Raw genomic sequence first — 65,907 nt, 5'->3', positions numbered from 1 at the left:
AAACATCACACCGCACACACTGTCGTCTTTTTTTCCCCCCCCCCCACAAGCTCAATTGTTCATTTTCTCTGCTTCCTCAGCCCAGGAGGAACTTGTGTTGGGTTGGCTACGAGAGACGGATGGTGACGACATAGTTTTCACAGGCTTGCTGTAAGCTTTAGTGCAGTTTCATCAGAGGGTTGGGAGAAGAGCAGGTGGCCACGAGTGAAGACTACAGTTCAGGAGCAACTCCCGTTTCTTTGGGCAGAGGTTTGGTTTTTGGCATTTGTCCGAGCCACACAGGGAAAGGGAGAAAGGAATGCTTTAGGAGCTGTAGGGGACCATACCTAAGGGACCAAAAGATGCCCACTGTCGTTGAAGCATTGTGACCCCTGACCTCTGTCTCCAATTCCTCCTTATCCTAGTCCTTTTCTTCCACTCAAGTGTCACAGCACTCCTCCAGTTGTGACAATAGACACCTGCACAGATGTTTAGGTGGAGCCCTCTTGGAAATAGGGCTGTGCGGGAATGTGCTTACGATCGCCAGTAGTGTGGATGCCGTTAAGCTGGAGTTCAGGGTTGAACATCTCTGTTCCTCATCCCATAACTACCTTGAAATTTTAGGAGCCTCAGGATCAGTCCTCTAGCATTTCCTTTCGCCTTTCTCATGTACAGGGACAGAGCGTCTATGTGTGGAGGGGGGGGGTCCGGGTGACAGGGTACGCTAGATCATACACCTGCCTCTCACCTTCCCCCGCTGCAAGTCTCTTCACCCTCACACGCACTGGAATGTTAAGTGATGTGGCTAGCTGTTTCCCTCCGTGGCATCCGCCATTCAGAAAAGATGGAGTGGGGACTCCAGCGTGTCATGGGGCGCTTTACTCATTCATTTTCATTTAGGGACTATGTGGGGGAGGGGCGGGGGCAGGAATTGCATTCACACGTGACATTTCAGTTCATCTCTACAAACGACGAGCCTCCTCCCTCTTGGGAGCAATCTGTATGTCTGCTCTGTCAGCTGCAGGTTCTGGTATTTTGAAGTCAATGTTGTCAGGCCAGGGAAATAAAATAATTGCTTACCTTAAAAATCCTCTGAATTCAGAACTGTCACTTTTTTTTTTCCCCTTTTGGTTTTCATCTGAAGGAAGGTTACGTGGACACCTGAATTTTCGAAGAACTAGTGGTGGGTGTGGATTTGGCAGTGCCTGCTTACAGGAGTCAGCTGTATATGTGTTCGTTTAGCTGTTGCCCGTGGGAGAAGGGTAGAGTGTACTGTGTGTTTCGTGGGTTTCTGTGTGCATGGTTTTCTGCTTGGTATCTAAGTGTCCAGTTCGCTGTTCATGTGTTTCTCACAGCTAGACTGCCTGCCTCACAGGGGAGGGCTGATACGGGGTGTGCTAATTAGGAATGCAGATGTCTAGGCTTCGCCCCAGATTTGGCTGGCAGCTGTGTAGGCGGCTAATTATGAGCAAGTGCCTCAGAAGATCCTGCTGAGCCTTCAAGTCTGATTTCTGCTTCAGGCTTCAGGTTTGCACCACAGGTTGCAAACACAACTTACTCTCTCCGTTACACTTCAAAAGATGCTAACATCTTCCAAAGAAGAAGATAGTACCACTCTGGGGCTCAAGGACAAATTCAGTGTCTTTTGAATGCATGTGGGTATATGAGTTTTTGATTGAGTGAGAAAGCCTATGTGGCTAGTCTGGGGTTAGAAATCAAAGAGAGCAGCCAGGACGTGAGTGAACCCTTGGTACCCTTCGAACCCTCTGATCTCTTGACAACTCCATAGCTAGGTGATGGTTTCCTATTTATTTTTAAGAAATAAGATCGAGTCACCAGAAAGGAATTGGAAAGTCATAGAATATGTACACTAGGATGTTACCAACAGTCAAACTGCCCCCTGAAGTGATGGAGAAAATTCAGTTAGGATTGAGAGGAAATAGAGAAGCCTGGCCTAGAAAACAGCAACAAAACTTCTAGAAAATGGAAATGCTTTGACGTTTCCAATCAGTGCATTGAAAATTGATGCCTGCGAATTTTGAAATGGCATGCTGTTATTCAACAAAGCCAAGCAAAGGCTACTGCTTGGGGCTGCTGTGATGAAACCATCTTGAAACTATTACCAACCATCTAGGAATAGGACTGACCCAAAGAACAGAGATGGCAGAGCCTGCGCCCTCTGGACTCATCTGAAATCACCTTTGCTGAAATGGACCTTCAAGTTCAGAGACTCTCCCAGGAAACACTGGCTTTTTCTAGTCCCACTTTTTTGCTGGATTTTTTCAGAGGAAAAAGCATTTTTATTAGGGTAGGGCACTACTATTTTAGATCAGAACCATTTTACAGATGCATTATTCTAATTAGCTAAGTTTAGTCCCAGTGGCCTGCTTAGAACTTGGTACTGTTTTCTGAACATAGTGTCTTAACACCTTGTGGTTCCCCAAGTCTTAGAATGCTGCTTAACTCCCTCAGGTTCTTGCTGGCTTCCTGTGAACCGAAGGCATCATGGGAAGTGTCCGATAGCCGGGTCTCTATGTTCCACTACACACTACTAGGCTAACTCCAGATCTACTCAGTCAGGACGCAGTTTAAAACTATTTCCTTTATGGGGCCTCAGAGACAATTCTAATTCCAGATTTGCCGGGAAAAGCTTGATTATATGCAAGGGCAAGCTTGCGTGTTTGCCAAGGGCAATGTTTTCTTAGAACTGGTTCTTTCTCTTGCTGCGGAAGGAAGGCTCCCCAGTGGGCAAAACAACGATTGGTCTCCTTATCATTCGAACAGAAGTCTCCATCAGCAGATGTGGTGGGGTTGCTTCTGGGCTGTGTATCCCAGTGCAGCCCTCAGCCCGTGTGAGTGGAGGCTAGGCAGAGGGTTCCATTTAGAATACCAGGCTGTAGTTCACTTTTCTTCTAATTGATGAATTGCTTGTTTTCTCAAAGAATCTCTAATTAAAGGCATAGGCAGTGTTGTATATTCAGAGGTTAGGATTACAAAGTAAAACAAAACAAAACAAAAACACATTAAGTAGTGTACTGTTTGGCATGCTAACAGCAGCCACTAGGTGACGCTCCTGGGCTACGTACTGTTTCCTGAGCACTGCACTGATCTTCATCTTGGGACTTGACCCTTTGGGACTATCAGCATTACGATTATAATTCCATATATAATAGCTGTGAGTTGATTTTTGAAGCTGTGTGGCAGAGGAATGTGGAGATACGTGCCTGGGGAAACAGCATTCAAATGAGCTTTAACAATGAAAATATCCAGGCATTCTGGAAAATAGCCTGGTTGGTGCATCTTATCCAGGTTTCCCTTTGTACCTTTTTCCTCGGTGCTGGACACAAACTCATGGCTTCACATTAGCTAGGTAAGCGGTCTATCACTTGGCTGTATTCCCAGACCTCTATGTAAACTATTACTCAACCAACTGTATTTTCACTTGACAGATTTAAACAAGTACCAAGTTTTCATTTTTATTGCTTTTTAGATGTGTGAACCCACTCACTATTTCAGGAGCTGGCTTGTCATGGCCTTTAACTGGTTCTAAAGTGAGTTTTTTCCTCAGTGCACCTTGAGTAATTTTTCTGCCTCAGTGGTACCTGTTGCCTACTTCCCCACCCCCTCTTTGTCTCAATGTTACTTCAGTGCCAGGGCCACAATCAGTTCCAGCCTGTAGCTTGTTCTCTTACAGCTAGAAAACAGCTTGTTTTTCTCAGATAGCTTAATAACAGGGTCAACTAGCTAATTAACGAAAAATACCAGAGCTTTTACCCCAAACCAGGAGACTTTTATTTTGAAGTCTCATTTGTGTTATAGGCCCCACTTCTAAGAGTTCCTACAGTTCTGGGCACTTTGGTCCTTGGTGAACACACATGACCAGAACAATCCCCATGGGTGAATGAGGTATCAGGAAGTGATCACCTTGAGACTTGATTGTATGATGCATTTTACTGTGCCCTTGGCAGGCATGCAGTTTTCATCGGTGACTGATGACCTATGACATTGTTCATGTCGAGCATCATGGGGCCATCTATACTGCAGTCCTGTTTGTAACTGCAGTGTGTTTAGGGCCCATGGGACTGTCCTTTAAAGTTACTTAGCTCCATGGCCCGCAGGATGGCTCAGTGGGTAGGGAACCTTCCCGCCAAGCATGGTAGTCCGAGTTCCATCTCCAGGTTCCACATGGTGAAAGGAGAGAACTAACACCTGTAGGTTGTGTTCTGACCTCTGGAGGAGAGAGAGAGAGAGAGAGAGAGAGAGAGAGAGAGAGAGAGAGAGAGAGAGAGAGAGAGAGAGAGAGAAAAGAAGAAGAAGAAGAGGAAGAGGAAGAGGAAGAAGAAGGAGAAGAGAAGAGAAGAGAGAGTGAGTGTAATAAAGTTGCTTAGCTCCTAAGAAATTATTCAGAGAACCTGTGGATAGGTAATTCATTGATTGAAATGCATTTTTTCCTTCTGGAGTACACTAACTTTACCATTGTACCAGATTTCTCTATGATACACCCATCTACACTTAAATTCTATATAATTTGATCTTATTTACCGCCTCTATTGCTCTTTCTTATGACTGCACTGTCTTCCTCTCCCCTTACGATCTTTTAGTCCCTCTTTTGCTTTCACACCCCTCTTCCCTAGATTCCATGTTAAGCACATTCTTAGAAACAAAAATAAAGCTTACCTATGAAAGATGTCAACAATTTAGCTGTCAGGAATCTTCTCCCAAGTCACTTTTTATATTAGCAAATGTAGGATGTGCACAGATCAGGGAAACTGAGGCAGAGTGTGCTGAAGCAGAAACCTGGAACGACTGGCTGTGAAGCTCAGCAGTGTGTGCCTTTTCTTTTAGACCCCTGACAGCTGAATCTTGCATTAGTAACAGCAACTTATCAGATGTGTCACTGGAGGTCACTTTTCCACAGCAGTGTGTGAGAGCTAGCGCTGAGAGTGGGTTAAACCAGTAGTTTTTCACTCTGATTAAGACAACATCAAATCTTTTCAGACTTATTTAATATCCTCACAATATTCTGATAATATAAGATGTTCAGAGAAACACACTGTGTGCACATGACAAATACCATAAACCTACATCTATTAGTGTTAAGGATGGCCAGTTAAGCACTGCCTTTCGAAGATATTACTCCCAGCTCAGGATCCTCAGACCCGGCAGCTGCTTGCTCAGCAGAAGTTCTTTTTCCCAGCTGCAAAATGGCATGGGTTATGTCTTTTTTTTTCCTTTTTAAAGATAGATTTATTTTATTTATGTATCCATGTGTGCTGGTATTCATGGAGGCCGGAAGAGGACACCGGACCCCCTGGATCTGAGTTTACAGGTGGTTGTGAGTTGCCTGACCTGGGAGCTGAGAACTGAACTCTGTGAGAACAGTACATGTCTTAACCCCTGTGCCATCTTGCCAGTCCCCACCCCCCCACCTTTTTTTTTTTTTTTTTTTTTGCCTTCTTGAAATTCTTATGTAGCAAGTCCTTCAGGGACCCAACCCTCTTAGTTACCCCTGGATAAGCAACAAATGAACTTTGAGGCTTGGTGGGGCTCGGGTATCGGAGATGGACAACAAACCCTTGTTGGCCAACTAAACTTCTAACTCCCTTCGCAGTGCCACACAGAGGCTCGGCTTTTTTTAGAGAACTGTGTATAGAAATTGTGCTAGTTAACAATAAACTCATCTTTGACAATAAGCCGTAGGGTAACTAATGTACCGATTATAGTAGGAAGGGAATGGCCAATGTTTTCAAAGTACTTGTGTTGAATCCAGAGTTGAGTTTAAACCCGTCTGTTCCTTCACGGTACATAATCGATTCTCACCATCTTCAAGGCATATTCAGATGTCTGAATTAGTCTGTGTGACTTTTACAAGGGGAAAATACTGGCAATACTGGATGTTTCCTCTTTTGGTGGTCCCTTTCCCCTGGGATGGTTCTGCTTGCTGTCGCAGACAGAGCAGGTTATTTTACATCAACAGCCCCTCTTTTTCTGTTTCTGTGTGTATGTGTGGACTCCCCTTTCTTTGTCCCACCTGCCTAATGAGTTCTCCAGGAGCATCTCTACGTGAGGGTTTCGAACAACCTCAAATGACATAGTAGTTGTCATGGTACTTGATTCTATCTTAGTGTAAAAGGCCAGGTTTACATTGGGGCCTGCCTCCTCAGACCCAGGCTGCTCCTGCCTCCACTACTCATCAACTGGGCACGGTCTTCATCCAGGACATCTTCTCTGATCATATGCTCATAGGAAAGATGTGATCAAGGACAGACCACTTTTCTTTTAAGGGTCTCTGAAGCATCTAAGGAGTTCCATGTGTCCACGCGACAGAAGCTTTTAATGCGGCTACATGCAGCTTCAAGGAGTTGAGGGTTGGTCCTTATTCTGGGCAGCCATTTATGTGACAGAATTGTATCACTATAGGAAAGGGACATATATATTAGTGAGCCAGTTTCCTTACCTCTCCCAATGTTCTCTTGGGAAATCTACAAATTAACCCTGAGTTCAGCCACTGCAGCCTGTCTCATTTTGCTTCAGTCAAAGCATCCCCATTTTTTTAAAACCAAAATTGCTTTCCAGATTATATCTTAGTTTTTGCATGGCTGAGGACCATATTGTTATTTGCTTCTGTGGTACTGGAACCAGAAGATGCGGGGAAGCCAATGACTAGCAAAGAAAAGCACGAGTAAGTGAGCATATGAATTCCCCTGCTTTCAGGGCACATCCACTTTAATTTTTCGAGTTGCTGTATACTCTTCCCCATTAAACATTAAGTGCTAAGTGTTCTACCAAGGAATACTTATTTCAGTGAAATGATTTTTGAGTTGAAATTTGTTTAAATTTTCATCAGTGTAACAAAACACTGGAGATGCATTGACTTCTAGGCTGAAATGTTGGTTTCGGCACACAGGTGGCTTAGTCTTGCTGCTTTGAGACTCTGACAAGAACATCACAGCAGCAGTGGATCGTAGAAAGTCTCAGCCGTAAGCTGAGAGAAAGAGGAGACAGCCAAGGACCCAATCATCCTTTTAAGCGTGTGCCACCATTGACTTAATGCCTCAGTCCCTGAACATGAGAAGACCTCCCAATAGTGCCACAGGCTGTGTCCAGACCTTCATCATTTAAGATCCAGACTATGACACTCTGATCCTGCTCCCTAAAGCCTCATGTCTGTATCACACCACATACAGCATGTGAATTTCCCAAAGCTTAACAGTTTGCAGCCATCAGAAACCCTTCTACTCCCCCAAGTCTCAAGAAGAATTCGACTGCAAGTCTTCATAAAAAGGAAGAAGGGTAATTTTTCTCCTTATAAGATAAAATTGGCACTGCTTGTTGCATAGGGAAAGACTCAGGAGGTCATGAGAAGCCTATCCAAGGCAAGATTTAAATCCATGTCCAACATATGTGATTCGTGGGGACGTGATGATGTGTGCTCCAAAGCCTTGAGCCGTCCACACCTGCTGTCCCGCTGGCTGCAGCACAGATGACATTTTTGGCCTAGCTCTGCTCACTGTCCATGCTTGTCATGGTAGGCATTTCCTGTTCCTGTCATCTCTAACTCCTGGAGGTCTCTCTCTACTGGACCTCAGGCCTCCCTCGCTGAGCTTACCTCCTCAGTGGCCATTTAGAGCAATTACACACTGACCTCCCAGACTTTCCTTTGAAATCCCAGTAGAAGTCTCTGATTCTGTATTTTCCCCCATTGTGGTACAATTATAAATAAATGAATTCAAATTTAATTGCACAACAATACATTGATTTTTAAAACCCACATGATCAGTTTATTATATGGCTACTAAGAGTCCAAGTTATTTTTATGAATTACAGTAGTAATTTGTAGGAGGCAGGTAGGAACTTGTACTCACAGATAAGCACTACGGAAACCAGGAATGTTAAACAAACAAGGTTGTCTCTTCAAAGGGAGCGACATATAATCTTTTTTTCCTTCTAGAGGGCTGGGGACCAGGTGAATAATAGCCTGGTGACCTCTGAACTATTTGTATGGCCAGGGTACACTGGCTCTCCCACTCTTCCAGACCCTTATCTTGAGCCTGTCCTGATTATCTCAATCAATTCATAGCATTATCCGCCCCATATTTTACCATATACCTTAAACATTATTTTTACCTGAGTCAGCTTCCTTGTTTAATGTATAGGACCTATCTTTACGGAAGATATCACTTGTACTTTACAAGAGCCTTGATATGATCATGTCTTAAGTCTTGCTGTGCACATGGGACTGAGTCAAACATTACCAGGAAATTTTTGCCTAGGCTGCCTAGTGCTTAAATATGCCTAATATAAACTACCCAGTCAAAGTTTGAACCAACACTGCCTACCAAGTCTTGTTGAACTGAATTTCCTTCTTGCCTCATCTGGATTAACGCTTTGCTGGTTGTGGTGTCTACAGAGACCCCTCCCCACACACACCTACAACTGGTGCTCACCGTGAGGGCCTCCACCCTCCAGGAAGGTCAAATGTTTTCTTTAAATAGAAACAGTGGGTAGGAGATTGGTTCTCTCACTCAGAGGGTCTCAGCCATAATTGAGAAAGTAAAATAAATACGGGTTCTCAGTCCTCTGAGACAAAGCATTTATTACAGTTTTTGAAGTGTTAAGATGCAGAAGGGCAAAATATTCAGAGCTGCAGCACTGCTACTTTGCACCAGTAACAGTAGAATTTAATCCTCGGCTTCCTGAACCATAGATGTTGATACCTGGAAGATCATAAGAATTAATGTAAACAGAATGGGAGAAAAGATCCCTGCAATTACTTTGCCAACGAGTACAGTAATGTATTGCTTTGACCCTATCAAGAGAATCAGAGACAGAGACAGAAACAGACAGAGAGGGAGCCGGGGGTGGGGGGTTGGGGGGAGGGAGAAGAGAAGAGAAGAGAACAGAAGAGAAGAGAAGAAAAGAAAAGAAAAGAAAAGAAAAGAAAAGAAAAGAAAAGAAAAGAAAAGAGAGATCTCTGGGATACATCTTGGCAGGTTTTGCCAGGGCAGACCAAGTAGATGCTGACCTTTCTGGCCTCCTAGTGGTCACTGTGACAGATGCTTTTAGGGCTTAATCTCTTAGGAGAGCTGATAGGAACTCAAAGCCCTTTCTGTTGCTGAGATCTGGGAATGGCGTGGTCTGAGACTCCACACCTGCAATCCTAGGAATGCCAGGTGGGCCTCTGCCTCTGAGTGAGCAGTAGGACTCCACTGCCCCAGAGCTTAGATTTGTGTTTTTTCTCACAGCAGGAATGACCCACGATAAATTGACCAATGGCTCCTTCGTGGGGAAAAACTAAAACAGCCTCAACTTCTAGTACAGGAACAGCTACAATTAGGACATACAGAACCTTCATATAGTCCGTGGAATGTCCCTATTTTTGTAAACCTTAAAGAGACAAAAATACATTTTGACTCTTAAGTAATCTTAGGGACATAAATGCAATTCTGAAAGCAATGGAGCCTCCCTACCCAAGGCTCCCTGCTTCTATTCTGATTCATCAAGGACATTCATTTTATACTTGACTTAAAAAGACTATTTTTACTCTATTCCTTATCATCCTGATAAGGAATGCTGTGTGTTCTTTGTTCCTATTTTAAACAATCAACAAGCAATGGCCTTATATCACTGGAAAGTTTTTCCACAGAGGATGAAAAATCGCCCCACTGTATGTCAATATTATGTAGATAAAACACTTAAGCTGGTGCTGATTAAATTCCCTGAGGTGTTGGTCATTCATTATATGGCTGACATTCTGTCTTGCTCATCTAATCAATATTTAAATGAGTGCTTAACATTCATTATAAATAACCTGAGAATAGCAAAATATAAGCATAGCTCCAGATAAAATACAAAAGCAATCACCTTATAATTATTTTGGATATATTATTACTCAACAACAAATTCATCATCTCAGTTTAAAACTTTCCAAACAGTGTATCTTGGATTACTTATAAACATTTTCATGTCTGCTGGGTACGTTCTTGTCTGCCTATCACTACTCCCTATGGAGGATTTGACTCTGTTCTTTATGTTGCTTTCCAGAGACTCTCAGTTAAACTCTTTTAAGAATTGTAACACCTGAAGCAGAGTGAGTTACTAGTTTATTAAACAATGCGGCTACTAAAGACCCCACTTCTAATCCTGAGATTTGAGGTATGAAGATATATACTTTTAGTCCAAATCTTTTGAGGTAGAGATTGAAAAGATGCACCTCTAATCTGGACCATACCTTCTGCTGGCAGCCTGTATAGAAGACACGGAAAAAAGGGATGCTCGTGCACTCTTTGCCTACTCGCTATCACTGGCAAATCCATTCCTTCACTGGCCTTAGAACCTGCTTCTTTGGGATTCTGACATATACTGAAGACCAAATGAGACAACCAGCCTGATGGCCTGAAATACTGGATTCTTAGATCTTCCATTTTTGTTTTGCTTTGTTTTGTTTTTACTATAAAATTTCTCTGTTTAATTTAATTTATTTTAATATGTTTTATTAATGTATTCATATTACATCTCAATTGTTATCCCGTCCCTTGTATCCTCCCATTCCTCCCTCCCTCCCATTTTCCCCTTACTCCCCTCCCCTATGACTGTGACTGAGGGGGACCTCCTCCCCCTGTATATGCTCATAGGGTGTCTAGTCTCTTCTTGGTAGCCTGCTATCCTTCCTCTGAGTGCCGCCAGGCCTCCCCATCCAGGGGATGTATCAGAATGGCTAAGATCAATGGCCAGTGGCAAGACTACTTGCTGCTCTTGCATCTGACCCAGGTTCCATCCCCAGCACCCACATATCTCCTAACCATCTACAACTGAAGTTCCAGGGTATCCAACCCCTTATTCCCCAAAGGCACCAGGCATTCACACAGTTCACTTACAGACAAGCAGGTAACACTTATATACATAAAATGAAGCACCGCTACCTGGAACAGTGTTCCCACTGGAAGCAGGTGGGACTGAGGTGCTATTAAAGTCCACTGCTCCCACCTGAGATGCCCAGAAGGAACCAACAGCCATTGGCCATCTATTTTATTTTAATTTACTTTTTTTTTTTTTTTAGTTTCTTTACCTTTTTCTGTGGGATGGAATCCTCTTCCCTCTTCACATAAAGTAGAACTATCATCTTCTTCTTTTGTGTTCCTGCAGTCTCCACATCATGCATCGTGGGATCCCCCAAGTTAGGAACCTGCTCTGGTCAGGCACCTGCTGTGTTCCCTTCGCCTTTCCCACTAGTCTGTGCTAAGGTTTCTCCCCTGTCAAGGCTGAGCATGCACAAGCTATTTCTAGTAGGTGACAGGAATTCAGAATCTCTCGTCTCCTTTCTGAATAAGATACTACAGTTGAGGGACAAGAGTAGGACTCCAAATTTTCACTCTTCCTTCTTCACTCCTTATGCATCTATCTTCTGTCCTCCTCCAAAGATTGCCCCAGGATCTGTCCTTGTGAACAGTGCTCCTCAGATAGCCAGCAGGAGGGAGCAGGTGGGGATTCCCAGCAGGATAGAGGGGCTGAGCTTGATGGCCATGAATGTGGCCTGTACTCCAGACTGCACACCTGGACTAGTTGGTGAGCTAAAATGGAAACATGAGTTGATTCTTTGACTAGAACTAAAATCTGAGGAAATCTCCCCTTAGTTTCTTGGTCCTCAGATAATTCGGCACCACTGACAGATTCCCCCCTTTGCTCTGTGACAACTGTTAGGAAGGGAGAAGGGATGGCCTCTGTCTTCAAAAGACTCATGAAGCTATGGTATGAAAATCCAGACTGATGAGAGGACCTCATCTTTCCTGCTGGTAGAAGAAGAGCTGACCTCTGAGGATGATGGCACGGAAGGGTCTCAGGATGTGATGCAAGGGGGGCGGGGAGATATCAAAGGATTTCTAAAAGAGATCAGGTGAGATGGAAAACAAAACAAAGCTAAACTGAACTGAACTAAGCTACACTAAACTAACCAATGATTCTAGAAAGAGGAAAAAGTCCTTGAAAGGCTGTTCAGACTGCAGCAGCCAGTGAGAACCACAAGGAATGAACACTGTAAATACAGTGCATGAGATAGGAGAGGAAAGGAAAGAAATGAATGACAGGAAGAATGGCCATTCACCTAAGGACTCCTGGTGCTTGAGTTAATTGATTTATTATACATCCCTCATCTGCAGAAGGTTCCCATGTCCTTCCACTCTTCCCAATCACCTGTCAGTTCTCGCTATTCTTCCATGTGTGACATGAACCCCTCAACTCAGGTCCTGGAGTCGTCCCCACCCTGAGGTGCAGTGTAAGTCAGTTACATCCTTGTTTTTCTCTCACATCTCTTTCATCCAGTTGGAAACGGAGTGATCCTCTTCCTAGTGTCTAGTGCCTGAACCAACATGAAATATTTTCTGTTCATTGACTCCAAAGTCCCAGGATACATGGATATGTTCATCTCCTCCATAGTGCCCTGCAGAGAGAAGGGCTCTGTGCATGTTGGAAAGCAATCAGTCTCTGACCTTAATGAATCCTGTCTGCCTACTGTATTAATGCATAATATGGCTGCTCTGGCAAGAGATCACATCCAAAGACCTTCTGGGTCTGTGTGACCTGGATGAAATACAGACATGCCTTTAATCCTAGGGAAGAGAGGCAAGCAGAACTCTGAGTTCAAGGCCAACCTGGTAGAGAGCAAATTTCAGGTAAAGAGAAGCTTAGGTCTAGGCATGGTGGTGCACGCCTGTAATCCCAGCACTCAGGAGACAGAGGATTGAATCTCTGAGTTCTAGTCAATGCTTTTCAGGCAGTTTAGATGATTCAGTGAGTTGAGAGACAGTGAGTGCAGTAGCATGGAGTGTCTGGCATTCCAGGGCAGTTTTACTGGGAGAGTTTTACAGATACAGGTTGAAGAAAGAATAAGCTGGACACAGGTGAAGATGGACTGAGCAAGAGAATGAGAAGGAGCCAGAAGATTAGAATAGATCGCCAGAGTTAGTTTGAGGCCAGGCAGAGCTGTTCTCTTGAGAAACCAAAAGGAACCGGATGGAATCAGTCAGCTCAGCTCAAAGAGGAGTTGGACCACCTGAGTTGAACCAGACAGCAGGAATTCAGAAAGAGCTAGAAAGGGTGAGCTTACTCAGTAGTGAATCTCAGAGGATAAAAACATTCTTAGTCTAGACTAGGTTGTAAGGAGCCTGGAAGCTTCTGGGGCTAGGCCTAGGTTAGCAGATGGAGGCAGTAAACCTCCCAGACAACAACTCCTTCCAGAGAATGAAAGATACTTTTACAGCCCACACACCTGCCCTTCCCATTTTTGGACCTTGCTCTACCTTCCACATTTTGCTTTGCTGCTGGACCCCTTATGTGGGACTACCGGTGATTTTTTTTTCCATCAGGAATACAATGAATGCCCCTAACCTGTCACATATCTCGCCCTTGAAACTTACCTCTGATAGTATGATTCTCCTGCTTCATGTGAAGAAGTTGCTATTTGAATCGGACAGTTACTCTGTTTTTCCTGGATCTTTGTGTCATTTGGTCTGTTCCCAGAAGACTAAAGACAGTTCACTTGTTGCTAATGTCAACAAATGCTTTTGTTCAGATGGCTTGAACTTCATATGATCATAGTTCGGATCCTGACTCACCAACAATGAATTCACAGCAAAGAGAAGCATCATCTTGTGAAGGCAATATGCAGATGTGCCTGGATTTTAATAATTAAAGATAAAACACCTATAGGTGCCCTATAGGTGTTGCCTAAGCTAAATATAAAATGTCTATGGAGATCACTTTTAGTGTTTTACTGATGGCTTTTCAAAAAGACAAGGAGCATATATTTTATATACAAATCTACACACACACACACACACACACACACACACACACACACACACACACAAAGACTGCACCCACTCCTGGCTTTGTACATCTCAGCAGACTAAACTCACCATAATCAATCAGCCTTTATTAGCGATTTCTCAACAACTGAGTATTTTAACTGACGCCATAAGTATATTATTAGTACATGATATATAGAGATGCACTGAGAATGAAAACTGACCAAACTCGAAAGAAAAACATGTTCCAGAAGAGATGTGGCTGTGGAGAGTGTCTAATGAAAGACGGAGAGCATTTAAAACGACGTCATGAAGGATGGAGTCTGGTTAATGGAAAATGGGGATGAATAAGACATATGTAGCTTGGTAGAAAAATTTAGTGTGTTCCTTCAGCCGAGTTTCTTTGTCTTAAACACACGCACACACACAAATAGATAAATAAATCCAGTCCTATTGAAACATTCCAGTAACAGTGAATTGCTGGCACCTCTGCGTCGTCCAGAGAGCAGGTGCGGGAAGAGCTTGCCTAATAAAGGAGCCAGGAACCAGGCTGTGGCTGGTAGGAGGCTGTTCCGAATGGCTGGTGCGGTGAGTCATCTGTCACTGAGATCACAGAAGGGGCTTTCCTTGCTGATGCCTGGTCAAATTACACCTCTATCCAATGGCGCCTTGGCAGCATTAGTGCAATCAGGAATCTTATCTAGTTATCTACATCAAAACTGGGCACTTCCTCATTCCTGGCCTTTCAGGCACTGAGCTCAAGCACCACACAGATCCCTTTAGATTTATGATCACCAAAACTTCATTTTTCAAAAAAAAATTGTATTTTTGTTCAACATTAAAAAAAAAAAAAGCAATGTGGGCAGCCTTGAGATGGATTTAAAAAGGAAAACAGGGATAAAATGAAATCCAGAAACTTTAAAAAAAATATTTCTTCTGGATAATACAACAAGCAAGAGATGCGAACATAATTACATGTTTCTCAAATTCTCTTGGAGGCAGGAAGGGAGTTAAGCCTGAAGGATAGTCAGTTGGAGTTAGATTATTTTAAAGTTTTAAACTAAAGTTATTTTTTGGTGCAGCCTGAGCATCTGTTACATCGGACTGCCTGCACAACGTAGTAAGAACTACAGCCTTCAAGCGAGTTCTTCCTGCATGGAAGTGCGATTTATCCATTTACAGATCGATTGTTGCTGCTGTGGTTTCGTTTACAGTATCAGCTGCATATGTGCTTTTGTGCTTGCATGGGGAAGCCCAGTTGTTTTATTCTTCAGCATTTCCTGTGATTGTTTCTCAGGTACATTTGAATATTCTGTTCCCTGTAGGAGAGGCTTCTCGATCAAACTTCAACTTGTCCTGGGTTGTAGAGCTCCCCCTATAGCCTTAAGTTTACGTCTTTAGAAGTTAATGAGCATCGGCAATTAACTCCCCTCCCCAGTATGACGTAAATGATCAGACTGTTAAGGGAGGAAGTTAGAGGAGGCCCACGAGAGCCTATGCTTTGTCAAAGGCACAGTTTACACAGTATTTCAAGCTTCTAGTGCATAATTGATTAGTAGCTGATGGTTCTCACCAGCGTGACATCTGGAACAACTACTGTTCATGTCTGACGCCTCCTGCAGGTGTGTAGAGACCTGTGATTGACCTGCGCTACAGGCATGCGCAGTGCCTCTCCCTAACCAGCCAGCTGCCGACCTCAGCCCCAGATACGGGCAAGGACTCTTTATATACACTTCTTTCTACGTCTTCCTTTACATTTAAACACTGATTGTGGTTCTGCCTGTACTAGCAAACGATTTAAGGCATTTTGCAGTTTGTGAGATATTAATTATGTTATTGGAATCCCGTATAAGCCATAGGGTCAAGTTATTGTGAAATGACATCATCAAATACTTAGATGGCACATTTTGAAAAATAGAAAGGGGATATAAACACCCACGTATATCCGCATAAACTATGCTACATTTAGCTCTGCTAACTTTAAAGGATAATGTTTTTTTTCTAATGCCCAAAAGTATTTTCTGCTAAAGGAGACACAGGTTAAAGTTCATGTTAAACTGAAAAATCTAGAAACTAATCAATGGAAAGCGTCAGATGTTCTTCTAACACCAGGGCAAAGCTATGCTTGTGTTTTTCCAGAAAAAAAGCGAAGTGCCAGGATGGTTCTCACTTCGATGCCTCCAGCCAGGAAAGCATCCTGGAGACCACTGGGCAAACGGAGTGTGTCGGGTTATGTCTAATGACTGTGTCACATGCTAATTTTCAGCTTGTAAACATGAAACCCATTTTGGGACGGGTAATGGGAGATAAAAGGCAAGGCTGTAATAGAATACAGTGTGATGTTCTTTTTACCATGCAAAGCATTGTTTTAGGCTTCTTTAAAATTACCGGTTTCAGCAATGATTACTAGAATAAAAAGAGAGGTCTCAAAGATGGGCTGGATGATTAGTAAAGCTACTAATAGTACAGAAAAATTAGCATAAATTAATCAAGAGATGGATGAATTGAAAACCACTGTTTGACAAAATAAAGCTATTATAGATTGCTTGTTGCACAAACATAAGCTGGCATGTGTTGTTTTAATGTGTCATATTTTTCTTATACTACCAGTGGTCAAATTAATGATCTGAATAAAGAGATAGAGGGAAAAAAATCTCTCTGAATGGTCATCATGGTTAAAATGAATTTCCTTTTCCTTGGTCCTCTGTAAATCATTCTTATAATTCTTTTATACTTGCCTATACTGGTTAGACTAGCCATGTTAGCGGTACATTCACCTTTGCCTTCAATTACTGTAACCATTTTCTCTTTAAAAATAAATAAATAAATAAATAAATAAATAAATAAATAAATGGAGGAGAAGTAGGAGGCATCTTGTACTTATACTCACGAAGAAGCACCAGGGAAACCTAGTTAAACACACAGGGTTGCCTCTTTATTTATTTTTTAAATTTTTTTTTTTTTTTGGTTTTTCGAGACAGGGTCTCTCTCTTTAAAGGGAGAGCTGTCTAACCTGTTTTCTGCCCAGAAGGCTGGAGGGTGGGAGGGGTTGATAGCCTGGGGATCTCTGTACTCTCTGTATGGCCAGGCCACACTTGCTCCCCGAGACCTTTATCTTGAGCCTGTTTATCTCAGTCTATGGCACTGCCTTCCCCAGACTCTCATAATGCATTTTGTTTACCTTTAACCTGCTTCCTTAGTTTACTCTGTCATGTTTAGTAAGTAAACATATATCTGATATTCAGGCTTATTTTTTTTTAAATCTAAAGTGACATCGTTTGCTTTATACTTAGATGAAAATATTTAGCAGGACATGCTTACTGTGACAATCAAAAATAATTGGAATCAGAATTCGCTGGGATGCTCTGCTCATGGAAGCAACCCGCGAGAGATGCTTGTAGGCTTCGACCTTTTCCAAACCTACTTCATTTGAGGTTCTTTATTGCTTATCCCTCCTTTCCAGCTTATCTACCCTAGATAGGAGAGAAAAGAGGTTAATGGGACCAGTTGCATTTTTTTACACATAGACATCCAGTTAGACCAGCACCATTTGTTGAAGATGCTATCCCTTTTCCATCGAATGGATTTGGCTTCTTTGTCGAAAATCAAGTGACCATATGTGTGTGGATTCATATCTGGGTCTTCGATTCGATTCCACTGATCAACCAGCCTGTTGCTGTGCCAGTACCATGCTGTTTTAATTACTGTTGCTTTAGGTGGTAAACCTTAAACCCCTACCCAGATCTAGCCAATGGATAGAACACTCTCCACAGTAGAGTGGAGAGTGGGATATGACTTTCTCACATACTCTGGTGCCTCACCTTTGACCATGTCCCCTGGAGGGGGAGACCTGGTGGCACTCAGAGGAAGGACAGCAGGTTACCAAGAAGAGACTTGATACCCTATGAGCATATATAGGGGGAGGTAATCCCCCTCAGGAACAGTCATAGGGGAGGGGAATAAGGGGAAAATGGGAGGGAGGGAAGAATGGGAGGATACAAGGGATGGGATAACCATTGAGATGTAACAAGAATAAATTAGTAAAGGAAAAAAAATAAGATAAAATAAAATAAAATAAAATAAAATAAAAGAGGTTAATGGGAAGAGGAGAAGTAGAACTTTATGGACTAAGTTCATGGGAGTGATTGCCTTGGCATAGTCGGCAGAATTTCAACAGACCAGAAATTCAACCAAAATGACTCCTGAAATCTGGAACAGCAGCCAGAACCTGGAGCCCCAAAGTATTCTCTGGAACGGTTCTCCTAGGAGCATCTAGAAGTGGAGCCATGAAAAGCCAAACGATACCAAGACCCAAAAAGCCCCAGCCTTCTGTTTTGGAGATATATATATATATCCCTTCATAGTCTGTACTAAGATGTGTTTCAGTTGGCGAAAACCAAGCCCCTGCATAAGGTGGTTCACCTTCTAGTGGATAAACATCGCCTCCTCTCTCACAAGTCTGTTCCTCATCCCATGCTTGGGAGCAAAGCAAAAATATGTTTACATCCACTACAGTTGCTCATGGAAGCAACCCATGAGTGATGCTCACGGAAGCAACCCATGGGACAACCCTGTCTGTCCTATTCCCTCACTCCACAGCCAGCTGCTTTTAATTCCACTCTTTGGTTTCTCTTTTTCTCAGAGAGTTTCTCACCTTCTCCGTGGAGGCTCATCCCTAGTGTGCTTGGTGCCACGTGCCTTCTGCTGATGGCTGCAGCCACGGTGGTGACCATTTTCACTATGAAGTGTAAGTGACACTAGTGCTTCTACCTGTCCTCCTCCGGGGCAGACAGACCTACAGCAACTTATCAAAATGCCTCCTTGGCTGTGGGTGCAGCTGGGGTGTTTGTGTACTATGTGCACACAGGATTGGATCCATAGTAAGAAAGCAGCAGTCACAACCACTTCTCTTTTAACATTGTTTCTAAAACAGAGGCTTTTATTAAGTCTGTCAATGTGTCCACATTTATGGAAAATGTCACTTGTGCTTTAAAAGAGTTTTGATGTAATCAAATCTTTGGATGATCAATTATCACCAGGAAACCTTTTTTTTTTTTTTTTTTTTGTCCAAATTGGTCTGTGCTTACATATGCCTAAAATAAACTTCCAGTGTTAGACTTTCAAAATTAGAACCAAAACCGACTACTGAGTTGTGTTGAACTGAATTTCCATCTTGCCTCTCCTGGCCTTAGTGTTTGCAGACCCTCCATGCTAATTGCCTTGTGTAGTTTTATTTTATTTTTTACTTTGGCTTAGATGTTATGATGTATTTAACGGTGCATAGACATTAAATAAGACTAGTGTTGTGGCTGTACCTTGAGCGCCTCTTTTTGCTTATTAGAAATTTGACACAGAGATCCAGTGATTTGCATAATGTGCTCAAACTTTTAAAATAGTTTTTGTCATACTTTATACTTAATGAATATATTTGCATAAGTCCCTTTTTTTTTTAATATTGTAGAGAGCTACATGAAAGACCAAATAATGAAGGTAGCATGATTAATCTTCAAGTATTTTGAACAGCTGATAGGCAGGTCATCTGTCACTATGGTGTGCTTAATGAACACCTCCTTTAGGTGGAAATAAAAAGGGGTTTTAAAAGCGTTGGAGACATGTGCCAGATGGTGATAGTCTGCACCATTCTTCCTTTGTCACTATAGTAACTGACTTCTTTTTTTTTTTGTTTTTTGTTTTTTTTTGTTGTTGTTGTTGTTGTTGTTTTGAGACAGGGTTTCTCTGTGTTAGCCTTGCCTGTCCTGGACACGCTTTGTAGACCAGCCTGGCCTCGAACTCACAGCAATCTGCCTGCCTTTGCCTCCTGAGTGCTGGGATTAAAGGCGTGCGCCACTACGCCCGGCCTAGTAACTGACTTCTAACGCCCACCGTGAAGCCATTAAAATACATATGTCAGGTGATTTACCTTATAAATTCTAGTTTTCTCACTTATAAACTGGAAATAACACCTACTACACAACAATGTCATTTTAAAAGTTGTTACAGAGTCCTTAAATATCGCCACCTTCACCCTTTGACATCCTCCCCCATTGTCCGGAGTCCTGATCTCTTGAATTGTGATTCATGTTGGTTTCCTCATGCCCATCCCTTACTATAAAGTTTTGATGCCTCTCAAACAGCTGTGTAGTAATTAAGATGGAATAGTGGACATTTTTTCATACACTGAATTAAACATGACACACACACACACACACACACACACACACACACACACACATACACACGAATGAATGAGCGACCAGACAGGCCAGGCATGCTTGGAAGCAAATTTATGACTTTTGAAATCAAAGTCACATTCTCCACGTAGGTATTCGCCCTTTTCAGATTCACATCCTGAGTTCTCTTCCCTGAGTTGCCAGATGATTCCTGCCACAGCGAACTTTAAGTGTCTTTTGAACAATTCCTGTGAACCAATTCCATCAACATTATTTCTGTCGTTGGAGAATTGGAAATTATCCCAGTCCTTGGGTGGCATGGCCTAAGGGTAGGCATACCTTCCCTGGAGCATTTTCCTGAACAACCAACAGGAGATGGAAAGTGAGCTGGGGGGGGCTCTTAGTGAGACTTAAGTAGAGGAGAAGGAGAGTATGCTTTGCAAAGGCAGGGCCAGGCAAGCAAAGAAAAAAGTGGTTGCTTCCAGTCTTTGCGCACTTGGTCTTTTATTGAAGAGGACATAAGCATGAGTCTGCTTATAGTCTGAGCCTTCAGTGTGAAAACTGTGCTACATCTTCTGGGCCAACCATGAAAGAAATAATTATATACCTGTTACTCATGGTTTAACTTGGTAGTCAGTTAAAGACAGCTCTGGGTGCCTCCAAACTCAGGAAGGACGCCTAAGCTAGGAGATAGATACCAAATGTACAAATGTGATTTGAGCTTTTAACTTTGTGCCAGAAAGATACCCAAGTTGTATTTACTGTCAGTTTAAACTTCAGCTTCCTGGACAGCCAAGAGTCTCAGCTCTTTTTCCTGTTGGTTTATCATGAACTCTGCAGTGACACATAGCTTGAGGATTACTCTGTAGTGAAAAAAAAATTCATAATGCATTATGTGAATGTATGCTCTTTTGACTTACCTCTTTTTTTCTCCCATGAAACATAAAATTAGAAATGCAGTTGTTTTTCTAGAAAGTGAAGCATTTGTGCTCAGTTCCAATAGAAGGCAAGCATGTGGGATTCCAGAAGAATTCAAACAGAAACCGATGTTGATCTGTAGTCTCTCCCTGCCATAACTCCAAGTGATGCTCTTGTTTTTGTGTTGTGTCAAGTTTCTTTTTCTAAGATTTAATGAAGAAATGGCTCTGGAAGCTATGTTGGTTGGCATCCCGGTTTTGTGGTAAGATATTTGACTTATAGGTGTTAGAAAAGAGGCTGTTATGGTCTGTTTTCAGTATGATGTGTGCTTACAGTTAATCCGAATTACAGGTGGTGGGATGCACTAGGTGCCTTTTCCTACTGGAGTGGCTGGCACTGGCTTACCTCAGAATTGAGAGCGGTTAAGGTAAATTAAACTGTTAAGCTTGCTAACCAAGTTTTTGACTGGCAAGCCAGGCAGTCTCAAGCCCCTCAAGCTGTGTCCTAAATCAGCAAGAGGGGAAACTATGGGTAGGGACCAAGGGCTGGCCTATGGGAAAAGAAAAAAGGGATTTCTCCCATTTTGGGTACTTTAAAAACCACTGTCTTGTACCAAAGCAGCACACCTGCTAACTTAGAGTTCTCTCTACATTGCATCCCTTTGTGCAAAATGGTAGACCAAAACCTGCTTTGTTTTCACTTGTCTTCCAAATTTGTTATTGTTTTATTCCCCCATTAGGGAAGGACACCTTTTTCTGACTCATGGCTTCAGTGCATGACCAGCTGGCCTGGCTATTTGGACCCTTGTTAGCACTTTGCATCATGGCAGCAGAAGCCATGTACTGCTGTTGAACTTGATCGCTTTACCCAATCCTAGGTGCAAAGCAAGAGTTCTCCCTTTCCAGGGTACACGCCATCACCTTTCTACAGAAGAACTCCCTCCGAGCCTACTGCCACTTTCCATCCGTGCCACAGGTAAGGTGATGAGTGAAGAACTCTTTACAGATGTGCCTTTGGGAGACATTCATGATATTTTTTAATTTTAATTTTAATTTTTACCATTTATTAATTCTTAACAGAGGATAGAAACATTTGTGCATGCTTTCACTTCTAATGACGGACAGAAGTGAGACTCCCACCGAAAACTTTTCATTTGGATACATTAGATATAATGTCTGTATGTTGTTCTGTAGTAGAAAGGCTTGGTTCTTTCCTAAAGACGTGGACTTGTCAGACCATCTTATAGGATAAGACGAAGCTCAGACAATGATGGGTCATGTTAGGCTAGACCACAACTTGACCCTAAGCTCAGGCCAGGACCAAGAAGGTGGATTCGGGAATGGTCCCTGGATCTCCTTGGATACATTTAATATGTGTTTTTACAATTTTCCTTATTAATTCTGTGCTTTCAGTTTGATCAACAATAGGATTATTCATTTGTAGGGAAATAAGTCAGACATGTCTGAATGACCCTAATTAACTAAATTTCAAGGCAGCTGGGTGGCCCTCAAGTTCCCTTTATAGTTTGGGAGGTTGTGAGGGGGACCCTGCAGGTGATCATGGAAGTAAATCTTGAAGAAATGCAAATGAAAACTCAGTTCAGATTGTCTTCATAAACATGGATCAAACCTCAGGGAGTCTGATGCCAAGTGATTTATTGCCAGCATATCTAAACCAAGTATAATTTGGAAAAACATATCCTGGTATAATACAATCCCTAGTGTTCATGAAAGCTTGATTGCATTAAAACGGAACTCGGGGTACATGTCATTTCTTCCAAGAAGAGGGGTTCTAAGACAGGCTATCTGTATTTGGTTTAAGGGACTGGTATTGGTCATATAGATAGTGTAGAGCTCTTTAGGGCTATTGGCCGTCTCTGATCCTGATTGTGGGAGCTTGGGTAAGCCTCTGGCTATGCAGATTACTGTACGTTACTAGCCACCTCTGGTTCTGATTGTAGAAGCTTGATATGATCTAGCCCAGCAGATAATGCAGATCATCAGACTGTTAATAACTTCCAATTCCCATCCTTTTGCATGGAAGAATAGTTTTTACACCTAGTGCTTTGAGAGGACAATCATACATGCTTAACATTCCTGGTTATTCTGGAGAACTGTGGGCACAGGGACTTTCATGAGCTGCTCTCATCAAGGCAGGGTTCCTAAAATAACTATGGTTATTTTCCACATAGACATTAGGTGGCAGGCTAGACCCACTTAACAACTCTTTGCAGCTGTAGTTGCCACAGAATAATTAATACAACATTAAAAACAAAATGAAACACCAACAGCTCCGATGTGTCAATGCATCAAAATATGTAGTGTAAGACTGCTAACTTGATTGTTTTAAGTGATAAAGTATACATAGCCAATTAATATACACATACCAAAAAGGTCCTGTGAAGCTGCAAAGGAGAAAGACTTCAAGACAACACAGGAAATAGCCTTCTATAGGACCCCAACAGGCCAGGAAATCACAGGTAGAATTGACAAATGAACTCAAAAGCTTTTGTACAGTTCATGGAAAAATTACCAGAACGAGGAGAGAGCTCAGAGAGTGAAAAAGACTTTGCGAGCTACTCATCCAATGACAAATATGTACATGAAAGTTCCTGCAAAGAATCTTGCCTGACTAGATTAGAACTTAAAAGATTGTTCAGAGGGCGAAATGTTGCAGATCCAGGTTTGCGTCTTCAAAACTCTAGTAGTAGTTTCTGCATACCCGTACTATGATGGAACTGTTCACAGTTTCTAAGTTACATAACCAGCCTATGTATCTATGAATAGATGAATGGACAAGTACACACACACACACATATATCAATATATTATTCACACGCACACATATATACACATGTACCTATACTTATTATACATGCACAAAGAAATATTATTCAGTTATGAAGAAAAATAAAATCGTGTCACTTGTAGAAAACTGTACAAAATTGGAGAATGTTATTGTAAACAAAATAACAGACACAGAAAGAAAAGCAAAAAGGAAAAAAGTAAGGGAGGGAGGAAGTGCTTAAGAGGGTCTTAGAAAGGGGACAAGCCCATTATACTCCCCTCCCTGGGCCTGCTTCTTGCTGACAACCTTTTGGACACAGTTGACTGAAGAGTTCCCAACACAGAAGCTTCCTGAGCTTATACTGCCTAAAAACATCACACACAAAATTGCTAAAGTGGCTAGTTGACTGTGCACAGTTAAATAAGTTGCAACATTTTTTGTGTGATCTGTATAGCTTTATTTATTATTTATTTTATCCATGTTTTCATCTTCTAAATATTTTTTCTTGTATTTAAGCCTATCCAGGGTGCTAATAATTCACCATGTGATTATACACACACACACACACACACACACACACACACACACACACACACACACACACACATCCCCTTTTTCTAGTCAACAAATAGAACAAGTTTGTGTCACTTTGAATTGTCTTGAAATTCTTTATTGCAGTCTTTTTTATTTTATATAAACATTTATATTATACATATATACAATAAACTACACACAACAAGAAGGATCACAAAAATTAGGAATTATATAAATGTTACATTCATAGTGTTTTACCTATTTGTATTTGGAAACCTTGGAGAAAACATTTTTCCTATCTTGGTGAGTCTACGCTTCTAAATGTAAATCAATATCTATCATATCTCATTTCTATCAACCTAAAAACATCTATCTAGACATAAAAGCATCTTAACCCCTAGACAACTAAACTTAATTGTAAAACTAAACTATCTGGTCTTCAACCCTATCAGAGACTTGTAAAGGAACAAAATTAATTGTCTGAGTAAACAGGAAGTGCAGGTTAGCAGTTTCCAAAATGAGATAATCACAGAGATAGCTCACTGCCTAGACAGTCACCCAAAACTCTCCACAACATTGGAGCATCATGTTCAGCCTTCTGGCCCATTATATCTGGCAGACATATTTGTAAAGTAGGAGCTATGGAGGACTTACTTTCCCTGTCTTGGCAGAGTTTGGCCATTGACAGCTCCTAGGGCAGATTTGAAGAAAGCTTTTCATCCCAATTGGTTCAGCATTTCAGACTGTCCCACACAGGACTTTTATTATGCCTGGAATTTCTTAACATTTAGAAACTGGACCACAAATGCTATGCCTAGCTTGCCTAACCATTTTCCTCAATTGTATTTGGATCCCTAAGAAGGTGTCATTCATCCTAAATCAGTGGAAGAAATCCTCAAAAGAGAATGATACCCCATTTTCCTTGAGAGGTTTGGGTAGGGTTTTGGTTGTTTTCTTGGTAGGTGGATGTTTATTTTCATTGGGAGTTGGTTATAAGTTATTATTGATTTTATTCAGAGAGAAACGAGGTTGGACTCAGGGATTTCTCTCTTTTTCTTTACCTTTCTTAGGTACAGAGATAGGGGTTGAAAAGAAAGAATGGTGGAATATAAAAATATATAGGGATGACAAGACCAAAAGTAGATTATTGAACCTACTCCTCAACTTAAGGCCTTAACTGTTAATCACAAACAAGGTTGTTTTTAATTCATTAATATAGACTTTTTATATTGATGCAAAATAAGATCAATTTTGATACATTGGAAGAGAATTTAAATTCAAGATTATTCTTCACATACATTAAATATATTTCTATTTTATTGCAGCCTTAAGTCCAGAATCCAGACAGTTTCAGTTGCTCCCAAGGAGAGGCCCCTGAGACTGTGAGTCAGAGACTCCTTAGGCTGCATGGCAAAGGGTTATTGAGCCATTTCCCAGGCCACTGACAGAAGGGACACTCTTAGGCATATAAAAATGGACCCAGGAAGAGGACAATTGGACGATATTAGACTTCCCATAAGACTGTGGCTCAGGGGATCATGGCCTGATTCTTCCCTAGCCCCCTTCCACCATCATGCTGCCTATTGGTGACTGTGTAGAGGCCGGAACTCCTAAGAGTCCCTGCCACTCTGTTGTCTGTTTGGATTTCTCATTACTAGAATGCTGAAGACTCTGGTTTTTAAAAACAATTTTCCATTATTATTATTATTATTATTATTATTATTATTATTATTATTATTTCTTTTTACATATACATTTATATTATCAAACATATATACATAAACTACCTATAATAAGAAGAACCATAAACAATCAGGAACTATATAAATGTTACATATATAGTGTTTTGGCTATTTGTATATGGCAACCTTGGAGAAAACATGTTTCCTAACTTGGTGATTCTGAAAGTCTGGACTGGGGACAATAACCATCACTAAGGTTTATTTTTTAAACCATTTTTTAATCTTGATTTTCTCTCACTTAATCACTTGACTTTCCAATTTTTACAAAAGATATAAAGCACAAGTCAGTCTTCTGTATATAGCATAAATGTATATATATACACAGACAGAGAAAAATGTACTGGAAAGAATTAAGCAGGTAAATAACTTATCCAAGATGGTTGAAATAGAGGAAAATGGGTTTCAATTTGTCTGAAGCAACAGAGCGAGTTGACATGAACTAATGGGAAAATCCCAGAAGGCATCACGGAGGAGGTCAGCCAGTGGCTTAGAGGTCTGCTTTTCTAGCCTCTGCTTCCTTAAGCTGGGCAGAGAGCTGTTGTTTGTTGTTGTTGTTGTTGTTGTTGTTGTTGTTGTTGTTGTTGTTCTTCTTCTTCTTCTTCTTCTTCTTCTTCTTCTTCTTCTTCTTCTTCTTCTTCTTCTAATTTCTTAATGACTATATTCTGAAGGAATGACTCCCAAGTCTTTGACAGAGATATTCCTAAGTCTGGGAAAAGGATAAAAATTTATAACTCTAAGAAGCATGGGAGAAATACACAAGCACAGTCTTCGAAGGTACATGCTCTGAAAAAAATGCATACCACCTAGTTATAGGCGGGAAGAAAACTCTTTAAAGTTTAGTTAAGTTCAAAGGAAGGGCGACCACCTCCCCCCCTCCCCCTCCCAAACACACACACCTTTCTCATGCCAATGTGACCCATTTGAGTTTAAGCTGTGGCACCAGAGAGTCAGACATGACAAAATTTTAGTGAAAATGTTCTTATGGGAAAATAATATTTGATATCATCAATGATTTGCTGTTGTTTGCAAGATCCATGCATGACTTGCTCTGAATGAATGCGCAGCCTCCCCTGAACATCAAGCAGTGGATGAACGCATCGCCTCACTTGAGTAGTGGTGAATGAACGCATGGACTCATAAGTTTTAAGCACTGGACTAATGCATGACCTTACTTGAGTAGTGGTAAATGAACGCATGGCCTCACTTGAGTAATGGTGAATGAATGCTCAGCCTCATGAGTTTTAAGCAGCGGACGAATGCATGGCCTCACCTGAGTGTTAAGCTGTGCTCTCACCCATCTCGTGGGTTCTCAGGGGAAATGGAAAGCGTCAGTGAGGACTTTGCTGTAAGGGCTGTGAAGCGCCGTGATCAGGCAGCTCAATCTCTTCTGGCTCCCAATTCCGTCTTATGTTTCCTGCTCCCGACTCTGCCAATTACACGTATCAAAGTTTTAGCATAAGTTCCTGGAATTTCCTCCTTGCTTCAGGTATGTTTAACCATTTCTAGTCAATGGCTTGCGACATGTAAGTAACTTATTTTGTTCTTGGGAAAATAAGTCCTCTTTAAGACACGTTTTAAGATTTTTTTATTCTATCTTATATGTCTGGGTGTTAAGCCTACATAAATGCATGTGCACCATGTGTGTACCCGCTGCCTCAGGCAACTACGAGAGTGTATGGGATAGCCCGGATTGGGAGCTATAGAGGGTCGTGAGCCACCGTGTGGGGTCTTGGAATTGAACTTGGGTCCTCTGGGAAAACAGCCAGTGTTCTCAACTACTGAGCCATCTTTCCAGCCCTGCTTAAGACATTTTTAATAATAATAAACATTAACCCGAGTATACAGGAAAGCAAAGTTTTATTTTATTCGGCTTTTATTTCCAATCTACAGAAGTTAATGATAGACCAAAGTAAGGACACCACCAAGTCCAGTTTTGTATGATAACTTTTAGGGATAATAATTTTCACAGTAAAACTTCTCTGGAACACTGAGTCACAAGCAAAAGACTGTATTCTGGTCAGTGTCCACCAGTTCTGCTGCAGAGAGCCAAAATTAGGGACTAGCATACAGTTAAATTTTGTTCCCACTTTGAGTCTTCGATATTCTGTGATTTGATCTGTCTTGACTTTTTTGTTTGTTTGTTTATTTGTTTTTAAAGGTGGAACTTGCTCAAAAATACTAACACAGCACAAAGGTAAAAGAGTCATTCATAATGGCCTCACTGGAGGAAACAGTGAAGAGGGTGCCTTAGCCCCCACATTCTAACTACAGACTGTAAAATGCTATGTACAGGGTACAGACACAAACACTGAGTTGTAGTGGCCGAATCAGAAAGTCACGTGACACACAATATGCGCTTCCGTGATCCTAGAGGAGGTTGAGCCTAGAAACTTTGGAGATGAGTTAAGTGTAGAATTATAACTGACTTTTCTGGGTTCAATAATTAGGTTATAGATGGACACGATATTGCACGCCTGTTATTCTCGCACTCTGGGACGCAGAAGAAGGTTGATTTCTGTGAGTCCGAGGCCAGCCTTCTTTACAAAGTGAGTCTTGGACAGCCAAGGCTACACAGAGAAACCCTATCTTGGGGGGGAAAAAGTTCATTTGACAAATCACACTCCATGAATAACAGTACAGAATTTTTTTAAAATTTATGATCTATTTTTTATCATTTTAAATATAATATTTTAATTGATTCTTTGATATTTGGTTTGTTTGGTTTTTAGAAAGAGTCTCACTTTGTAGCCCTGGCCAGCCCAGAACTTGCTGCGTAGATCAGCTGCTGGCTTCAAACTCAGCAATCTGCCTGCTGATCTGCCTGATGTTTCAATTACTTTTCAGTTTATATTAAAGACAAGAGTCTATTATTTCTTTCCTTTCCTCTCTCCTTCCCTTCCTATCTCCCTCCTTTTCTTCCTTCCTTTCTTGCATTTGTGTGTGTGAGATAATAGAGATAAACTTAGCACCTCATACATGCTAACTAAACACTGTACTAATGAGCTACGTAACCAGCCTAATTACATTTATTTAAGGAAAAACTCTGCCAGGCATAGTGACACATGCCTGGAACCCCGCCTCTTTGGAATGAAGGCAGGAGAATTAGAAATTCAAGGCCTATCTAGTTGTATCATGAGAATCTGTCTCAATTATCCAAGGGCCAGGGATGTGGCCCACTGGTGAAGCACTTATGTAACATGTACAAGATGCTGGACCAGAGCCTCAGTACTACAGTGTTGTTAGACAATCATTGCCTAGATGGCTTTGAACTCATCTGAAGTTAATTTATTTAATTTACTTCTACATTTTGGGAAGCATGTTTTCATGTATTTTAGGCTTCCAAGTTAAAAACATGCATTCATAAAAGCTTATGAGCTTATCTCTTCCTAAAACAGAAAAGCTTTTAGAATTATAGCTTTATTCATTTGTACTAAAATATACCTCACCAAATTATAGTGTACTGATATTTGCATTCTCTCCCACACAGGTTTTTTTTTCTCTTCATAAAGATGAATGAAGCACAGACAACCCATTCTAACCTAAATGTGAACTCCCAGCAGAAGTGCAAACCAAAGAGGAATATTAAGAATACATTTCATTCAAATGAATTGTCAATCATTGCGCAGAGGCAAAAAACACCAAAACATCCTAAGAAGCACCAAAATACAGCAGAAGACATCCCTGGTGAAGGTATGGTATTGCTTCTAGTAAACACAGGGAGCTTGTTGAAAATTAAGGTTAGAGTTGAGGTTTGTTATATACTAGGAAGATATAAAAAATGGCAGAAACTTTTCTTCCTTCTTTCCTTTCTTTCTTGTTTTCTTTTATCTGAATCTAGTTAGAAATACACAAGTTAAGATGAAATATCAGTTTAATTGAGATTATAACAAAGGCCAAAAGTCAATGCCACAATAATTTAAAGAGTAATCTAGATAGTTTAGATGTTTTACTTCTAAAGCAAGAGTTGTTTTAGCCTTGAATAAAAAAAGTAACTTTTGAATTAGAAAGGATGGGACTGGATTGCCTGGCTACAGGATTATATAAATTAAAGTGTGAAAAAAATTGGTAAATATGCTGCCTAGGACACTGGGTTTTGAAATCTCACTATGGGGCACTGAGAATTTGGGTGAGCTGACGGATTTCTGAACAGAATATTGTGTGTAGGAAACTTTCTGAGCCTTTAGTCTCATTATATCCTGAAATAAACAAAAGATGAATGTATTTCCTTCAGACTTCAAACTTAAAACAATTCAGATATCTGATAAGACCAAATCTTTGTTAAGGTTTCACGCAGTTAACACAGTTATAGGTTATGGCTTATTTTTAGAATGTTCCTCTGATTGTCTAAGGCTTGCCTTAAGTGTCTGGAGTATCCAAGTTTAGATAGAGGAAGGGAGTTTAGGAATTGTCAGAGGCCAGCTCATAGATTGCAAAAACAAACAAACAAAAACAAAAACAAAAACAAAAACAAAAACAAAAACTGAGTTTGAGTGGCTAAGTGCTGGGAACCAGAATGCCACCTTCACCTTCCGTCCTACTTTATTCCTGGTGAGGGACACTGTTAAAGTTGAGAGAGTAGAAAATGAAATAAGTTTTCCATTGGAATTCAGGTAGTCTGAAAACTCATTCCTAAATGAAAAGTAAACAAAAACTCATTGGAATGAAGCCTAAGCCTTTGACGCTTGTTTCTATAGGGTGTTTACTTAGAGTATTTTGAGCTTCATATACTTCTAAGGGGAGATTATGTCTAGTCAGTGGCAAATATTTGGAATAGAATATTATTAGCAAGGCAAAGGGAAACAAAACATAAATACAGGAGAGATGCTGACTAGGAGTAAGGGGCCTGCTATGTGGCACTAAGCATCAAGGTGAAGTGTGAGCCTATTCTGAATGTGACTTGGCAACAGGCTGTTTTCCAGCAGAGAGAGAAAAAATAGAATAATCCATTTAGCTGACCAGTGCAAATCAGACAGATGCACTGAAAACGCTGGCAGTGTGGACACCTGTCATTCTCAGCTCTGTTACTAGGTCCCATCCTTGTCTGATACACTGTAAACCTTGATACATGTTCACTGAGCTAAAGAAAAGAGTCAGAAAATATGGAAGGGAAAACAACTGGTCAAATGATGTCCGCTTGGCTTCCTATTTCAGAATCCAATTACCTTTACAGGAAAGAGTTCAGAGAGAAACCAATCTTGCCCCATTCAGGTTTCAAATTGTATTTTTTTTAGCTCCCCCACCACACTTACACCCTTTTCACCCTAAAGAGAGTGGTAGAGAGTAGGGTTTGGACACCAAATACAGGAATTAGAGGCCCAGTTCTACTTATAAATCCTACAAAATAAAGTCTTTAAATTCAGTTCCTCTATTATACAAATTGTGAGTTACTCACTGATGTTTTTGGCTTTTCTTTCTCTTGTAGTATTTGCATTTCCTATAGTGACTACTGAACTCTGCTTTGAATTAAGGAAATTAAACTAGTTGCATGGAACATTCCAGATACATTGGTTTGCTATGTGCTATGGTTAGTAAGTAGACATATGTCTGTTGTTCAGGCATTAAAAAAAAAAGTTTCATTGTTTGCATTAAACCTTGGATAAAAATGTTTAACAGGGTCGCTATGACAACCAGAAGTAATTAGAATCAGAATTCACTGGAATGCCCTGCTGATGAAAGCAACCCATGGGACCACCCTGTCTGTCCCATCCTCTCACTCCACTGCCAGCTGCTTTTAATTCCACTCTTTGGTTTCTCTTTCTCAGAGAGTTTCTCACCTTCTCCATGGAGGCTCATCCCTAGTGTGCTTGGTGCCACGTGCCTTCTGCTGATGGCTGCAGCCACGGTGGTGACCATTTTCACTATGAAGTGTAAGTGACACTAGTGCTTCTACCTGTCCTCCTCCAGAGCAGACAGACCTACAGCAACTTATCAAAATGCCTCCTTGGCTGTGGGTGCAGCTGGAGTGCTTGTGTACTATGTGCACACAGGATCGGATCCATAGTAAGAAAACAACAATAATAACCACTGGCCAGCTTTAACGTTGTCTCTAAAACAGAGGCTTTTATTAAGTCTATTGATGTGTTAATATAAAAAATACTAACTGTGATGTGGACTATTTCTGTAGTGTCTTCTGAAAGAACATCTTCCACGATCCATCAAAAAGGTAGGTATTGCTGTCCTAGCCTTTGTGCACAGATTCTATCAGGAAAGGACATTTACTGCTTGTATACCTTCATGGGTAGCAGATGGTCTACATAGGCAAGGCACTTCACCATAACTAAGATCATGACGTCGCCCCAGATGTTTAACAACTTATATTAATATGGGACACAGGTTTTTGTATAAACAACCACAACATAATACATAAGTCCTGATGGTGTTGTTATATACCTCTGTATAAAGCATAAACATTCTTGTGAGAGTCCATGGTTTTATATGGAAAAAGGGTTAATGTGAGAACAAATTTTGGAAGGACAACTTTTTAACAACAGCAACCACAACCACAACATGACTCTAATTGATGATGCAAAGAGGTGTTTCCACTCTGCCTTAGGGAAATGAATGGTCCAGCAGGAAGGATCGATCAGTCTCAGCAGATGTGTGTTCTATGAAACAGAAATGATCTGAAAGTTTATTTTATCTGAAAGATAAAAATAAAAGTAAAAGTTTGTGTTTCCAGTTCACATAGCTTTATTATAACCACTTGTCTTTGTAGAGTATTGTTACAGTACTGTAAGTGTGCAAGCTCTTTGTTTTTAACAAATGAAAAACAGTCAGGGCCTGTGAATCTTGTCAGCAGAGTGACATGCACTGCTTTTCTAGTGTCTCAGCATCCCTGTCCGGAGAACTGGGTCTGGTTTAGATGCAGCTGCTACTACTTCTCCCAGGAAAAGCTAATTTGGAGAGAGAGTCAGCGTGCTTGCTTGTCTCGCAATTCCAGTCTCATAAGGATAAACAGAGAGGAGATGGTAAGCTGCTACATGAGGCATGAAAGCCCTGGAAGGATTAACTTGGCTAAACTGAATGCTGCTTACATCTGCTTAAGTGTACTTGGAGATCAAGGGTTGAAGGATAAAACTGTCTGTCTTTTGCTTCGGTTTTCATGCTAAAAAAATATAGGGTAGACTTATGTATTGCATGAAAAAGATAGAAATAAATAATATTTAGAATTACATTCATGAAAAAAATTAAGCTGGGTCTGGTGGCACAGGCCTGTAATCCTGTCTCTTTGGGAACACAAGGCTAGAGAATCACAGGTTCAAAGCCTGTCTAGCCTACAGAACGAGTTCAAGGCAAGCCCAGACTTAGCCCAAGCTTAGCAAAGCCCTCTCTAAAACTACAGGGGGCTGAAGAATGTAGCTTAGTTATAAAATATTTGTCATACATGTGGGACCTGAAGTTCAGTCCTCAGTACCGCCAATAAATAAATAGATGGACACACAAATGGATAGATAGATAAACGTACGTAATGAATTCAGAAGGAAGAACTTGTTTTCAATAACAGCTCAGCTGGAGAGAAAAGGAAAAACAATACAAAACAACCCTGCATACAAGACAAAACAACCCTGCAGGGTCCAGCAGGAAGATGTGCAAGGGCATCTTGCTCTTGAAGACCAAGTGACAGTGTGAGGGGATTTTTTTTCTAACTCCAGCAATTGTGCCAAAATAAACTTAAAATGTCTACTGTGTGCTTCCCCAAGAGAGAGTCTATTTATTATATACCTCAAGGTACCACAGTAAAGTTAGTCTCCAAGGAACCTGTGAAGATTCTTTTAAAAAATAAACCTTGCTCTCGTCAAAAACTCAACACTATCTCCTTTTACTCACTTTATTTGCCTATCCTCCAACTCTTCCGTGAGAGCAGAAAATTTGTGCTTTTCGTTGCCAAGGCGCGCCTTGCAATGCAGCATCATTTGGCGAGGCTGCAGACTTTTGGCGAGGCTGCAGACTTCAGGCACGGAGTAAAGGCACACGGAGGAAGCTGACTTTTTCAAAGGCACTTTCATAAAGCTGCTGAGGCGACAATGTGGGGAGCCATACGTATATGTGTTTTCTCGCTTTCAGGATTTCTTCACTTTGAGATCTTTCTTTTGGGTTGGAGTTTACTATGATGAAATTAGCAAACGGTGGCTGTATGAAAACCATTCGTGTCTACCCTGGGAGATGTAAGTATTCACACAGCATCAGGTGTTTAGTTATGGTACGAATGAAGGGTTGTGGGTACAGTTTCCGCAACGCTGAAGAATCGAGAAAACGGTCTTTTGTACCCATTCCGTGTGCAGAAGAACAGAGGGCGTTGCTTTATTTATTCCTTCACCTACTCTTTAAATAAACTAAAATAAACTGTGGAGCATAAAAAGGCTTTTTTATTTTATTTTATTCTTTTTATTTTTTTTCACAGCTAGAACTCAGAAGCTCCTCCTTAGCTTAGCTTAGCCCTCCTCTTTCTGCCCTTACACTAACTACTCTTCAGAGGATATCGAGTTGCAATAGGGTAATGGCCTCAGTTTACCTGACTTACTTAAGGCCCTTTTCTCCAGGCAGATTCTGAACACTGGAGGTAAGTATTTGAGGTGGCATAAGTTTCCTGCCCTCTTGCTCGCCCAGTTCACGTCTTTCTCATTTGCAAACGTATTCACACACTAATCTGTTCTCTGAGCACCAATTTTCAGTGGGCTTGAGATCTGACTCACCCCGAGGCCAACCCTCTGTCCAGCTGTGGAACTAAACATGATTTTTTTTTTCTGTGAGATTTGAAAGTGGGACAAACCTATAGTAGATTTTCCTCATTCTGAAAAGAACAAGCGGAAACAAACACATATAGAGGATCAAACAAGCTTGAAACTTGTGTGGAGGCAAAGCTCATTTGGTTTTCTGTTTTGTTTTACTTTAACAGTTGCTTCTATTCTCTACTTAATTTTAAAACCACCACAAGAGCTGAATAATAAAACAGAACCAATAGCAAACAGTGATTACAGCCCTCTGCTCACATAGCACTTTTTAAAAATTACCAGCAGAGAGGGGGGCGGATGTTCCTAGAGCTGACCCTGAATGCAGTCTCCAGGGAGATAAAAATTATCCTCACCGACTTGCCTTGACACCTTCTCGCCTGATTTGGAACCACCAGGTTTCAACAGGCTCTTTCACTTCTCCCTCTCCAGCCCTCCACCCCTCACCCCAAGGAGCTTTCCCAGCAGTTTACCAGAAGAGAGAGAACACATTCAGGCAATTATGCCTTTAGGTGGAAGATCAAGCCATTCCTTTTATTTGTCTGAGGATAAGTTAGCACACCTTCACTTAGCATAAATTCCTTTAATTCTAAGATTCAAGAACAAACTCCTTACTTCAGAGTTCTGTTCCTTGGCCTTTTAGACCAAGGACTGCATTATATAACATCTAATGTCATCTGCAATATGTCATTAATGTCCTCCTGGTCTTTAATATTCCACTGCCCACGAGACTAAACACTGTGGTGTGTAAATGGCACTGAAAATTATTAATTAGGTGAGGCATATGCAGTGTGTTTTGCTGTTTTCATTTATTTGTTTTGTTTTGTTATTGAATTGTCATAAATCCGATGTAGGGCCTTGGTCTTGTCAACTTTATGGTTCTCCACTGAGCCTGTTCACAGTTTCTTTCTTTATTTTATTTTTTGAATTTGTCTCTCTACCCTGACAAGCAATTGACACCCTTTGCTCTTAGTCTCCCAGGTCTTAGTTGAAATAGTAATTTGCATTTATAATTGCATGCTGATTTAATAACTTTGTTGTTTACTAACATTTTACTGGTATGAATTATGAGTTATGGAAATCCTACAGATTGGATTTTTAAAGTTTATATGTAGGATAACAGTTTTGTATTGTCTTAAGATTTGAATGTTATATAATTTCTTGATAACAGTGGAATTTCTTTCATTTTAGGACTCCTTATTTTGAAATTAATATGAAAGGCTGCTGTGCATCTTACAAATCAAAAGGAATTTATTTGGCTGAAAACTGTACACAGAAACTGACATACATTTGCAAGAAGTAGCATATTTAATTCTATGAGTTAAATTATGAAAATTAAACTTTCCTTCTTAAACTTTTTTTCTTGGGCGCTTACTTTATGAAGAAAATGTTGCAAATATTTGCCTTTGCTTAAATAAAATTGTATTGAAATATATTCCAGTGTCATCCATTGTCAGTGTTTTTGCTAACATATTTATTGCATCCACTTTGGAAGATAGCGTAATTAATGATTTCTGAGTGAAACAGCGAGGTGAAGCTGGTGAATTTAGGCTAAGCCACTGACATTTAAATGCTTGGGCAACATAAAGAGACACTCTGGTGTCTTAGCATAAAGCGCATGCATGCGTGCATATGCGTGTGTGTGTGTGTGTGTGCATATGTGTGCATGTATGTGTGTGTGTGCGCGCATGCACCTGCTCTACAACGTGTCAAAATGTATTGCTAAGTGAACACAGATGTAGTAAAAGGCATGAGTCATCTGATCATCTAAGAGCCAGAATGATTTAGACATTTTTGGCATTAGTTATCAGCTTGATTTCAATATACACTTGTCCAACTCATGGTATGATTTAGTCTCCTTGAGACAACTAACTAGGAACAGAGGTTTGTCGTGTTTTTATATAAAATACACTGTAGTTCACTTAAATGGAATGCCCAATAAATGTTTTTATTATTAGGCTATTGTTATTATGGCAGTGTTTTCTAACCTGCTATCAATCAAATAAAAACATAGACACCTCTTGTAATTTTTAGAACAAGCCTTTACCTGGGACATGGCAGATATTAACCTTCTAAACTAATTTTACCTCCCAGACCCACCTCAGGTTACCGCTCATCCTTTTTTTTCCTTTAAAAATTTTTTATTAATTTATTCATATTCATATTAATTTATTCATATTACATCTAAATTGTTAGCCCCTTCCTTGTACCCTCCTATTCCTCCCTCCTTCCCACTTCCCCCCTTCTCCCCTCCCCTATGTCTGTGACTGAGGGAGACCTCCTCCCCCTATATATGCTCTTAGGGTATCGAGTCTCTTCTTGGTAGCATGAAAGAATGGGGAAGTAGAAGGATCCAGAGGGTCCTGGAAACCTACAAGAAGAACTTTATGACAGGCAGATCTGGGTCCTAGGGTCCTCCTCCAACTAAGTCACCAGCCAAGGACATTATAGGCAGTAAACTTTGAACACCTACCCAGACCTAGCCGATGGATAGGACATTCTCCACCGTTGAGTGGAGAGTGAGATTTGACTCTCACACCAACTCTGGTGCCCCTTTTCTGACCCCGTCCCCTGGATGGGGAGGCCTGGCGGTACTCAGAGGAAGGATAGCAAGTCACCTCTCATCCTTGGTCCCAAAATCTTCTTCTCCATCTCTATCTGCGCTGACCCAGCCGTGTGCTCCTTTCCCGTGCTAACCGTTGGCACCAGTTCATTTCTTTCTCCTCTGATTCTATCTTGCTTCCTCTTCCCTTTCCTTCTCCCTTGTGTTCCTTTGACCCCAGCCTGTGAAATCCAAACTCCACCTCCCTTTCTCCTGCTGAATCCCAAGCTTTAGAATTTGTTATTAACCAATCACTTTAAATTAGGTGAAGCAAGATTCACAGAGGTATACATGAGAGTGTGCTAGTCTGAGCAGAGGCCAGATCTTGGGGCCAGTAATTAGCATTAAAATACATAGCATCAGACCAACTCCCAACATATAATTTGATTTCAAATTGAAATTGTCAGTTTTTCATTTCTTTTCATTATGTCTCACATAATGTTTAAAAATACTACAACAACATAGTTATTAGGCATTTATTTTAGTTCACCCAACTTAGACATTTTAATGACTGATGCGATACTGAGGACAACCAGAAGACTTCACTATTAACAGTTTGATCTTTATTTCATTATCACAAATGTATCCATCTCTCCTACTATTGGTTCATAAATACATCTTAAATTTTATGCATTTCAGAATAATTTCTTTATGTCAACACAATTCCCTTTAGTCATACACCATGCTTACCAACAACTAGTTTTATTATGTTTATAATTCTTTCTTTGAAGTATATTTGTATATTATAAAATCTACAAATTTTAATATAATACTTAATGAGTCTGGCAACTATTGACCAAATGCAGGGTATTATGATATAGCAGGAAGTTCCGTAAACGCTTTCAGTAAATCCCTACCACTTCCCAGAGCCAATCGCTGTTTTGTTTCTTTGAAGTAGCTAAGCCTTTCCTTCTCTTTGTATATTTAAAAAATTGATGAGCATAGTGTGTACTCTTCTGTATAAAACATGTTTCCTTAATGTGATATTTTGAGACTTATTGTTGACAATGTGTGTGACATGTACATTCAGGCAGAGGGTGATGCCAAGTGCTTTTGTTTTCTGTATCTGATTCTGGCTTTATTTTCTGTGTCTTGAGTGGCCATGCAGTTCTACCTCTAAGTCAGTATTTCTAACTATGATGCTTTCATCTCTTGCATCTGAAAAATCTGAGCCTTAAAACGCTTTTGCCCCAAGAATTTTAAATAAATAGCTGCACATTCAGATTTGCACAGTATACTGTACTAACTTTGAGTTCTGCTTCCTTAAAGAGGCCGTGAAGGAGTAAGAACAATCATTGGTGCATTTTAACTTGATTTTACCTCATTTCCTGACTTTGTTGCCAAAACTGTGCCCCGACTGGGCTATGCTCCTTGTAATCCTGAGTTACAATAGCATTTCCATATTGAAAACTCGAGTGATCTGACCGCCACACCATGTATGCATGTAGCACTTCAGTGTATTCATAAAATAGAAAGTTAATGTCAAATAGTAATGAAGAAATGAGATACTATAAAGTGTTTACAATGGAAAAAATATACCTGCAAAATAAGTTTCTTATTTAAAACTGTTCATGCTAAATGATCACAAAGTGGCATAGCCATGTGGCTGACTGCTAAACTGGGGTGACAATGTATTACATTATCTCAGACTTTAATAGTCTTTGTCAGGTGTCAGCTTTCTTTTCATTTTATGAGAACAGTTCTACAAAACACTGGTATGACATTTTTCTGTTCCAATCCTGGTGACAGGGATTCAATGAGGACTCAGGAGAAGGAGTTGAAAAACTTCCCTCACCAAGAGTTCAATGTTTCCCTATTTTGGTTTTTTTTGTTTTTTGTTTTTTTTTTGTTTTTGTTTTTGTTTTTGTTTTTCCAAATCAGTCATGACATGAAACATGACTTCAGGGCCTTAAACCTTTGTACAACCTTGGGATTGTCCATGATGTCAGGAACTACTATGAACATCATAATCACATTGTGCAAAGAATTCTTCCAACTCTATCTCCACCCTTTGCCTGGCCATCATTTATGCCTATACATGATTCTACCTCTGAGTCCCCTTGTAGGAGACAATTAAATGACCCTATGGAATGCAGTGACTGGTATTTACAGTCCACTCAGTGTTGCATGTTCATCGAGTTATCTTTGTGGTTGCCAGTTTTTTTTTTTTAACCTGCCTTTTATAGGGTAAATATTATCATGGGCTCAAATGTTGTTTCCTGTGGCCACACTTTGCTAGAACCACATTAGTGTTGCAGTTACTGTGATAATGATCAACCAGAGCCACACTTGCAAAGCTCATTTATGGGTCCTTCTCTCTTCTTTACTGTGTCTTCTGTTACTTGGTCAGTGGCAATGCTTAGACTCCAATAGCTTTTGCAGTAGCCTCTTTCTTTTTTGGGCCGAACACTCCTGCCATCAATCACCCTCTACTTCTCCCCTAGACCGCATGGCCACACCAAGGCTCTGGTAGGCATGAGTCGTTACTTCTGTGGTTGGAAGTATTCAGCAGGGACATGTGTCAAGCCTGCCCTTTTATGCTCATGGAGGGGACTGAGTTGTTGACTGAAGTCAGACCCAGTGGTGGACTCCGTTCACAATCTAGAGAAGTCTTTTAAAAGCCCATCTCCAGGCCTGGAGAGATGCTCAGCAGCTAAGAGCCCTTGCTACTCTTCTAGAGGACATGAGCTCAGTTTCTAGCACTCAAGTCCGTGGCTCAAAATAGCTGTAATTCAAGCCCCAGGGGAATCTGACACCTCTACCCTTCACAAACAACTGCTTTTATGTACACACACCCTTGCTACACACAGACACAGACACACACACACCTAGTTTAATAATAATAAATTTTTATCCCTTTAAAGAGTCATTCTCCAAACTCATTTTAGTCAGTGACTAATAGCTATTGTCTTCAGCCAGACATGCTAGCTCATGCCTGTAATCTCAGCATAGGAGGGTTGAGACAGGAAAATCACCTCAATTTCATTAGCCTGGACTTCATAGTGAGCTTCATGAAAGACTGAGGTACAGGGAGACCCTTTCTTTCTAAAAAAAGAGACATGTAAACTAATACTCACTCCCCAAGTGAAAGTTAGTCTCTTAAGGCTGTACGCTGAGGTCTTTCAATGTCTCTCCTAGTTCTTAGTCTTCTGTCTGGGGACCAGTGTGCCTTTTATTTTTTTGTTAGGGCATCCTTGTACTTGTCACTTTCCCTTTTCTTTCTGTCCAGTTTTTCTTAGGAGACACTGACCCTGGAGGTTAACAAGGTAGACATTTTGCCGAAAGGCAAGAAACAGACTCAGTGCTGTCATACTGATAGGCCATGAAAGCGCTTGAGCTTTGGGTACCAAGGGCTGGCCAATTTGTCAGCCTTGCTGTGGTATTTCAGAACGACAACCCAAAGATGCACCAAACTCATCACATCATCGCAGCTAGACTATTTTCAGCTACCCAGGAGGTGAGGAGCCATAGCTGCCGCTCTTTCAGGAAGTTCTCACGTTTTCTTAGAGGTCCTCTCTGGTAGACTCACATAACTTTTAGAAAAAGTGTACATTAGGGACTGAAATTACAAAACAGGTTGTATATGGTTTTGTACTCTGGCTTTATAAACATCTTTATATCCTAAACCATCAAGGAGAATGTGATTATTTTGTTTAAAATATGTTATTGTTATGTCATCTTAATCTAGACGCTTCTGTGAAGATATCTCTGAGGTAAAATAGTCCCCTAGGCAGGACCTATGCTCAGAAGGAACTTCAACATCCCACACTTGCATGACATCACTTCTTCTCATCCAGGGTGAGTAAACTCTGACTGAACAAGGTGCAGGGGAATAAGGTTGTTTTTGATTTTCTTAATTATCTGCTTAGCTCCACATGAGAGGTGGCTCTCTTGCTACTCTTAATTCAGTGTGAATACAGAAAAGGTGGTGGCATATTCTGTATGGTTCTGCTCAAAATCCATGACTAAATATGCAAGCTGGGCTGACACTCTTAAATGATATTATTACATTTGTTTTTATTTTTAAAAAGGGGCAGGATCAAGCATACAACCTACAGCTGCAAAATTGCTAGACAGCATATCAAAGGTAAAGTCAAATATGGCATTGGGTTACAATGGCAAGCATTTCAACTCTGTCAAACACTTTCTTGCCTGGATGGGAGGCACGGGGTGGGTGTTTTAAAGGAATTTAAGGAAGTACAGAGAAAGCTCATGAAAGAATAGTCTTAGTAAATTCTTAGAAATATTCTATGGCAGGGATGAATGACAAAAGGAACTTGCTGCTTAGTTAAATGATGTCAGAATCTTAAACTCCAGGAAGAATGTTCAGAGACAGGAGGAATTCCTACTTACTGAGTATATTTGTATGATTCTCTTTACATACAGATATTATTGAGGATGGACATTTTTCCATTTGCAAAAGAGTGGGATGTCAAAATGCTTCATTAAGTACTTTAATACACACATACACTCATATACAAATGCACACACATATATACATATTCACAAACACACATGTACATTGACATGAGACATACAAGCCAAACACTAAATTTGGCATATAATATATTAAATTCTCCCTCATTAAACCAAACCATTCACACAAAAATTGGTAAACATTGGTAGAAATTTTCTTTATCCTGCCTTTCTATTAATAAAACCATATTTCAGATTAACAAACTATTTTGTAATAATTATTTTCTATAATACAAATGCATTGTATAATCATGATTACAAAAAATTATGCACTAAACCATGTGCAATTTTGTAGATATATATGCACACATCATCAATATCTCAATGAGATGATTATTGCTATCTGTTCTGTTGTGAACGAAGCTCCCGGGCTGAAAATGAGACCCACAACCATGACATTCATGGTTCATTGAGCTTCTGGTCCATTGAACACAGGAAGTGTCTACTCAGTCCACTCAAGTACAAAGAAGGGAGTTTATGGATGACTTGTGTGTAGGCAGGAGTAAACTTGCATTGTTTTGTTTTAGGCATGTGTCTTGTAAAATCAAGCAAACTAAACTATGGTATTAGAAGCCTAAACTTGATGTTAAAATACAGAAAAAGAAAAAGGGGAATGAATAGAAGGATAAATGAGTAGGGGATTCTAAAAATGGTTTGTAGGCAAGAAGAGGAGAAATTTTAGAAAAAAATATGATTAAATAAAATATATTATTAATAAAATGGATATTAATATATCTTAAAAGATACCTATACTTCTATAAAAGTAAAATAGTCTTGGTTATGAATAAAACACATTTGTTCAACTTTCTTACTCTTTCTTATTCTAATAAACATGTAAATAATTATATTGGTTGAGACTGGCTTTGAACTCTTAATTATTCCACCTCCACTTCCCATGAACTTAACAGTTGTGTGACATTGTACCTAGCAATAAATCACACTGCATCAAGTTAGAAGTTCTTATTTGAAAAATAACACAGCCTCGTGAAAATATCTAATATGTAAGGGTTTTAAAAAGCAAAATCCACTACAGTTTCTTAGGTTTTTCATTATCAGGTTTACAAGAGACTTTATGGCAGACCAGAATCTTCCTTTTCAGGAAGTGCTCACAAAGAAGACTGGTTTGCAACCTGGTACACAATTGGGATGCACGTTTTTGTTACAAGCAGTGAAATAAAAATGCATCTTTTCTTTGGAATGCTTCTTGCCAAGATGTTCTACAGTGTTAGCTGTACACGCCTAGGTACAGAAAATATCCTGCTGCTCACATCTTCAGTAGGTATTAGATTCTCTCCCCCAGCAATTTCCTCACATTTAAACAATGTATTTAATAAAGTCAGCACTTATTTTTGAAAAAAAAAATGGTAGTGGACACAAGAGCAGGGTTCGCAGAGGAAGGAGACGGAACATTTGGAAGAATACATAACTATCGGAAAGAGATACAGTGACGCTCAATGTACCACTGAGTGTTTCATAGGTTCTGAGCAAGTCAATATGCATCCCACACTCTCTTGTCTTAAGGCCGATGGTGCTGAACTGTATTAAATCCTGATATGGATATGGTCCATAAGGGCCAGCCTGGTGATAATTAGTCAGCACTGTGGACTGCCATGTATGCGAGCATCAAAGTTTCCAGAGGTTGTAAGATTGAAGTGAGGTGACTGGGGCTGACAAGCTCTGTGTTGAGTGGAGATGAGTAGGATGGATGCCATGGTGTGGAGACATTTAGTTGTCTGTGTACAAAATGGGAGCAAAATCAAGTAAAGTTGGTAGCTTAGAAAGAATTAAAGGGAAGATTTAAAATGTGTGTTGGGGAGAGAGGGAGAAGAGGGAGGGTGGGGGAGAAGGGAAGTAAGAAATGGGGAGAGGAAAGAAGAGAGACCGCACAGTAGTGAATACTGCTTTTATTCTTTCTGGGTTTTGCGTGCTGTGCTTGGATTCAGGGACCAGTGATCAGAAACCCAGAACAAGACATGGAGATTCTAGTCTGTACTAAAGATGAGACATGTCAAGCCAGGAAGTGCAAATACAAAGAAGTGCTTGGCCTGAGATAAATTCCTTTTGTGCTTTGGGGAAAAGACTAGGTATTAAGCTTAAGTAACCTTAGGCAAGGCATCACTATTGTACCTCAGTTTCCCCACTATCCCATTTGGTATCTTCTTTATTAAGTCATCAAAAGCAAATACTTTGGCACACGATATGCGCTTTAAAATTTGCTTAACACAAAGTAAATAAGTATTTGTTATTACAAAGTTGGAAATTCTGTGTGGAGTTTTATAATATTAAGTGAATTTACCATTGGTTTGTACATCTTGCCTGTACTTTCTACATAGTTTTTAGAGATAAGTTTGTTGTGCGCACATTGAAAACAGTCTCCCTCTGATCTTTGGCTCTAATGTTTTGTATAAAAATTATTGAGAGAATTTCCTGTGCTGTGGTTCCTGGGTCTTTGTTAGAAGCTTGTGGTCTTACTTCTTGTCCTCACTGTGCCTCTGTGTACCACCAACAGATGATTCAATAACATCACGGCAGCACTCAATGCTCCTTCCTCTTCTAATGCTTACCCTCTCCTCCTTAGCTTCCTGCTCAGCTCTGTGGTCCACATCGTTTAAAAAGCATAAACACATCTGTGCACCATCCTTGGAACATCACTTCTTATGGCAGGTATGTGTGCCCCTGTCAAAAACGAAATAGTAATGATAAAATAATGACCAGAAAGAGTGTTTCATGGATTAACTAATTTCAGGGTCAGTTTTTTAAAAAAACAAAACAGAAAGTACATAACCAGCAGAAGATGTTTTTCAGGTTTCCCATGCTTCAATGCTTTCTGCATTCAGTGTTTTCTTGTTTCTTAGCTTTGAAACTTGGACATGACTTTATGAAGATACCCTTTGGTAAATTCTTTCTAACAGAGTTAGGGAGTGGTTTCTACTGGGTACAATGTTACATCCAGAATGAAACTGAAACTAAATTGATTAACTTGTCAGCACGAAATGTCTAACATGGGAATAGAGAATGCCAAATATTAAGGATACTTACAAGTTTACAAATTTGCTTCCTGTGTTATGGCCTCTCAAAATTAGTCAGGTTCACTGACACTTTGTGCTATTGCTAGTGGAAGAACTTTTTAACCATGATATTATTAAGAGAAATAAACTGTTTATTAAGCAAGCCCACCAAGCAGCACGCAGCAGACTGTTGATTTAGTCTTATTGTAGAGATAGATTCCACTGATGATTTAAAGTCAGTTGTAAATGACTCCAATGAAGGAGAAAATATGTATGAATAATCTCATCAAAGAATATGATACCCCACATCAAAGACTGCATTCTGAAGGAGTATCTTCATTCTCCAGTGTTTCTCTGGAGAGATGTCTGTGCTGGCAAAAGGAAGAAGTCTTTGGGTTCATTCTTACTGGCTTCTGTTCTTAAGAACAACATCTTTTATGTTTGTACTTTAATATGTTAGTCATTAATCTATGTGTCTTTTTTAAAATATAGTTTCTAGGATCACTTGGTGGAGGTTGATATCTGCGATCTTTGGAATAAAATGTCTTCTGTTGATGGTTACGCTGGGAGTTTTGATGAAAAATTGTAAGTGTTTCTAGGCAAGTGTGCAGAAAAGAATCAACATTGAAATAAAATACTTTAATAATAAACACTTAATTTTCTAATGTATAATATTTTATTTCATAAATACATGTCAAACTGAGCAAACCTCTAATATTTTCTTATAGCTTTTACTATACAAAATGTTCAACCAACACCTTCTCCAGTCCCCACTGTAGGATTCCAGGAAGGTAGGTTCTATTTTTTTGTTTGTTTGTTTGTTTTGTTTGTTTGGTTGGTTGGTTTTGCACAAACTTTGTGACTTAGGGAGGATAAGATGGGGGGGATCATTTTTAATGTAGGGTAGCATGATTTTACTCAGTGAAATGGTATCATCTTATTGTTCTGTAGTAAAATAAAATAAAAGTATGTTTAATTGTTCATGTTAGCCAGCTTAAGAAATGCTTTAAGCAAACACTCTATATAGAGCAAAGATTCACTTTTTCCTCATAGCTTTAGAAGTTTTGGTCTGTTGCTGTCTGCCTGTCATTCTTGCACCAATGCTGAGGCAATGTGTCATGGTGGAAGCACGCACAGGATCAGAGTCACTCATGTCATACTAGACACCAAGGCAGAAGGAAGAAAATGAAGAGAAGGGTTTCCGCTCTCCATTCAAGAGCCAATCCTGACACCCCTGAAAAACAAAACCACTGTATTCTCCATCTAAAAGGCTATGTTATTGCCTCATCACAAACTGATGCCAATTTTCTTATGTATGAGTTTTTGGGGGAAGATTCCAGGCTCAGAGTATACCAGAATACTATCATCATTTTCATAAAAAGAGAAGATACTAGCCTGAAGTGGCACATAGATGCTTCCTATTGAGTCTTGATGAATAATTAATAAAAAAGTTAAATGACGTTGAACATTATAGAAAAATCTTATTTGTGTTTGCTAACAACATATGCTTTTATATTATTTTCCTTCTTCAATTTTCGTGATTCAGAATACAGTGTGGATGTTTCTGTATTAATAAGCCTTATTTACCCATAGGAGATAACCCAAAACTATTTTGATACTTTTTTTTTCAAATGCCCCTCTAGTGGACAACCTTACTGTCAATTTTATCTTATTTCAACACTATTGCCATTTATGTGATAAAGATTTAAGTGTCTACTATGAGTTTGATGCTGAGGACACACTGTCACTCATAAACTGTCTGGCAGACTTGAAGCCACTTGGTTTATTTGTCTTCATTTTTTTTGACCAAAAATTATCTGAACATGTAAGAATTATTTCAAACTCTCGTGTCCTTCTCTAACTTGGGGGATTGGCAGGGTGTGGTCCTGAGACATCTCCTTCATCTAGCCTCTTACCTTCCCCACCGTCCTCAAAGTCGCTCTTCTCACTACCTCCCCATCCTGCTCTGTTACACACTTGCCTCTGGATTTCCTGTGCCTTCTCATTTATTTATCACAAAACATAACAAAGAATTGAGGGTGAGGGCATTCTGAATCTATCTTTAGAATACCCTATCCACGAAGAAAAGTGTTTGGATTAATAGTCCCAAAATGTGGTGCGTATGACGCGTTCCAAAGGAGTATTTGTAGAAAAAGAAGCGAACAGCAACAAATAATCTCTGAATGTCAGGTAGCACCACTACAAGGTGGAACTTGCAACGGGGTGTTTTGGTTTTCAGTTTCTGAATGCTGTGCTTGCCCGGGAAAATGGATTGGATATCAGTGCAGCTGTTACTTCATTTCCAAAGATGAAAAATCTTGGGAAGCAAGCAGAGATTTCTGTGCCTCCCAGAATTCCAGCCTTCTTCAGCTCAAAACTAGAAGTGAATTGGCAAGTACTTCATTCATGTATCTTCCATCCTTTCTCGCTCACTACCATGCAGCTACCTGACTAAAGTGGACACTCTCATTTAAGTTTTTATTACCAGGTACATAAAAATAGTTCTGTCTGAGATCATGACTCGTAGTTTCACGTACCTTGAAATGCTTTTTAGAAAGACTACAAAAAGTCTTCAATTATTTATGTTTTGGAGATAAATATTTTACTAGATTAGAAGCTAATGTACAAACCCCCCAACTTTTCCAGAGTTAGTAACCTACCTTTTTTTGACAATGACAAAAGAACCAACAGAGGGATGCTTAATTTTTTCTTATTGAAGCAGAATACACAATGTTTTTCATATGTTATATGGCTTTTTACCATCTTTCTGGAATGTAATGTAGAACTAGAAATGGATCATGATTATAAAATTATCCAGATTGTTATTATTATTGTGTGTGTCATAGAGGATCGAACCTAAGAAGTGAGTCATGCCAGGCAAGTGCTCTAGCACTGTACTGTATTCCCAAGCTTTTTGTGGTTGAAATTTTACTGTGTGCTTTGAGACAGAGGCAGGCATCCATGGCTTTCCTATAAGCTCCCTCTATGCCTAACAGAATGAATCCCTGCTTTAGCCTCCTATGTGCCAGGGATTACAGGCTTGCACCACCAAGCTCATCTTGAAAATGACTCAGTTCTTATGAAGAAATTCTCAAGCTGTTTGTGTCCTGCTCAGGTTGAAGAGTATAGAAGATGCTGGCATTGGGGTCACATTTGATCACTGACCTCATGAGGGAACTGTAACATGGAATAAATGTCTTATTCTCTTTATGACAACTTTCTTCTTTCAAGATTTTATAGTGTGCTCCCATATAGGTAAATGAGCCTAGTAACTGAGAAATTTGCCTCTGAGAACTATGCCTCTGAGATCAGACGTTCAAAATGATTTCAACTTGAGCATCCACAGTCTGATTCTTATTCTGAATGACTTTCATGTATGTTGATCTCAGAGTACATTCCAATGTGGTTAACATGTTCTTTCTGTCTGGAAGCAGAGTTTTATGAGCTCCAGTCAAACTTTTTTCTGGATTGGAATGCATCATAGTAAAGAATGGAATACCTGGGTCTGGACAGATGGCTCATTTCCCTCAAAAGAGCTGTAAGTCTCTATTGATTTTGAGGGTACTTTTATGAATTTATCTTGCTGATGGCTACTGAAAAATCACAGCCAGGGACTCAAATATCCTCCGTGGAACATGAGAATCTGTAAAGTCCCAAAGCAACAATAGGACAGCAGTCATTGCTCCATCCATAGACTCAAATTCATGCTCAAGTGACATGAAAGTTGTGATCCTGAGACCATAAGAGAATTATAGTCTTTTCCTTCCTGTAACATGTGTCTACGCATGCTCAGGAGCTCTCAGATAGGATATAGGCATACCCAGAGAACACGGCATGTCCATTTTTGTTGTTTTGTTGGATCCCACAATGTTTTTTATCATCTTCAAATATTCAGCAGTTATTTTCTGTATAAATGTCACTCTAACTGACAATCATGAAATCTAGAGTCTCGTTCTATAAGAAAGTTTATGATTTCCCCCTAGATTAGGCCAACTCACATATGTAATATATGTAGATATAATATGTATATACAATAGGTTTTCTTTTGTACAGTGTACTCTGATTTTGGTTTTCCTTCACTCAGGTCCTCCCAGATTCTCATCCTCCTCTCCCACAAAGCCCTATAAAAATCACATCTAAGAGCAGGCCCCATGTCCAGTAGCAGTTGACCAACATAAAATGAGCTCAATGGTGCTTTTAGAGTTCTGTTGTTGTTGTTTGCTTCATAATGCTTTGTCAGGACACCATGTTTAACATTTCAGATCTTTTATTTTGTATGTTTTTCAACTTTAATTTTTTAAATGGGTTTCTGTGTGCGATAATATATTTGTCTCAGAGTCTATATGTCTTTCTTGGGCTTTTCCTTGGGCTTTTTCTGCTTCTTTGTTTGTTTGTTTGTTTGTTTGTTTTCCCCAATTCATACTTCTTAGCCACAGAGAACACCAGCATATCATCAAAACCATTTCTGGTCAGGCATGGGGGTATATACCTTTAATCCCAGCACTAGATAGGCAGAGGCAGGGATATTTCTTTGAATTCAAGGTTGGCCTGGTCTACATAGTGAGTTCCAGGTCAGCCAAGACTACATACTGCAATCTTGTCTCAAAAAAAAAAACAAAAACAAAACTAACAACACAACCATTTCTGAAAGAAGGGGAAAGCAGACAAATAAAAGAAATGACAAAACCACACCTACAATAACACTCCGGCCTTAGTGATAGGGGCTAGTGTGGGAGTAACTGAGTTCCATATAGCATTGCACTTTTAGAACTGTGAAACCTGGTGCTGAAAGATGAAAAAAAAAAAAAAAAGACCGAACAAACAAAGCTCCAAACCACTGAGTAAATATCTCACTCAAATGTTTTTTTTAAACACATTCTGAGTTAATAAAAACAATCTTAAACATTCATGATGTTTTTCAAATGTTAACATTGTTTTCTTCATTACAGGTTTCCAGAGTTCTCAGATACCAAGCCAAGGGACTGCATTGCTTATAGTCCAAGCGAAATAGTTTCTATTGATTCCTGTAAAAGTAAAAACCGTTATATCTGTAAGCAACTGCCTATTTAAATGCTTCTTTAGGCTAAAGATATAGACAAGCAAGATAACAGGATTACTACAATTAGTAACTTACATCTTACGGTATTACTACCTTTCCATCTTGAGTCTGCAGAATGTTTCTGTCGCCTCTCATACAGTTTTCATACATTTGAACCCAAGCATTTTATACTTGATGAATTTTTCACGTCTGTTCATAAAATTAGAATGAATCAAGGTAGATGGTTTTTTATAAATATTTTGATTTATGAAATGTAATTTTATTCACATATTCTTATAAGGTTTTCTTTGAAACATTAAATAAAATTTATTCCATCCCAAGTTGTATGTTTTGGCATGGTTTGCACTGGAACTGAAGTGAACCTGGAGATACAAGTTTAAGGGATATAATCACTTCACAGCGGTAACTCTAGTCAACCATGAGCAGGAGGCAGGCTTTTTTATGCCTTAGCATTTTCTCCATTTTTCTCTCCAGTATTTTCAGGTTTTAATTTCAGAAGTCTTACATTACCTTAGTCAGCTTCATTTCTTCTCCTTCTCCTCTTTCCCCTACTCCTTTTTCTTCTTGTTCTTGTTCTTCTTGTTCTTATTCTTGTTCTTGTTCTTCTTGTTCTTCTTGTTCTTCTTCTTCCTCTTCTTCTTTTTGTTCTTGTTCTTCTTGTTCTTGTTCTTGTTCTTCTTCTTCTCCTCCTCCTCCCTCTCTCTCCTCCTCCTCTTCTTTTTCTTTTTAATCTTCTTCTTCCTATTGTGAATAGATTTGTTTTCCTGATTTCTCTTCCCATGCACTCTTTAAGGATATTTAGAAAAGCTACTTGCTCTTCTGTTGACTTTGTGTCCTGCTGTATTGATTGATGAAAGTGTTTCTCACATTCAAGAATTTTTGATAGCTTTAGTATCTTTTAGATACAGAAATATATCATCTAAGATGAACATAGTTTGATTTTTCTTTTTAAACACATATCTTTTTTATTTATTTTCTTTGACCTATCTTTATGATTTCAAGCACTTTTTTAAATAGTAGAGACCTTTGTTCCATTCCTGATTTTAAAGAAAATTATGTCAGTTTATCTCCTTTTACTGTCGTTTTGGCCAAAGGTTTGTCATGTGTTAATACCTGTATTATAATGAAGTGTACTCCTGATATTTCTGATTTATCTAGGGCTTGTTCTACAATGGGTAATTGAGCTTTTTCAAAAGTCTTTGCTACATATATTCAGTTGAGAACAGTCCAAAACAAAAAATAAAAAACTCTAACCTGTAAAAATGAACTGGAAACTTGATGTCAATATGTGTTTGCCCTGAAGGTTAAAAACATAGTAAAGTATGTTTTGTGACCAACTTGCAAGATCTGCACCAATGCAGCACTGCATGACTTCCTTCCACATTATAACCTGGTTAATAACTCTGTCAAAGCAACTAACTGAACAGAAAAGAGGCTTCTTCTAAGGCTAGATTATAAGACACTCTTAGACCCTTTTCTCTCTATCTCCTCAGTTGATCTGGGAGAACCCAGTTACAGTAACATGAACTGTCCTGTTGAGTAGACTCTGTGAGGAAGAAAGACTTCAGGACAATCTGCAATGATTTAAGTCTGTTTTCATCAGCTATGTAATAGATACGACTTCTTTTCTGGGACTCTGTGGCCTATGTCAAGCTTTCAAAGGACTCTACTTCAGTCACAGTCTTGGTGACAAAGACCTTTGAGTACTTCCAGTAAGGCCAGGAAAATAGCACAGATATTAATTCCCTTCATACTTCATTAGCATGATTCTGATGGTGTCAGCCAAATATAACATGGCTAGAGTAAGTGGCTATGATATGAAAAAATAGAGAAACGACACTATTTGTACAGCAGAGATCAATCTAAGCAACCTAAGTCAGTGATAAACCTAACTCAACAATCATACTTCACTAAGACAGCAGATTAATTTAATAAAATTAATATGCCCAAACCAAATAGCATTGACTTACACAAATAGCAACCAGTAAAGGAGACATAATAGTCAAAAAGCCTTACAGAAACAAATAAGACAAAATATTTAGGAACACACTTTTTAAAAGTTATTAGAAATATATAAAACATTTACTGAAAGATGAAAATAGATAAGAATATAAAGCTATTTATTTTTTCAACCTTTCTTATTAACTTTTCTTTTAAAATGAGCTGCTCCCTGTAGAAGCCTAATAGTATATTTGATAGAGCTGAACAAATTGGCAGAGATAATATATTAAAATAGCCTCAGTGATTAAGCAGACTGAAAAATGACTGTCAAGATAAAGAACAGCATCTAGTTGGGCATGCCTATAATACCAGATCTCAGGGAGGCAGAAGCAGATGGGTCGCTGTAAGTTTGAGGCCAGCCTGGTCTACAAAGCGATTCCAGGATAACCGAGGTTACACAGAGAAACCCCATCTTGAAAAAACAAACAAAAACAAACAAAAATTAAAACAACAGCAAAAAGAAGAGCATCCACTATGTATAAACATGCATTTGTAAATACTAAGGAAGACAAAGAAAAAGGCCAAAAGGGCCCCAGATAGTTTCAACTTCATATACAACAAAGTTGCATAGCCTGTGTATGTTACTAAATAAAAAAAACTTTAACAGTGCTGGCTCTTCCAATCCATGAATAAGGGTTCTCAATTCCTTTATTGTGTTGTTCTTTTCTCATAGATCACATTTTCTGGCTTTGTAAGAAATGACTTACTTTTATGAGACCCTTTCTTAGGCATTTGACAGTTTTTCAGATTATGGGAAATAGACTTCATATACCAACATGAAATTATAAAACACCTATTTTCTTAGCTTATTGAAGCATATGCACCAAAGTTGTATATGCAAAACATAAATTGGTTTCTTAACATATTCATATATCCATTAAATCACCAATAAGATAGTAACTATACTTCACTCTACAAATGTTCATGTATTCTTAGTGTTTGTGGATGGTGGGCCCATGGAAATTCAGTTTCATTCTTTCATATAGTTGGGGCTAGAGAGGGTTATTCCTGAGATTGGTGAACTAGTTGGTTGACTATATGTGTCTCAATATTAACATAGCTTAAAGCCTTTGCTGAGGTGTATTGGGTCTGTTCCATATCTACGTAGTTTGTAGGTGTATCTTGAACCTTTATCTTCTTCTCTGGTTATCTCCTCTCTGATACTACCCCTATTTTCCACATTGGATATTCCTTCTCCTAGCTTTGGTAGAAATGCTCCTGACTTCAGAACACCATGTATCATTTTTCTTCTAAAAATAAACTGCTGATACTGTCTGACATTAGTTGTCCAAACTTATACATTTTTTTAAATCTACATTTATATCATGTCTCCAGTTTAATTTTTACTGAGTTAATTTTGCATCACAACATAAGCCTTTTCTCTAGTCTTACAGTTTTGCCATTGAATATTTATGTGTTTTAAAAAAAACATAAACCTTACTGTATTTGAGGTCTTATTTGTTTATGGTTTTGTAAATAAAAATTAAATTTGTGTAATAACAAAAAGCTAAGGCCTGAGATAAACTAAAATAAATTAAGAAGACATTGGCTAAGGAAAAAAAACAAAAAATATACAGCTACACATATAATAACAAAATGTTGGTTCTATGGCATGAGCTGAAAGCAAAGCCAAGACTATCATTTAGTTCTATGCCACAGAGATAAATTGGAATGATTAATTCAGAAGGTGGCTGACTAGCACTATGTAGTACTAGATTCTTCTGGGGAAAGGCAGAAAATGGAACATACTCATAATTGTTGATGTAATTAGAAAAGAAGCTACAGACATCTAGAAAACAATGAAAGAGGTATATGATGTTTTTTCCATTTGGGCTTTATTTTAACTTTAAAGAATAGTTAATCATCATTTAAAAGGTTTCAATGCCTCAAATTTTGTTTTGCTCAGCTGATAAGTATTTAGTACTAAACTACCTGTTTAGACCTCGCCAGTTTCGGTTAGTAATAACAAAATAATAATAGCATACCAAGTTGAAGAAAGAACTCTGGCAGAAATGGCTGTTCTCCAGAGTATTTTCCATATGTGAAATGACAAGGTAGCCTATAGTTTTTCCATTTAAATTTTGTGATGAAATTCACAAATATTTACATGAACTACAGATACAACAGGAATTAAAATTGTTGACTGAAACTGAAATAGTAATTATAGAATACAGAGAAATATAAGGGTCTTTCTAATAGAAAGTCTTAAAAAGTGAGATTTCTAGTATCACTTGATATTAATTTGAATTTTTAAAATCTAATTAAGTGAGAAATTTTTAATAACATGACACAAAAAGACTATAAAACAAACTCTGTATGTGTGTGTATAATCATTTCTAACAAATGACTATTTATATTATAGTTTGCCATCACATCACTATACCTTGGAAAAAAGTTCATCTTCTTAGTTATGTCATGCAGTATTATATTTGTATAGCAGTTTATTATTTATTCACTTTGCCCTTTCTTAGGTTTTTTTTTGGGGGGGGGATGTCTAATTGGTGCTTCACAATACTCACTAACTTAGTACAGTGCTCAGACAGCCTCAGGTTTATGGAGATCCTCTAGCCCCAGTCTTCTTTTGACGTGCTGACATTTTGGAAGGCACAAGGCACAATACCTGACTGTGAACAAGTATTTAAAAAATTTTTACTTAGGCCTATACCACTAACTTGAGTAACAGCCCATATACCCCAACTGAGTTCTGTATTGTGTATGATGTAAATTTTGGTTATATTGGATAGCAAAGAAAAAAATAGCAACCCATTTATAAAGGTGTTTCCCATCATGATTTCATAAATGGTTTAAACAAAACTAAGATTTGACACAAAGGACATGGACATCACTGAAGTGAATACAAGGTGGGTTAAGGCACTGTTTCTAACTGATCCCTTTCTGACAGGCTGTTCAAATGTTATTAGAGACTTTAAAGAATACAAGTCCAGGAAATTCAAGTTTGAGGGCCATCAAGATGGCTCAGCTCATAAAAGCACTTTCTACTAGGACTGAGGACTTTAGTTCAGTCTCTGGAACCCACATCCTGGAAGGAGAGAACTGACTTTCCTGGGTTGTCTCTGACAACCACATCTGGGCGGCAGCATGTGTGCCCCTGCCAACACAATAAACAACATTTGAAGAAGAGGAAGAGGAAGGAGGAGAAAAAGAAGGAGGAGGAACAAGAGAAACAGGAGAAGGAAGAACAACAAGTTTAAGTAAATGGTATTACAAAAAGAGGGTTATGTAATGTCATGTTTTGAAACAAACATTTGCATGGTCTGAGGATAGGTGCTAGTATTACTGATGCTAGGTTTTTAAAAAATATTTGCTTATTTTTATGTGCATTAGGGTTCTGCCTGCATGTATGTCTCTGGGAGGGTGTTATATTGCCTGGAACTCCAGTTACAGACAGTTGTGAACTGCCATGTGTGGGATCTAGGAATTGAACATAGGTCCTCTGGAAGAGCAGCCAGTGCTATTAACTGCCCTGCACTGGCTCTTAGTCTACTGTAGTGGATATAAATATATTTTTGTTTTGATCCCAAGTATGGGATGGGCAACAGACTTGTAAGAGAGCAGGTGATGGTCCACCATATTGAGTTTTAGGAGAGAACTCGTGAAGAAAGCCATCCATCCAATAACTTGCCTTTCCTGTGTACATTTTTGTTTCATGCTTCCTTTGCTTTCCACATATTCATAGCCTTGTCTTCTATGGCAGTGCTGAGTGCTCCCCTTTCTGCTTCAGCATTTAGAACATCAATCCTTGTTTTTCAATTCCTTGTCTAAAATGTATCCAGCCCATATCAGCCTGCTTTTCAAGGCTTTCCTTTTGGGATTTGTATTAGCAGGTGAAGCCTGTTCCTTGCGTGGATGGGCTACCCGCCCCCATCTCTGTGGCTTCTGCCTGTTATCAGTGAGATCTCCTTTGTGAATCAATTTCCTGTTTGCCTTCTGAGGTCTTCTACTTTGTACCACTACTGAGTCCAGGACACAAAGTGGTTTCCTGTTTCTCTTTTAGAAGCAGATGTCTTTAGCTACTACTAGAGTAGAGTTTGGGATTCTGTGTTTTCCTCTCTGAGCAGCTGAGCTTTTTCTCATGCCTGTAATAAATAGGATAGCTTGGGGTAGAGCAGTTCGCGTGTTTGAATGTTTTGACAAAGGCTTTGTCTTTGCCTTGGTCCTAGAATAAGGACCACTACACAGGTCTCTGTCTGTTCGCAAAGAGAAACAAATCAGGAAAAAATCTGGGGAAGCAAACACTGGAGCTCTCAGGCCCTAACTGTGTAAATATATTTTCTTTACTTTTTCCTTCTTTCCTTCCTTCCTTCTTTCTTTCTTTCTTTCTTTCTTTCTTTCTTTCTTTCTTTCTTTCTTTCTTTCCTTTACATACTTGTCATGGCACCATCTCTCATCACTTCCAAGCCCCACCCTCCTACCTCCCTCTCCTGTATTCCCCTCCCCTATTTCTCAGAAGAAGGGAGCCCAATTTCAATCACCCCTGGCTCATCAAGTCATATCAAAACTGAGTGTGTTCTTTTTTCTTGTGGCCTGGCAAGGCAGTCTTGCCAGGGGTGTGTGACTGACAAGCTGGCAAGAGAGTCCATGTCAAAGAGAGCCCCCCCCCTCACATTTCCCTTACTAGGGGACCCACATGAATCCTGAGCTGGCCATCAGCTACATCTTTGTAGAGGGCCTAGGTCCAGTCCATGAAAGGTCCTTGGTTGGTGCTTCATTCTCAGCAGGCTCCTCTGGGCCCTAGTTAGTTGGCTTTGTTGGTCTTATTGTGAAGCTCCTGTCATCCTGAGTCAGATAAATTAGACCGAGAAAGACACACATGGTATGTACTCACTTATAAGTGGATTTTAGCCATATAGTGCAGAATAAACATACTACAATACACAGACCCAAAGAAGATAAGTAACAAGGAAGATCCAAGGGATGATGCTTAAATCTTAATCAGAAGAGTAAATTGAATAGACAGAGATAGTGGGAGGGAACAAAGTAGGAGTGGATCAAAAAGATATGAGGGTGAAGACCAGATCTGGGAAGAGTAAGTGTGGGAAGGCAAAAGGCTTGTAGAGAAAAAGAGAAACTGTGGTCAGGTGCATCTCTGTGACAAGCTGAGACCTAAGTCAGGGTAGGCTCCTAGAGGGATATGAGAGAGACTCTAGCTGAGACACCTAGTACCAGGGCCCCATAGGGACCAAAGACAAGTCTCCTAGTAGAAGGAGATAAATACCAACACACCCACAAAAAAATTTTGATTTAAAAATTCATCCTGCCTACAATGTGTGCAGAGATAAAGATAGAGCGGGTAGAACAGAGATTGAAGGAATGACCAGCCAATGCCTGCCCCATCCCTAGACTCTCCCCATGGGAGAAAGCCAACCCCTGGCACTACTAAACAACATTCTGCTATGCTTACAGACAGTGGCCTAGCAGAGTTGTCCTCTGAGAGGCTCCACCCAGCAGCACCTTGAAACAGATGCTGAGACTCACAGCCAAGCATTGGGCAATGCATAGGAAGCCATCTGGACAAGTGGGGGGAAAGTGAATGGGACCTGGAGGTGACAGGAGATTCACAAGAAGATACTGTTTTCTTTCTCATGTCCTCTTGTTTCTTTTCCTTGGTTCTGATCTCTCCCGGGCTATTGTCTGTTTTTGTGAAAGAGAGTCTCATTCTGTAGCATTGGCTGAAACTCACCATATTGATCACGCCGGCCTGGAACTCAGAACCTGCTTGCTCCTGTCTACCTAGTGCTGAAATTAAAGGCAGCTATTGTCAGGCCCGGGCCTCTCCTGGACTTTTAGTCCTTGCAATTACTTTGTATCTTAAGAACAACAGGCCATATCGATGAACATTTTAAGATGGAGGAGGGAAGCTAAGCAGCAGACATCTTCTTTGTTCTTACCATGTCTCCACACAGAGGTTTCCGTGATAATGGCTCAAAGTAATAGCCATACAGCCGGACCAAGATGACCAGGGCAGATGTCATAGGGTCCTTAAACCTGGCTTTGTTTCTCTCTACTACTGCTATAAGCACCTTGAAGAAAGATGTTCATTCATCACACTTATGTTCTTGCTAGTGAGCTCATGCTTCATAAAGCTCCTTCCTGCCTTTGCCTTTCCTGGCCTCTGGGTGACTTTCTAGGAGAGATGCTAAGCTCTGTCCATTGCGACTCTTAGATCTAGGGATTTTTGCCTTAACTCCAGAACCAGAATATCCTCCCTAGAGTTCCCAAGTACCCACAGACCTTGGCAGGCCCTGCACATCTGTGATAGACACAGGGTATATATGACCAGGGTCAACTGCTTTATATCAGTCTTTCCATGGAAACTCAAGAGAAAGTGATTGGCAAGTGAATGTGCCCGCTCTTAGTCTGGGCCTACAGAAGGCCCTAACATCTTAGGAGAGCTTTGTCACATAGTATTGAAAACTGGGTAACATTTTTAACTGTTCTAGTGGCAGCTGCCCTCATGGTTGTGAGTCACTTATCTGGAGCTCTCACCTATTTAAATATAACCACAAAGTGTTAGGTAGGCTTTCCCCTAGACACAGTGGAATCTGTTTACATTTCAAAATTAACTCCATTTCTTGACCAAGTTTAACACCTTCTGCACAAAGCTGGAGATGATTACTGCAGAAATATCAAGTCATTTTCCAAGCACATCATAGAATGTATCTAAATATATTACACTTTTTTCTCTTGCTTTCTTTATTAGAAAAAAATTGAAACCCTGGTTCTGGTAATGTTACTCACACGGCTACCAGAACAAAATTTCCCTCCACTGTGACCTAGGGTCAGCCTGCCTTGCATTCTACTGTGTCTTATGACTGTCTAAGTTGAGTTCTTGGAAGCAAGTGAGATTCTATTGATGGCTTTTTGCATTTTTAAGTCAAATACAGGAATGCCCTGTATGTCTGGAACAAGAAATGCCCCGAATATTTTTTATTGTAAGTTTAAGGCTAGCGTTTTAATTTGTTCAATGAATCAGAACACTACCCCTCACCCAGGTCCTCTGCAAACTGAAACAATACATCAGCTACCTAACTGCCCTCAATTTTGTTTTACTCTTTAGGCTATGTGTGAAAAAAATCTTTAAGGAATGAGTTGAAGTTATTTTCCTTAAAAAAAACCAAAGTGTTGCTGGGTGGCTCCATTGCACGGTGGATGTACGCTGGATGCATAAAAGGAAGTATTGCAGGTAGAAAGGTATCTACCTTGAACATCTTCAGATTGGCTCTCCTGAAAATGCTGTTAGCCAAGCACTGGACTGTAAGCTTAACGGGAGGTCCTTTCATGGCTATAGAGGCTTCATGGAGATTTACACACCCCATGCATCTCACTAGAGGAAAAAAGTAGGAAGGATTCTTATTGCTACTTTCTAAAGTGTGGGCCTATTTGTTATTCCTTGTATAAGCTTCTAACCTCTGGGGAAATCCATTGTTCAGGAGCTAAGTCTGAGGTCCTTAATGCCTCCCCAAACTTTTCAGAACAGAAATCTAAGGCTCCCCAGGGTTGTTATACCCTCTCAGATAAAAGCCAGGTTCTATGGTTGCTCTTCTGTTTTATTTTTCTTAGCCTGATTATTGGTTTAGAATTATTTTCTATGTTTTAAAATAATATACAACGATATCACAAAAGCTTCCTTTTAGATTTACATTTATTTTATGGGTGAGTGTTTGTCTTCATATGTGAATTTATGCCATGTACATGCAAACACCTACAGAAGGCAGAGGAGGGCATTGGATCCTCTGGAACGGCAGTTACAGGTGATTGTGAGCTGTCATGTGGGTGCTGGGAACTGAACCCAGATCTTAATCTCTTAATCAGTTTTCTTAACCTCTGAACCACCTCTCCAGATCCCCTTTTAAAATTTTCAGGAAGACCTAATATCTAGCTTTTTTACCTTCCATCCTCAGTTTCTTTGACATATTATTATAAAATACCACAGACAAAGCTACAAACAACAAAAGTCTATTTCCCCACAATTATGAAGCCATAGAATCTATGATCAGGGTAATAGTACCTGTTGGGTTTTGGTGAGGGCATCTTGTGGGTTGTGTATCAGAATTATATTGTATTCTCTTGTAGCAAAAGAAGAGACAGAAGTCTCTGTGGGTATTTTCTTAAGAGGAAACCTCACTTACAGAGGCTTCACACTTATGACTTTAAAAATTATGTCCCACATGTAATATTAGAATTTGAGAGGAAAAAAGTATAAGACATGAGTCTATGCTATTTAGATTTTTTTGTCATTATAATAAAATATTTAAACCAATTAACTTAAAAAGACAAAAAACACCATTATGTTTCAATGCCTGTCTCCAATTTTAATAAGTATTAAAATAATATTAGGAGATTTCAAATATTAAATGAGAAGAAACACAAACATTCAGTGTGTAACATTATACCCATGGCCACAGGAAACCACCTCCTCAATTGCAAACTGTATCCATTGCAGCCTAAAAACGTCAGAGACCACAACCCCTTTCAGCAGTACCTTTCAAATCTGAAGTCCAAGGTCTCATCTAAACATGACCTAGGTAAGATGCAAGTGAGACAGTCAAACCTCTTTTTTTACTTGTGATTTGTAAAAAGAAAGATGCCGTATACTTTCAAAATACAATGGTGGGACTGACTTTTAAGAGATATTGTCTTCTCAGCTGGAGTACATAAGAAAGAGTGGGAAAGCCTCACGAAAGCACAAAAGTGAACAAGATGAGCTCCATAAGACTGTCCAGTCCCCAAAGCGGTCCTGCTTGGCCTTCCTGAGACAGTCCTTGCTGTCCCTCCCAGGCAGCAGCCTGCTTTCCTGAACCACTGGGACGGCAACACTGCTGGGCACAGTGCTGACTACCTTGTGGTTCATGTCGCTGCCCCACCCAGTGAGCAGTTTTCTATATTGCTTGAGCTTCAACTCCCAGTGTGCCACGGGGCTGCCCTCTCCCACTCTCACAGCTCCTCTATGAGTTGGCCCCATCTCGAAATTGAGGGTTTTTTCCTTGCCTTCTTCCCCACATCCTACCTAGGCAGATTGGAAAACGGTATGCATGGCAGCCTTGATGATCTCTGAGTTGGCTTCCTTTGTTTTTATGGGACACAGAATGGCCAGCTAATAGTTCTGTGACTTATTTCTGGAATGCACAGGCCTGCTGTTTTATGTTTCTCTTATGCTTGTCTCTTCTTTTTAGTACCAGTTTCTCCTCGGACAATCCCTTCTCTTGCTCTGAGTGTTATCGAGATGGCTAATGAAATCCTTATGTTGCCTTCTTCATGCAGATGTATGTGTTTAGAGTTGAACAGTCTTCTGTGTAGGCCTTAAAGCTTGAGCCATAGACAGCACAGAATCCACTTGGCATCTCCACCAGTGTTAACCTGGAGCATAGAAAATGGCAGGTTACATTCAGATTTGGTTAATGAAGGATAAACATGGGATCTTTTTTATAGGATTTGAATGTGGAAATTTCAAATATATTTTTGGCCATTTTAGCACCATGTTTAGCACTCCAAACACACACACAAATAGAACCAATTCAGAAAATAAAAGTAAAAATGTCCGTCTCATTCTTAATGTGTTCATATCAGAAATTAATCACCTCAGAGTTCATATATATGTATATATATATATATATGTGTGTGTGTGTGTGTGTGTGTGTGTGTGTGTGTGTGTGTGTACCTGAGTAAAAAAGCTTCAAAATATTTATTTAGTAATAAGTATTTACATTAGAAATAGATGTAAACTAAACTTAGAATTCAATTGCTGTAATGTTTTGTGTAAAAATAAGCAGTCTTCCATAGGCAAATGGTTTACCATTATCAGATACAACTGACTACAAATAACAAATATTCAACCCAAAGTCCACGTCTGTCTTGAGGATGTACTTTGTACCTCGTCCTGATTTCCTAAATAATGCACTACCAGAATTGCGTAGTTAATATTTAAATTCTACTTGGTATTACACTTAATATGAAAATCATTTAAATTGTATAGAATTGTCCATAGTTTACAAGCAGATTCTACACCGTTCTGTATAAAGATGGTGGTCATTCGTGGAGTTCAGCATCTACGGAGAGAGTGAGGCTTTGGGACCAGTCTCCCATGGGTACCAAGAGGTTGACTGCATACCCAATTTTACATGGTAAAGAAATAAAAGTAACTGTAAAATCCTCAACACACATGCCCATGTATACACATAAATAACTGTGTATGTGCATGTGATGTGTGTGTGTGTGTGTGTGCGCGCGCTGATGTGGTATGGTACACATGTGCACACATGTTTATATGCACGTGAATATGTGCTTTTTCTTTTGCCTTGACATTTGGAATTCCATGATTAATTTAATAAATGAAGTTTCTTTTTCTAAGAAAAAATCAGAAGTAGAAGACTCAGGAAAGTGATATTGTCACTTCAGTGTAAAACTTAAAAACTAAAAGAACAAGGATCTGACGTTGTTCTCATTTAAAAGGACGAGGTACAGAATACTAGTGGTATAGAGACAAGCAGCTGCCACCTGGAGGGAAGTTTATATTAGGAACTGCTCTTTCTGGGTTTGAAGCCAAATATATTAGAGAATCCATTTCAATTTCTAAATAGAAGCTATAATGGTATGTATTCTGGGGCCATAACCTCACGATGTGATACATGTAAATGCTGCGTATTGACAAGTAAAGGTATTTATTATCTCTGTGGCCTCATGCGTTTGTTATTTCTACTGTGCCGTCGTACAATAGAGTGGCTATGGCTAGCAATAAATTACTTCATAGTTTAAAGAACCTGTAGCATAAGACAGATAAGAGGCTTCTAGTGATGGAAAGGTACAGTTTATTTTATGCCAATTTTATCTCTGTAATTGTAGTCACAAATATAGAAAAGAAAATATGTGGCATTTCAGTCTCAAATCTATAAAACTGACACAATATTAGATCGACAGTTCTCAGTTCTCAGCACATAGTAATTTATGTCGCTCATTAATGTTGTTTATGCTGGCTACTTTGGCGCTCTCCCTGCCCTTTGGATTTAGAGTAATTTCTCTAACTCTAAAAATTTTTTTTCTGTCTCTATTTTTTCTAACTCTACTAGAATATGATAATAGGTCAGACTGTGAGAAGGAAACTGACAAATGAGTGCTCAGAGAGACAGCTGAACAAACCCCCAGCTTGAGACCTGCTGGGGCTGAGACTCACTGGTTTTTTGAGAGAGCGGAGCCGTCTTCCCACTGCCAGGAGCCATTTGCTTGAATGTCGACTAGTCCCATCCAGTGATATGACTTTATCAGCTTTAAGAAATCCTGTTAGAAACCACAAGAAAACTACAGATGAAACCCGTGCGTGGAATGTTAGAAGTGCAAGGGCACATGACTCACTTCCCATCTGGGGAAAGAGGCATCGTCCGGTGGCCACCTTAACTCTCATTTAACTATATGTGCTTAAATATTTTTGTTCTCTCAATTTTTCTATCTTTGTAGGTGGTCAGCAGCTGTGTGGTGTGTATGCAGCTGCTCATCCTGCACGCAGATGCTAGGGCGAGACATCATGTGTCTTCTTCCATTGCTCTCTGCTTTATTGTCTTGAAATATGGACCCTCGCTGAAGCAAAACCTCCCCCTTTCAGCCAAGCTGTCTGGCCACGAGGTTTTGCTATCTGCCTGTCTTTGACCCCAGTGCTGGGATTATAGACATATACAGCAATGCCTAATGGGTGCCATAGAGTTCATAGTCAAGGTCAAGTTCTCAGAACGCTGAGCTCTCTCCCCAGCTTCAACTTTCTTAATTTTTATCACCATTGTCTGGAGTGGGCATTAGAACACCTTGGTGGCTCTTGTATATTCCGGGTTCATGCTCCAGTGATTTTCTCCATGTATTAGAATTAAAAGGAATTAAATACTCAACCTGCTCTTCTTTACTGTATATCTTCAGAAGGCTGGAGTTTTGAGACAAACACGAAGCTTGGCTCTGGTTCCAGGTTTTGCTCTCATTAAAAAATTGGTAACAGTTGTTTCTATGACATATCCAGTTGTTAGGGCATGGGCCACATAAACCTTCTAGAAAGAGAAAAGGTTAATTCTATGCACACCTGACTCTTGAAGCAGATTTTATCTAGTCAAGTTAAATACTTTTCTTGTTCCATCTCTGAAATTCTAAATACTTGAACCATTACAATATAAAGAGAACAAGGGCCCAAACTAAGGATCTCTCTCTCTCTCTCTCTCTCTCTCTCTCTCTCTCTCTCTCTCTCTCTCTCTCTCTCTTTCTCTCTCTCTCTCTCTCCTTCCTTTCCCCCTCTTTTTTCTTTTCCCTTTATTTCTTTTATCTTTTCTTTATTCAAAGTAGATTTTTAAATATAATGTAGTCTGATTAATAGTTTCCCCTTCCCTCACTCCCTCTAGCTTCTTCCCACCTTTCTGTCTCTCAGAAAAGAACAAGCTTCTAAGAGATAACAACCAAACATGACAAAATAAAATGTAGTAAGATTAGCCAAGAACTATCATTTATTTACTTATTGTTTCCACATGGGTCCTCATGAACTGTCTACACAGCAAACCTTGGCTGTGAACTCCTGATTCTCCTGCCTCAACCTGCGAAGTGATGGAATTAAAGGAATGTGACATTGTGTCTCTTTTACCACTACACGGCCTCCAAGTTATAAACAACAAAGCTTACAGTGAACTATAGACAAAATCCAACTATTTCATTCTTCTCTTTTAAGTGCCTTTGATTATATATTGAATCTTGCAATATTTGTTTAATACTAAAAAGATTCACTCACCAGTGCTTGAGGAAATTGGAACTTCATTGTTGCATAACACTATCAAAATAATTATAATTGTCAAAAGTTAGTAACTTCTACTGTAAACAAAAGCAGCTTGCATGTTTGTAGAACTGCGGAGCTATGGTTAAAAACACTTTCACTAATGACACTGTATGTTTTTGTGCTTCTGTGTCTTCTTTTACTTTTAAAAATGTGTGTAGTGTGTGTGTGTGTGTCCACATACGTGTGCATGGGGGCATGAGCATGAGTGTACCCATGTGCCAGGGAATGAGTGTAGAGGTCAGAAACAACTTTGTGGAGTCAATTTTTCTTTCTATCTTTCTATGGTTTCCAGGGATTGAACTCAGGTTGTAGGCTTAACACAACAAGTACCTTTACCTGGCTGAGCCAGCTCTCTTGTCCCTTCCCAGTGTGTTTCTGAAGTCTAGTTAAGGTAACACATTACACCTGACTGAGTAACTCTCTGCCTTGTCACTTACAAGTTTTGAAAATGACAAACCACATCGCTGTGATAACAGTGAAGCGAATTGCCATGGCTGCAGCAACGACTCGGCCAACCAGCAATGGAGACACTGTCAAAGAAAAACAGGAGAGGTCAGAGCAAAAGGAAGGCTAATGGCCAGAGGTGGCTTCCTGTTTAGTATAAATGCTGGAATGCATCTCTGTGACAAGGTAGACTACGTACTTTTTCTTCGACCAATCAGCATAAGCGCCCTACAAGTGACTTAAATATAACAGTACGAAATGCTGTATCTACTTCCATGATTCTATGCAAGTTTTCTAAACTTGTTTTTCCTTTACACAGAGCTTCCCTATGTAGCCCCAGGCTCTATACACATTTGCAGTCCTCCGGCCTCAGATCCTGAATGGTAAAGGATTACAGATTGTGCCGCTATGTTCCACTCCCTGAATAAATCACAATAATTCTCAATTCTATTTTACAAGAGTTATTAGATATGAATACTTTTATAATCAATGTTTTAAGAACATGTATTTCAGACATTAGTAAAATATTCTGTCTCTTTTTGTTAGGACAATATCCTAGGATCACGTCATTATTTTGATATATAAAGAGGTCAACTGCATAAATGCTTGTGTTCACTTTCATTGATAGTGGTATAGACTCTATTAGAAGACTTTTAATTTTCCCAGTGGACATTTTCAACTATATGCTAAATTGGGGCATTAGAAATAGTAATACAGGGCTGGAGAGATGGCTCAGAGGTTAAGGGCAGTGACTGCTCCTCCAAAGGTCCTGAGTTCAATTCCCAGCATCCACAGGGTGGCTCACAACCATCTATAATGTGACCTGATGCCCTCTTCTGGCC

General features: G+C 39.7%; 4 protein-coding genes across 8 annotated transcripts in view; 3 read left to right on the top strand and 1 right to left on the bottom strand.

Annotated features, from left to right (window-relative positions):
• Positions 1 to 1,069, top strand: part of GABARAPL1 (GABA type A receptor associated protein like 1) — an 8,794-nt gene extending 7,725 nt beyond the window's left edge. Inside the window, exon 4 of the mRNA XM_084766495.1 lies at positions 1 to 1,069. This exon is cut by the window's left edge and continues 187 nt beyond it. The gene's annotated coding sequence lies outside the window, so the exon portion shown is untranslated.
• Positions 1,070 to 27,152: 26,083 nt separating this feature from the next.
• Positions 27,153 to 36,096, top strand: LOC311588086 (killer cell lectin-like receptor subfamily E member 1). Its single transcript, XM_084765558.1, has 7 exons — positions 27,153 to 27,418; positions 29,420 to 29,622; positions 31,695 to 31,799; positions 32,057 to 32,095; positions 32,755 to 32,900; positions 33,997 to 34,097; positions 35,853 to 36,096. Exons 2-7 carry the CDS (start codon positions 29,442 to 29,444, stop codon positions 35,962 to 35,964), a joined length of 684 nt encoding a protein of 227 aa, XP_084621684.1. The 5' UTR covers positions 27,153 to 27,418; positions 29,420 to 29,441; the 3' UTR covers positions 35,965 to 36,096.
• A 4,561-nt stretch (positions 36,097 to 40,657) lies between these two features.
• Positions 40,658 to 51,080, top strand: LOC311588025 (natural killer cells antigen CD94-like). Of its 3 annotated transcripts, none has more exons than XM_084765428.1 (8): positions 40,658 to 40,720; positions 40,952 to 41,061; positions 44,318 to 44,403; positions 45,240 to 45,332; positions 45,476 to 45,538; positions 46,987 to 47,138; positions 48,182 to 48,285; positions 49,697 to 51,080. In XM_084765428.1, the coding sequence occupies exons 3-8, from the start codon at positions 44,397 to 44,399 to the stop codon at positions 49,815 to 49,817; spliced, it is 540 nt and encodes a 179-aa protein (XP_084621554.1). In that variant the 5' UTR covers positions 40,658 to 40,720; positions 40,952 to 41,061; positions 44,318 to 44,396; the 3' UTR covers positions 49,818 to 51,080. The 3 variants fall into 3 exon arrangements, with proteins under 3 accessions (XP_084621554.1, XP_084621553.1, XP_084621552.1); XM_084765427.1 differs by lacking the exon at positions 40,658 to 40,720 and adding an exon at positions 40,749 to 40,839; XM_084765426.1 differs by lacking the exon at positions 40,658 to 40,720 and having other exon boundaries at positions 40,755 to 41,061.
• A 9,045-nt stretch (positions 51,081 to 60,125) lies between these two features.
• The window catches only part of LOC311588308 (NKG2-D type II integral membrane protein-like), a 13,463-nt gene continuing 7,681 nt past the window's right edge, over positions 60,126 to 65,907 (bottom strand). For 2 of the 3 annotated variants that reach the window (XM_084765861.1, XM_084765860.1), the window contains exons 4-8: positions 65,059 to 65,151; positions 64,577 to 64,615; positions 63,700 to 63,851; positions 62,996 to 63,099; positions 60,126 to 61,185 (exon numbers count right to left, since the gene is read on the bottom strand). In XM_084765861.1, the coding sequence (XP_084621987.1) occupies positions 61,068 to 61,185; positions 62,996 to 63,099; positions 63,700 to 63,851; positions 64,577 to 64,615; positions 65,059 to 65,151 (506 nt within the window). In that variant the 3' untranslated portion in view covers positions 60,126 to 61,067. The remainder of the gene's footprint in view (positions 61,186 to 62,995; positions 63,100 to 63,699; positions 63,852 to 64,576; positions 64,616 to 65,058; positions 65,152 to 65,907) is intronic. The other variant, XM_084765862.1, reaches the window with a different exon arrangement.

Source organism: Acomys minous (genome assembly GCF_964271855.1).
Source record: "Acomys minous genome assembly, chromosome: 17".
NCBI lineage: Eukaryota > Metazoa > Chordata > Mammalia > Rodentia > Muridae > Acomys > Acomys minous.
The sequence above is the reverse complement of the archived record's forward strand: the minus strand, read 5'-3'. Positions and strand labels throughout refer to the sequence as shown.

Coding starts and splice junctions, on each gene's coding strand:
- LOC311588025 (XM_084765428.1), top strand. Junction 47,139..48,181: donor TCAAAACTAGAAGTGAATTG/GCAAGTACTTCA, acceptor GTCTGGAAGCAG/AGTTTTATGAGCTCCAGTCA. Junction 48,286..49,696: donor TCATTTCCCTCAAAAGAGCT/GTAAGTCTCTAT, acceptor TCTTCATTACAG/GTTTCCAGAGTTCTCAGATA.
- LOC311588086 (XM_084765558.1), top strand. CDS start 29,442: ATGAATGAAGCACAGACAACCCATTCTAACCTAAATGTGAACTCCCAG. Junction 32,096..32,754: donor TTCCACGATCCATCAAAAAG/GTAGGTATTGCT, acceptor CTGCTTTTCTAG/TGTCTCAGCATCCCTGTCCG. Junction 34,098..35,852: donor TCGTGTCTACCCTGGGAGAT/GTAAGTATTCAC, acceptor CTTTCATTTTAG/GACTCCTTATTTTGAAATTA.